The following is a 72,089-nucleotide window of genomic DNA, read 5'->3' on the forward strand; positions in this document are numbered from 1 at the left end:
TTTGTCCTAACCCCCCCCCCCCCCCCCCCCGAAAAAAACAAGCACAATGACTAATGATGCAGCATACCCCATATACATGTATTTTGATCTTGGGAACATTAAAATGCCTACAAATCTTATATTATCATATAAAAGAACACTTCAATCTAGAATTCTCAATATAATGAAATCCCTTTGCATACAGAAAAGACATTAAGCTTGGCTTACTGAGGATCCTTCTGCATGATCGATTTTTCCTTGTATTATATCTCTGCTTTTTCTCAAAATGATTTCTTTATCTCTCATATGCAAAGTTAGCCAAGATAAGTGATGAATAAACATACTTGATTTCTAAACTGATTTGATTTGTACCATGCAGAAATGAAAATTAAATGAAATTGAAAATGAAAAAAAAAAAAAAAAAACAAACCCAAACCCAAACCCAAACCCAAACCCAAACCCAAACCCAAACCAGTAAATGATATCCAGTAAAGGATATCTTTTCAAAATGAATTCAGGTCTCTTGTACAGTAGTTTTGTAATATGTACGTGAATATCACTTGCATACCAGTAGTATGATCTCGATATATAGTTACTGAATATCTTTGCTCATTTTTTTCAATTGTTTTTAATTATTGCATCCTACCTGACTTTGGAGCCTCCCTCACAAAACAAAACAAACAAACAAACAAAAACAAAATAATGAAACAAAATAATAGTCCTCAGGACAAAAGAAAAAAAACACACTGAAACACAACCTGCACATTACAGCTAGATGGTCCATGTTAACCTCCCAGAAGCAACAACAAAACAAAAAGCAAAACAAAAACAAAAACAAAGACAAAAACCAGCAACACCAATTAAATGCATAAATTCTTTAAGGAGAATTTCTTTTCACACTGCTATGCAACATTTACTTCCATAAGGTATGCTCAGGTGTACATGTTGAGAAGGCTCTTTCCATTCAAAGATTGCACTACAGGAAAGGGGATTCAGGAGGACACTTTTTTTCAAAAATCTTCTTTTTAATCAAGCAGTTTGCTGTGCTTGAGGGAAACCTTCACCTTTTTGAAAGATAAAATTTGTGTCACAGGCTCTATTCCTCAAAATACATCTGCATTCATATCACAATAAAAAGCAAAAAAAAAAAAAAATGTGTTGCACTGGGAGATTAATGTAGTTAAGATTGCCTGTGAACATTCTCCTAAATATTCTCTTAATAACTTCTCAACAAACTCATCTTTCATCAGTTCGTCTTGCCTCCATCTATTCTGATATACAATGTAATTCTATTTTTCAATCATGTTCTTGTATTTGTCTACAAATAAAGGGGTCACACAAATGAATGCACCTCTACTGGACAGATATAACCCCAGAAATACAAGTGGGGTCTTCATTTCTGTGTCAACAAATAATGCAGAAACACAACCCTTTAAAAAACATACATGTATTCTTGCCTGCTTATTTAGTGCCTAAACATGGACAGGGACGCCAGTTAGGATGAAAGAGAGGGCTTGAAATACAAACCTACAAGATGCTATTTTGTACAGAGCCTGAAGAGCCTGAACTTTGATACTACCAGGGCCTAAATTCAGGCTTTTGCCTGAAAACTGTCATCTCTGCATGGAACCAACCTTGCTCTACTCAAGCGGAATTTTAGACAATCACGATTCTCAAGGAGAGATAAAGACTATGTACAAGGCAATATGTCTAAGATTCCACTAGCACATTTCATGCAGACTTTTTTTCCCCTTTAAATTGTATGTTGATTAGGTCTCTACCTTACTAACATATACAATTCAGAAAAAAGGTTTTCACATTGTACATATCTAATTTAATTTATTGAAAAACCAAGTCAGCGTGATGTGACATGACAGGTCAATAAGGTTCTTTTTCTTTCTTTCTTTTCACTGATAGTTAAGTTACAGATATGATTACTCTCCTATAATACAGTTCGAAACCATAACTGTTATGTTATGACGTACACACAGTGCAATCTTTTTGAGATAGAGTACATGTGACACCTATTTGCCTTGTTCTTGCCAAGTTGAAATACATGTATGTGTGATCGCTGACATGGTGATGGCTAAGGAATTACAACCATACAGTACGTTCACTTGACGGGTTGAACATGCTTGGTGCCTGAGTTGGCCATGCTGTCAGGGTTACACCGTATCATCTCCACTGAAGGGGTGTAGTTCTATACCCGTTGACCGGTGGACTTTCACCTGTCCAGCTGTTGACCCTTGATGACCTTGCCGATCTCGACAGCATTGAGCGTCTCGTAGCGCAGCAGGGCTTCCGCCAGCAGGGTGTGCTCCTTGCTGTGCCCCTTCAGAATACTCCTTGCCCGCTCGTAGGAATCCTGCACAAACACCAAAAAAATGGATCGCATCTTGTGAAGTATCCACCTTAACCCTGATAGACTCTAAATATGTCATACATTCCCAAGCATGACATTTCCCAAATCACGATTTGTACAATTTCACAAGCGGGTGAAATCCACAATCAAAAACCATGGCAATGTAATGAGATGTAAATGACCTCCCATCAGGGCAGCAAATTTACCCACTTCAAACAGTGAAAACCATATATCACAAACAAGTACAGTACGCAGCATTTGTGTTACAGAAGGCAAGAGTTTGGCATGAGAATATTTGGCTTTTAACAGTTGACCTGAACTATTCACAAAAATAAAACTATCACAACAAATATAATTTCTTTTACTTCACACTTTCATCCTTCAAACATACAGAGACTCTTTTTCAGGTTGTGATATGACTATACATGGGAACTTTGTTATAACGAGCTGCCTGGGACCACTGAAATTTCCTCATTAGAGTTTCTCATCATATCAGGGGTAAAAACAGGAATATAAAGGAATGGGTCCTTCAAAACTAAGTACCTCACTAATATCAGGCATCTCGCTATATCCAATCTCATCATGATAAGGACCCAGTATAGTTTACTGTTACTGTTAAGAGTAATCTACTTTTATCATTATCACTATGCAAGGCGTACAGAGTTGCCCGGAAAGCATAGCATAGAATGTCATGGTTAGTCCAGAGGTCATAACTTCAACTTTATGACCACTTCTTCAAATAATAACATTTCCAGAACATTTACTGTAAGGGGTTACTGCATAAAATGTACTCGAAGGGGTGTGGTCAAAAAAAAAAATATGACTTTGAAAAGGGACAGTAAAATTTGTGTTCTCGATTTTGGGTTCCTCTATGTTCTCAATATTTTGTGAACGGAGAATCCTCTATGCTGTCTGAACTCTCCTTATTATTATTTCTTTGGTGCATTCCAGCGGATTTGGATACATCAATTTCAGATGCTATGACTTACACACCAGCAAAAAAACAAAACAAAAAAAAACCTCAAATAAATGAAGAGAAAGAACAATCACTTATTATTTACAACAAAAATTGCATTCAATGATGTCTGTCTTTGTTCATGTGCTTTTGTTTGGTTTGGTTTTGGTTCTCTTCTTCTTTTTTGTTTCAAATCAAAAACCCATGGATAGTAGTAATATACTACTATCAATAATGCTGCTACTTGTGTTTTATGACAGTTTCATAAAGCATCATGATGTAGCAGCCAAGGATGCTGGGTGCAGCTTGAGGATTTGTGATTTCCGGAATGCGATTTCTCTTGCTGCTTGTGGGTACACATAAATCTCCTCAATCACTGGCACAATGAAAGACGGAAGTTACACGACCTTCAGTGTTCTCATCAATAAAACAAATCAATTCCATTTCTCGTGCTGCTGCACAAACCACAGAATGTGAAATATTCATTGTTGTCGCTTCACCAGAGCAATCATCCCTCTACGATCAAGGAGCAAAGAGAATGTGAAATAATCAGTGAATAATTCATGTCTCTACAGGGGGAATATCTGCTGAATTTTGAAACAATTCATTTCAAAGCATATCATTATTGCTGGTTTTACGCTCCTGTTCCGACTCAATAATTTTTTTTTTTCTGTCCTTGGCTTGGTACTAAATTTATCATCTCTTACCTATGGTGTGTAGATATTTTTCATGAATTCTGATTTCCCACATCCATCCGCACACCTCCTTTGAATATCTTTACTTAAATAATTGTATGGGAGGAGAGGAATCGACAAGCCTATCTATGTCATAAAAAAGGAATATTGTGAAGTTGACAATATCACTAGATGAAGTAGAAACATGCATTGATTTATAAAGGCTTTTGTGCTATAATGATGTGTAGCTGGAAATGCAACCCAACTAGAACAATTCCACTGCAGGACACAGTTAACCGGAATGATTCCATCCTCTAAAGCAACCACTAAAATTGCAGATTTTAGGGCCTGCTACTCACACTCCCATGAAGTTCATTAATTTTGATCACTAAATTTCATGATTCAATTTTTTAACCCTCCAAACACCAGGAAAATTCTGCCAATTTGCTGGTATTTCATTGGACCAAACTGCTTAATCCCTGGCCTTGCCTAGATGAAGTCATAAATTATAATCTAAGGATGACATGACATTTTGGGGCTTACTTTCAATGACTGTTTACCATGACCTTCAACCTCTTACCCTATTTTTTCATGCTAATACTTCTCTACCAAGTTTCCACTTCTCTACCTAGTTTCGTGCTTCCTACCAAGTTTATTTTCAATGGACATTCCTAGCTGAAGATGGCAGCCGGAAAATCAACATTCTTGGTCAAGAACGTTAATTATAACCTTGACCATACATAACGGTTTGCCAGAAATTCTTACGTGCTACGTATCTACACTTCATGTAGCATACCTGGCTCAAGTATAATGAAAACCCACCACAGCATATTTCTTCCGTTGTATCAAGGAGATGGCGCCTAGTACAACAGATTGTAACCCCAAACATACTGCCTTTGGCATCCCTCAAGTTGAGAGAAATGATAGCGAAAACCAGTGCGAAGTCAATAGACACCATAGCAATGCTATTGGCCATCACCTTGTTTCAAGTTGACTTTTATTCTAAACTACAGACAACATGGCCTGAATCCACCTTGAACAAGTCAAATTGGCTGAGTCGAAGAAAAATCCTACCCCAGATGAATACTATAAATTTGTGTTAATTCTATCATGTAAGCTGAAATTCACACAAGTTGAAGGATTTCTCTGGTCCTCTTTGATTCCACTTACGCGAGGTTGACTGTCTACTACTATGGTATCATTTCAGGTTATTCCAATTGAAGTGGAGGCAAAATATTCATTATGAATTACACTCAAATATGGTAGAGTTGGAGAGAATTCTCATGATCACACAATCCGATTTGCCCAAATCCCTCTCATTTCATTACATGTACCTGGTATTAGAGGTGGGCTATAGAGGGTCAATTTTAGGTCACATTTTCAGAACATGCTCATCACACCTTAGTTTGATGACTTTGTGCCTACTGACACCATTTCTGAAAAAAAGAACGAAAAAAATGCGAAATCCAGGGTGCCCCGGCCGAAATCGTTAAAAATCCAAGATGGCCGCCGTTTTGGCTTAAAAAAGACATTTTTGGCTCTAACTCGGCTATTTTTTGCTCTATTGAGATGGTTTTGGTGTCTAACCCCATGTTTTAGGGGTCAAGGAAATGGATTATAGTGTTAATTTTAGTGTAAAACCTCATCTTCCACATGATACTAACCTGTTTCCCATATTTAGGGTTAAATTTTCTTTGTCCTTTACCCCTACCCCACCCGCCATTTTTTCACTTTTTTTCTGTATTTTTTTCAAGTCATCTTATCTACCATACTCTTAATAATAAGTTCTAGCTATCAATCAGGTTTTTCTCCCAACGATACAACAAGAAATACACAAAAATTCGTTATACATGTACGTGTCATGCAGATACCAGTATGTGGCTGGTGCATTCAGGATGCATGGTAACTGTGCAACCAGTGCTAATACTGTTTCTGCATTTAAGTGCCCATTGACATTTGGTCTTTAGACCTTTAACAATAGTCAAAGTGTACAATTCTACTGTAGGTAGTACAATTTTGTAAAATGACTTGAATAAGCCTTCTATGATATGCCAATATTGTCCAGCACAAAGGTAATGTTTCGGCTGGATGATGCATCCCATGAGCCCATATATTGTACATTATGGAAGAATCTGCATCAGCAGTACTGTCTGTACATCAGCTTGCTTTGGGCATCACTAGTGCTGATGCTGATCAGTCCCTTTCATTCTTTCCATATGCTTGATTCCATGCTCTTGGTCTCAACACATACCAAGGTCCCAGTTTCGTGCACCTTTGTACGTGTATGTAATCCAATATCGCAATGCAGAATCATTGATGCCCAGTTAACTATCAACAATTTCTTCAAGGTTGGAATGGGCAGTTGGTTGTATGATGCCATTGGTTGACTTTAGATTGAATGCATTCACCATGTCATCTTCGGTAAGCAGATCAGGGGCAGGGAGATTATCAGACTGTCCTCCAGTCGCTAGAAGAGTCAAGTTCATCTTTACTTCCATCTCAGAGATTTGGTATCAAGACCTTATACACTTGTTGATGCACAATAATCTCGATGGGATATGAGTATGCGGTATGACAGCTCTCCACGTAAAATAGCTTTGAGTTTGGTGAGATCTCTGGTATCTACAATGTAGGCATTCCTTGAGTTCGTCAACTTTGTTAATTAATGGGCCTCCCCATGTTTTAAGTTTCTGTAACAGACAGCCTATGCACATACCGGTACTCTAACTGCTTGTTGTGCTTGGGTCACATTTTGGAAATGGAAAAGAGAACCTAGGGACTGGAAATAACAGATAAAGTCAACAGATATTAATTACCTCAGCTTTAGGCACTTTCAGTCACTGAGAGTGAGATGATGACTTTACCATTATGATGCTATGTGAAGAACATACATTGTACATAACATTTGTTTGTCATAGAACTGGTTGGATAATCACCCAAATGGTATCAAATTTCCCATCAAACATGAGGACTCTTGCTTTTTAAAAGTACAGCAATATACCGTACAATGTACATGGTAGGGAAAAGCAGGCATGAGAAATAAGGGACCAAGTGGTGATGGTGAAACACCAAAACTAGGCTAAAAGATGAAAAAAATGACTGAGTTATGGTAAAAATGTGTTTTCTAGGCAAGACGCCAGATACAATGTACATCAACCAGTCAAGTATGGTGCTGGACAATTGACATATGTGAAGGCTTATTCAAGTCATTTTACAAAATTGTACTACCTACTGTAGAATTGTACACTTTGACTTTCGTTAAAGGTCTAATGACCAAATGTCAATGGGCACTATAAAGCAGAAACAGTATTAGCACTGGTTGCACAGTTACCATGCATCCTGAATGCACCAGCCACATACCGGTATCTGCATGACACATACATGTATAACGAAAGTTATTTGTGTATTTCTTGTTGTATCGTTGGTAGAAAAACCAGATTGATAGCTAGAACTTATTATTGAGAGTATGGTAGATAAGATGACTTGAAAAAAATACAGAAAAAAAGTGAAAAAATGGCGGGTGGGGTAGGGGTAAAGGACAAAGAAAATTTAACCTTGAATATGGGACAAAGGTTAGTAATATGTGGAAGATCTAGTTTTACGCTAAAATCATCATTATATTCCATTTCCTTGACCCCTAAAACATGGGGTTAGACACCAAAACCATCACAATTGACCAAAAAATAGCCGAGTTAGAGCCAAAAATGTCTTTTTTAAGCCGAAACGGCGGCCATCTTGGATTTTTAACGATTTCAGCCGGGGCACCCTGGATTTCGCATTTTTTTCGTTCTTTTTTTCAGAAATGGTGTCAGTAGGCACAAAGTCATCAAACTAGGGTGTGATGAGCATGTTCTGAAAATGTCACCCTCTATAGCCCACCTCTACTGGTATACACACTAACAATCGAGTTCAGATTAATCACTATGCAAAGCAAAGAACTTGAAACTGTCAAATCCGAAGGCATTCAGCAGCGCTTCATTACATAACGAGCCCACACACTCTCCAAACAGGACTCACTCACTCACACACACAAAGATAAATGAATAGTACAGCAACCCTGAAAACAGTAAAAAAGCAGAAGACTGCCATTGCATTGTCACCTATGACATTCATGAACTAGAAATGTCACTATGGCGACTGATGCCTCTGCCATAATGCATGATTCTCCCAATAGTTGTATAGTACAATGTCTTCACAATGTATGATGACAGTTTCACATAACTGGCAAAATATTAATATGACAGGTTTGTCAAAAATGTCTTGAATGTTCACTTTCCTCAAACTGGGTTTGCTATAACTGTCTAAGAGTACAGGTACACATATTTGGGGAATTGAGGGTTTTTACTTGACTTCTGACCGACCCTGTTATAAGTTTATGCATTGAGTAATTTTCAAGGTATGAAAAAAGAGTGTAATTACAGAACAAAATAGATTTCTTTTCATCTAAACCTGACCTTTGACCCTTAACCTTTGACCTCTTGGCTGGAAATTTCTCAGAGAATCTCCATTAGGTAATACATGTATATATTAAGTTTTAAAACTAACAATGCAAGTATTGCATATACTAGTATATGAGGGAAACAGTAAAATCTTGAGGAGTTGACCTTGACCATGGACCCCTGACTATTGACCCATGACCCCTAAATTCCCGAGATAATCCCTGCCAGTCAGTACATGCATATGTACCAAGTTCCATGACGATACATTGAACCATTTGTGAGAAAAGTGAAATTGCCACATTTTCACCTAACCTTTGACTTTTTGACCATTGACCTTATGACATGAAACTCTCTCTGGAGAATCTTTACGAAGTAGTACATGTCTACACTAAGTTTCAATAAAATACCTTCGGGCATTGCATAGATATGGGGGAAATAGCAACATTTTTAGAATTTGACCTTGACCTTTTGACCTTTGACCTCTTTCCAATGTCACTAAAATCTCCTCAACTGATTGCCCCATCATACATCATCCTTGGACCAAGTTTGGTGAAAGCTGCTTCATCCAGTTTTGAGTTATCACGTAAACAGATAATTTTAGGATTTGACCTTGATCTTTGACCTTTGACCTCAGTCTGATTTCACTTAAAGCCCCATCATACTTTATACTTGAACCAATTTTGGTAAAATTCCAGTCAATATTTCTCAAGTTATCGCATAAACGAATGCGGACGGACGTATAGACGTACGTACGGAAATACGGACGGACGGACACCCCGAAAACATAATGCCTCCGGCACCACTTCATGGCGGAGGATAAAAATACATCTAGCGTTTGGTATGCATGCAAGTGTAATGTACATTATAATTGATACTACATAGATTACTACAGGAAGTCAAAAATAATAAAAGTTCTGCTATGAGTAAGTTTGTCTTACGGGAGAGAGCATTGTTCCTGTCTATTTTAATATCTCCCTGTACAGGATATGAGCACAACATATGTGAGTAATACTTAGAGTAAGTTTGTCTTATAATCAAATACAAGTCTTTTGAGGTTTCACAACTCATGGATTCAATGAAGTTCGCATTCCCGAATAATTTCTTCATTTCTGCAATAAATTATTATACCTATTCTTTAATCTCATATTTGAATATTCTGTCATTTGTAAAATGGCAAGTTTATTGTCTTCGGATAATACAGCTATCTTTTTCATGCATTAGTTTCCACATTCTTTTTTTCTCTTTTTATTCCGTTATCCATGAGTATATTGGGCATTTGCTAATGAGAGGAATGAAAAAAAAAATGAATGGACAAGCGATACAGGTGGTAGTGACGGTGTAATAAACAAATTTGAGAGTAAAATGGATAACATATCAACATGAATCATACGAAGGTTTTAACAACAGGAAAGAAGAAAATTGCATCTGCTTTCGACAAGCTGAGCCATTAAGCACAGAAAGTAGCAAAATGACACATCTATATGGGATGCTCACCTTCAGCAGTGCGCGTATCTCATTTTCGATAAGGAGTTGTGTCTCCGGACTGAGCTTGTTACTGTCGCCGTACACCAGGGGATCTTTGTCCTGGAACGTCATCACACCCAGCTGAAATGAAATATGGAATGTGAGAGACAATTCCGAATTCACTTCTAATCACAACCAAAGGGCAACTTGCAGTTTTCATACAAAGCACGAGCGTAACATACTGATGAACATAACATCATCTTTCCCCACGAGTCAATTCTTGTTCCTCAGAAAACTGGATCATTGAAGTGTTGTTACAGCTCGACAACAGTGAGCTTTAGTTTTGCGACGCAATCGCTAAGATGACACAGCCTACCAGGTTGAACAAAGAAAACAGCTGTCTCATGCATATGCAGAACATCATTTTTTGCCTAATTAATGTTTTAGCATTCGCATCGCAGATCTATTGCTCACTAATGAGGACATCGTAGCGAGAAGGCAAAGATGCTAGCCTTGAAAACAGCATTGTAGTAATATGAGGGCTGAAAAACTAAATTTTTTTTAGTGGAATAACAGCATGCTTGTTTAGCTTCCTATAATAGACACGTGTAGATAAAGCAATTTTGAAAAAACAGTATTTTCCATAAAACCAGCAGCATTTTGAGCAAAAAACAACACCAAATACCACAAAAAAGTAACAGTTGGCATTTCTGAGAAGGGTTTGTAGTTGTGCCAAATTTTAGCCATCAAAAACATATATTTTTATGACAGACATGTGAAGAATCCCATGAGAGTATTGAAAGTTATCATCGCCTTCTCCAACTTGCATATGATATGGTTTAATGGTACCCCAGGGTACTACATACAATTCCTCCATTTTGTTTAATTACCCACGCCGATGAAAATCGGCAGGGGGTTATGTAAAGGGTTCCGTATGTTTGTTTGTTTGTTTGTGTACAAGATAACAAGAGAACGGGTAAACGGATTTGCACGAAATGTTCAGGGGATGTTTGGATAATGGCAGGAAAGAATCGATTAGATTTTGGTGATAATCGGTTGACCCTTGCAAATTCTGTGTGACCTTGAAGTTTTGACCCCATGGTATAGTGACCACTCCGAAAATTTCCCGTTTCTCACTTTGCGATTTTCCGCTACCATACGAACACATAAACTCCCAAACGATCCGACTTCGCTGCTCAAATGTTCGTAAGAATTCCGAAATTTACGTTTAGGCCTACTTGAGGGACTATGTCCTTCTAGATTTATGAAAGTTCGTTCTCCGTCGTCACAAACTGGCCCGTATTTTGATGACTTTTCAAATTAACATTGATTGTTTTTTTCGTTGGAGGAGCATTTGCTCGGTCAGTCACACTGCACGATATGCGCGCTCAATGTCAATGCGTGTGCAAGGCCGCTGAAAATGCATCGCGCTCTACACTGTTGGTGCAAAATTGCATCGGGGACGTTGCGGCGCTCGTTGGTGACCGAATACTGGTGCAGTAGACATTTGCATTCAACCCTTGCATTGAATAATTTCCGTAGACACTAATCATAGGGGTAATTGCCTAGGGAGTACGTAAATTTTGTTTTCCTTTTGCGCTTTTGTGGATACCATCAAAGATCGTACACTCATACGACCTTTGATATCATCACACTCTCGGCTTGCTATGAGCAAAATATCCCGCAAGAAAACGGCGTATTTCTCGATTTTTAGCGCTTTTTCGGCGACCCGTCGCGTAGACAATACTCTTAATGCTGGACATAATTCGCGCGCGCTTGGAAAAGTTCTGATTCTGCACTTTTGACGGTGGTATTTGGCATTTTCGATGGATTTTTGGAGGAGACTAAAGGACTTTCCTGTTGTGAATGAGTGTTACCGTATGTGAAATGATGTGATTTGCGTGTGATGTGACTGTAGACCCAAAGATCGTACACTTCAGTGTACGATCTTTGGTAGAACTCACTGGCTGGTGATAAAGCACACTGGCAATTAAGAGACCGAATTCTGGTAGATGACTGAATGCACATTATGTTTACCCCGACTTTGTACAAGGCGTGGGTCTGCCGCCTTTGACGGCCCCTCTCCAGTTATCTTTTTTTTTAAGTACTCTGGGTTACTACTGTAATAATTGGCAGAAATAATTTTTAGTGCCTTGTTGAAAATTTTGAAGCACTTATGTACAAAAACCCTGTGAGTTCCTTTTTTTAATTATGAATCTTTGGCCTCCTTATGTAAATTGGAAATAAATTCTGTTCATTACAAAAATAAAGAATTTTAAGTATCAGTTTCTTTCATCTTACACAGTAATGCTAAAGTTAAAGTGTGTGTACTCCCTTTGCACTCCCTCAAAACCCTGCATTAACTTTGGCATGCTTTTTTTTCTGTTTTTCTTTTTGCCATTATAATCAATGATAATCATGTAGGAAATGATCAGATATTACCTACCCATTCTTGCACAGATTAAATAAGCCAGCCTAACTTTTTCCCTATCATTCCCTCAATGATTACAAAAAAGTATTATTTTCATTATCATGATTATGTTAAACATATTATGACAGCGCTGAATTGGCACTGGGATAGTTGAGGCCGTTTGCTAAAATTTGACTGCCATGATAGCAAAGTGCAACTGTACGTCTTATGAACATGAGGTGGAGCTACACAAAACTAATCTGGGAGATGACGGTACATCGGGGTAAGGTGTGCCGCATCAAGTTGCCTGGAAAGATAGAATTTCCATCACTTTCTTTCTCTTGTCCACTTCATATGGAACTCTTTCCAATCACTTTCTTTGATTTAATTGTTTTTATATTTTTGTAGTATATTTCAATATTTACACAAAATGACACTGCACATACATTCTAAAAGAAATTAATACACTCTCCAATCTTTTCATTTTTAATTAATGACTTTTATGATGAATGGTTTCTGGGTTGATAGTTTTCTGGTCAGGTCATAGCACATGTCAGCATTATTGACACAAAAGAGCAAAATGATAAAATAGACAAGAGGTTTTTTTCCCCTTTCCCTTATTTAATGGGTTTATATGGCTCCCTGAACATTGAATAAGGCCAGTCACTATAAATCATGCAACCATAGAAATAAGGCCATGAGGACCTTTTTAGTACCTTTTCACTCATCCCAAACTTTGTGACCATAAGTTGGGCAATCTTGGTGGCCTGCTCAAAGTCACTGGATGCTCCTGTGGTGATGTTATCAGTACCAAAGACCAGTTCCTCGGCGACTCGGCCTCCCATGCACACATCCATCTGGGCCAGGAGCTGTGACTTGGTCTCACTCCACTGGTCATTGTCCGGCAGCAGTGAAACCTGATCACAATCAACAATGCAAATGTGGAAATCTATGATATATCAGGTATTCACTGATCTCATCAATGTTATTTTGAACATCTGATACTCTGATGCTAATCCATATCATATAACTCTCATTTGATGAATCTTCATTTATGATTGGATGAAATCGAGGGTATAAATTCAACAATAGCCTTCAGCCCAACAATACCCATAACTGTCCCATAATTCTAAACCATCCCATACTACTAAATTATGCTGTTTTAGAACATATGCAAAAAGTACATGCATGCACTGTAAATGCTTGGCTTCCATAGCACAAGAGGTGACCCTTGTCTAATGTGATTGCCATGCAAACATTTATGGCCGCGCTCCAAATGTGAACTGGCTAGTGCGAACATGATCCATCAAGTAAATTGTTGCTACTTTGTTGATATATTGTCCCTTGATATCTCAGCTCCATGCTACAACTCTCTAAGCAGGCTCCTAGCAAGTCGTAGCATGAAGTTGAGATCCCTCAGGGCAACGATATCATGAATGTCCCGAAAAGCAGTCCATTACTATTTTATATTTATTCACAAACATTCTGGGAAAGCATACATTTTTTGTAAAATACTTGAATGCCAGCAATTTTTGCACTGTCATCTGACAATGGCCTCTATTTGGTTGAATTAGCATTCTTATTTCTTTTAAAGTGAGTTTCATGATTATAGTGATATCTATCTGTAGGCCATGGATTGGTTTTCCCAGTCTGAAGCGCTACAAGAAATACCATTATCATCCATTAGCAGACTGAAATTCTGAAGAATGAAGGTGGGCCAAGGAGTACTACTCAAGAGGATCTTCAAGCCCATCCCACATCCCCCCCCCCCCCCCAGCCCCCAGGCCATGTGATGCAATCCTACTCAGAGGAGTGTACCGAGAAGAGGGTAGGCTGATACTCACATGACCAAGTGTTGGTCCTCGTGGCATGATGGTGGCTTTGTTGATGGGCTTGGCATCCTTGGTAAAGAAGGCTACCAAGGCGTGGCCTCCCTCATGGTACGCAGTGATCTTCTTGTTCCTCAGGTCGATTTTGGCACTCTTCCTCTCCGGGCCTATATCAAACATACATACAATATATGTATAAGAAAAAAGAAATGCCCGGTCCAGCTACAACATAGACATTTTCTCACTCCCCTACCATAAACAAATATGAAATCCTTCAAGTCTCCCCCACTCTTGGGGTGACCATGCATCTTTTCTACCCATGGCCTAAATACTATGTGACAATACAATGCAACTAATAGCAATCAATAACAATTAAACAGCATATACAGAAAGATATACAAAGTCAAATATGTTTTACAAACTTGCTCTTCTCATTTGCTGCTACCACACTATTTGTGTATAATTTTGTCATGTAATATTGCTACTACAGTGCTCACCGCTTAATCAGGAGGGGTCGGGAGACAAGTTTTGCTCCCACTTAAGCAGTGGCTGGTACTGGCCTGTGCAAACCACAAAACTTGAAGCCAAGTATGTGGGCACTACACTAACCATGCACAGTTATCAAACCTGCTGATAACCACAGCCACAAGTACACCCGTGCTACGACATGCAGACACAAAACTGTGATAAGAAAAGACACAACAGTCTCATAATTTTGGCAAATGCATCATCAGGACAAACCTTCATTCATTTGATCCACAAAGTAAACCTTTTTCAGAGTTCGAAGTACATATCAAGTCACAATGCCCATGACCCTATTAATGCAGAGAAAGTGGCAGCTATATGCTAACTTCAACACGCTGTTTAACATGTCAACAACATGCACATTACGACGACACTGATTGCAACGGTTGTACGAACACATTTTTCTAATATTCATGCCCCCTTGTTATGCTGTCACACACGAAACACACACACTGCATGCATAGTTTATGCAAAAACAGGGAGAGTATGGGCCGCACACGGAGAAGGTGAATCTATGTATTGCACTGTACGAAGTACAGTGTATTAAAGTGCATGAGTAAAAGCTGACGCCGTTTGATAAGATGATAGCCTCTGCGCTACGTCTTACGGCCCAACGGCAAATGTTTAGATTGCAGTCAGTATCTAACTCTAATACTGGGACCTGGTTAGAAAATAATCATTCTGGTAGGGAAATGAAATCCCTGCACTCATTTCTAAGGATTTACTTATTTTATTGAGACATTAATGATGGACAATGGGAGTGTTTCAGCCAGATTTGTCCCAATAAAGCAGTTCATGGTTCTGATTAAGCAGTGGAAATAAAGTGAAAATTTTGTTACACCATGTTTTGTTGCACTTAAGCGGGTTCCCACTAAAGCAGTTCCATATTAAACAGGTGAGCACTGTATCACTGACATCACTTCAATCTCTACGATTTCATTTTGACTCTGATAGAGATTACGATACTCTATATAGGAAATACTTTACTTTGTAAGATTGCCTGCTCAATTCCATTAAATTTTCATGGCATCTACTCACCCATGATTATTTTATCCTTGGCAAATTCAAGATCCTTCATGTCCACAGACTCCTTGCCTCGCCTGGCTGCTTCCAGCGCTGCCTGGTTGACTAAGTTCTGAAGGTCGGCTCCTTCAGCCAGGAAAAAGGAAAAGATGCAAGTGCACTGGGTCAAGATTACAAAAATCCCACTGAACCAGTCACAAGAGACCAAGGTCCTGTGACATCAAACAAACCTATCAACTGCTGTTGTATACACCATATATTTCACTGGGTTTGGGTCTTTATTTTCACAAATTTCGTGAGTTGGGTGCTATTCGCATATTGAACAACATACAAACATATCAACTCTGATTTTGACATGAATAAGATGTGCTAGCCTACGTTTCTCTGTTCATTACTCTACTCCACAATGTCAAATCTAAACACTTGTGAAATTATCTGGAAATGCTGTCTTGGGGAAAATTAGACTCGCTAAATACATGGCACACACAGCATTATCTGATAATTCAAAAGTCAGTCACAATCTCCCCATACTCAATTAGCATTACTTGATTTGAGATGGCAAATCAGCTGTTTATGTCGACTCATCCTAACACCAAGCTTTCAATTATAGGAACATGAAAGTTTGTCTTTCATGTATGGACCAAACTGATGAGCATTCATGACATGTTTAGTACCCTTGCTAATCCACTGAATCCACTAAATCCACACACAATCAATGAATCTAGTACACCTGGCATTTAAGATCACATGGTACTGGCATGGCACAGTTCAGATAGATACCCTCTGTGGCAAAGAACTATCATCTTTCTTTTTCCCCTTGCAGAAATAGAGTCAAAATAAGAACCCTAACAATAAAAATTCACCAATATTCATTTCTGTCCCAAGATTTTTTTTTCTTCAGTCAACACCAACAACAACAATATGTTTTTGCCTGTTCTCCTCAGCAGATAAGTTTTGTTTGTGCCCAAATATTTGAGTCAATGAAAAATTGTAAAATTTTGTGTATCAAGCAAATAGAGTGTTGCGAAACACCTAGATAACACAGAATTGCCAATTTGTCTCACTCTCAACAATTCATAACTTTTTTTGTGTCTGATTTTTCCCTACATTTTACTGATTAACTTCCCTAATATTTCTGTTTTCAAACACAGCAACATAATACCAGGATAGAATTTCACTTCAATACAAGCAAGAGTACTTAAAATGAACAATCACAAAATAAAAGTCAGTCAAGCGATTACTTGCTGAACACAGGCCCCAAGTTGAGCCAGACCCGTCAGTCCAAATCAATCGGTATATGAACACAGTACCTTCTTGCCAATATGTCTGACAGTACAGAGCTACAAGAGATAATTCAATGACATTGGGCAAATCCCTTCAGATTATTACCTGTGAAGCCAACAGTTCCTCTTGCTAGAGTCTCAACGTCCACCTCTGTGAAGCAAAACATAGCGGGGGAAAATAGAACACAGTGAAATACACAAACAGTGCTGATGATCTTATTGGTGGTCACAAATTGAAGCGCTATTTAACAAGAGGAGAAATGTTTTGGTACAGCAAAGAGGGTCTAGAAAATTGTTTCTTACAAGTTCATGCCCCATCTTTAATAATTTATCACGAGTCAAGTCCTGGGATCATCTTGTCAGCTTAAATTGCCACCTCTGAATTTCACTACAAATCTTTTGTTGAACAAAGACAATGTTGAATTATTGGAAGATATATTCATTAAATCTACTTAAGCTCAGAGAGAAAGTTAAAGACTTTGGCCAAATTCAGAGGACAAAAACTTCAGTCTTCTAAAATGTGCTGCCAGGTAATGAATTCAGGTTATGAATTTAGCAATAAGAGGGTTTGAAAATGCTGCAGCTGAAACAAACAATCATATAAACATTGACAACACAGGATGCATATATATCTAAAAAATCGACCTTATTATATACTAATAGTTAATAACACATATCATATCTTCGAATAAATATACAAAACTAAACCACAGAAATGTCATTTCTCCGACCTGATGGGTATTCATGAATACAATCACATATTTTACCACAGATACACAACATGATTCAGAGGTGTGTATATGTCCGCATTGCACATATTACAGTAACACAAAATCCTGATTCGCCATGAAATATCAGTTAAGTTCCTGTGTGTTCTCAAAGATCTCATTGTGGGATACTTCAAAAACTTTTCTTGCAACACCCAAAATTATAGAATTTAAAATGTACCAAAATAATGACTGGAATGATAGGACCATAAAAATTCAAAGACTGAAGCTCTATAAAAATTCAAAGACTGAAGCTCTATAAAAATTTAAAGACTGAAGCCATAAAAATTCAAAGATTGAAGCCATACCATCATAATAACTAAGTTTTACTTTCAACAAACCAAACAGACACATGCCATCTGGTACCATTAGCATACCTGTTGAAACTTTGACCTTTCCTAGGTAGAGGTCAAGAATATCTTGCCGACCTTTGATATCTGGCCGCGGAACCACAACTTTCATGTCGAATCTTCCGGGTCTGGTTAGAGCACTGCAAGGAAATAAATACACAAACACCGTCTCCGGGAATCATGAAAAGACTGCAAGATTCACAAGGTAATGGCATAAATATTGTTTGAAAACTTTTACCTTATTCTTTGCAACTTTCCAGAAAAAGAAGAACATTAGAAGCATTTAAGCATCAACCGATTAAAAAGTACATGTCAGATTAAAAAGTTGGATGCCTTTCAATGTCAGGTAGGTAGGCTATAAACATTGTGCTTGCATGCAGTTTACACATGAATTTGAAACAATCGTTCATAACATCATTATCCTTTTAACAAGCTGACAGGTACTTTCTTACTTTGTCAACAACAAAAATTGTCCAGTCTATTTTCCTTCTTTTTTTTTAAATTCAAAACTAATGACAGCTGTAAAAGACTAGTGTCAAGCAGATATTGATTGGTGCATATCAATTCTTGGGACAGAAATGGCACTTTAATTCAAGCAACCTCATTCAAACCTAAGCATTTGCAGCAAAAGTATAGTAGATATGACTGAAAAAGGAAAGATGTTGGATTACGGAGTAATGGTGGAAAGTTATTCAAATTGAAGATAACTTACGGATCGAGGGATTCTGGGAAGTTTGTGGCCGCCAAGACCACGATGCCCTCATTCTGCTTGAAGCCATCCATCTCAGACAGCAGCTGATTGATGGTCTGCCTGGCGTAGGGGTGGAGTGGGGAGTCCACGCGCTTACCACCGACAGAGTCCAGTTCATCAATGAATATCAGGCACGGGCTGCTAGCTTTTGCTTCGGCTGTGAAAATCCCAAGAAAAGCTTTGTCACATGAGTGTCTACTACCCCAGCATCACATAAGATTTGGACTCATTTTATATACGATGTTAAAGATAGCCCCTCTTAGGGAAATGGCAACTTCCCATAGCAACAGCCAATCAGGAAGCTGGATTCTTGTCATTACCTAACAACTGCCATTCCAGCAAGAATTGCAATCATATACACTTTTTATGAAATGGGGCCCACACAGCTTCATCTTTCTGAGTACTGTATCAACACTATCAGGATCATAATGTCGCTATGAAATTAACACTGCACACGACTAGTTGCCAGAGGTAATGATGGAGGTAAGATGAATTCAACATTAACTGACCAAATTCACTTCCTACACCCTAATCTCTCCAGGCCAGAACAAACTCATGTCCACATCAACCCTATCACAGTGTTTACTATTTTAAGCACCCATGCATGCAGTTTCAATATATGCCAAGCTACTTCCTCAGCAGGGATAAAAAAGTCATTGAAAATTGCACTGAAATAAATGGAAGAGTAGCAAGGTAGTTGGTTGAACTCACTAAATATATCTCTGACTCTCTTGGCTCCAGAGCCAACAAACATGTTGTCAAAGTCCGAGCCCGACGCATAGAAGAAAGGAACGTCTGCCTCTCCAGCCACTGCCCTGGCCAGGAGAGTCTTACCGGTCCCAGGGGACCCCTGCAGCAGCACTCCTGTAACCAACAAGAAAACACAATTGGAAGATGCCTTGCATACATCATATCAATAACACAGGGGGAAAAGGAACACATGAACTAGTCTGAAATGGTATAGAGGGAATCACACTTTCTCTGAAAATGCATTTCAGTCCTGTAAGTCTGAGAGCCTGAGAAATCAAGTTCAATTTGTCAGCCAACAGCTTGTGCCAATGCTTTATGAAGGAGTGGGTACATGTGTGTTTGGAAATGAAAAAACTGCCACACATTGTTGCATCCAAGTGTAAACCACAGATTTCATAACAGTTATGCATCAATGTCATTCACATGCAAGACTCCGATTAGCCATTATCACCTCCGCCAAGGGAGGAGGTTATGTTTTCGTTACCGTTGGTTTGTGTGTTCGTTTGTTAGTTAGTTAGTTTGTCTGTGTGCAAAATAACTCAAAAAGTAGTAAACGGATTGGGATGAAACTTGCAGGAAAGGTTGAGAATGACACAAGTAACAAACGATTAACTTTTGGTAGTGATCCGAGAATTTTTGGGGAATTTATGAAGGATTTTTGATATTTTGGCAGGTAGGGTCATTGAACTTGGGAGTTCAGGCTGCGCGTATTTGAGGTTTGCCTGCGCGCACTAAAGTGCGTGCTCTAGTTTCTGCTGGGGCGAGGCGCGCCGTGCAGCTGAGGGTTTATGACGTAACAAAGGCTTCTATATTGGGAAATCAGGCAACTTTCAGCACACAATGCTATAAGTACGTATGGGTGGAAATCACTGATATCTCTATGGAAGAACAAGATCAGTGGTGAAAATTATTTGCATGCTTGGCGGAGGTCTGCGCTCTCAGAGCGCTTCTCTGAGCGCTTCTCTAGTACTACAGTGTGATAACCACCATCACAGACACTAGTTCTCTTTTCTCCTTGTTGTTTTCGTTACACTTCTTCATCCAACAAGTATTGTGTTTAAGAAGCTTAATTTTTAGTCACTGAAGTTCCCTACATCTTGCCTATCAGTAACATGAAAGGGCCTCATGAGAATGCCATGTGCAAGAGAAAATGTGACTACATCATGGTACTACAGTCATACAACTGTAGGTGTGTCACAAGGAAGGCATACAAATGAAAATATGAGATTGCAATGGTGGATAATCAGTTACAATAAATACTACAAGTTCCGTGTCAAAATCAGAAAGAAAAATCAGAATCAGACAAATACCTAGGAATTGGTCCTATTCAATGCAGTGTCATTGCTGATACTGAATATCTTGCCCCTTAATTGTATTTTTTTAGGCAAGTATCAATTCTGTATAAAAAAAGAAAAAAAGTTTTCTTTTATTGTTACAAGTATCACTAGAAAAAAAAAATATCATCAGCACAAAAATTTCTGCAAAGTGCAACAGGTAAATCAAGTAATTGAATGGTAGTAAGCAGCAGGATGAAGAAGAAGCATTACCTTTCGGCAGCTTGCCGCCCAGTGCAGTGTACTTGCTAGGATCCTTCAGGTAATTGACGATATCTTGAAGCTCATTCTTTGCCTCCTCAGCCTAAAGAACAATGATATAAGTAGTCATGAATGGGGGGGGGGGGGAATAAATACAAGTCACATGAAATATATGGACATGCTTGTCAAACTTGGGCACATTGTAATCAAGTCAGGACCTACACATGCATAACAGTGTTTGAATTCTTGGATTTTGTTGCTGTTTTCTGCGCTTCTTGGACTGTCATAAAATCACGGGTAGAAATAATGGCTTTGTAATCTTTGAAATAGAATGTATAACAGTCAGTTTCATTCACATTGGAGAGACACCCAGAAATTCACCAAAATTTCAAGATTATGTAAATATGTGGCATATACACAACACAGTCTCAGAATGATGACATCATGTGGTGCATATAATGAACAAAGTTTCAAACTCTTCAATGATCTATGATCGACACCTTTAATATCACTCTGTCATTCATGCACACAAATACACATAAATACAAAAAATGCATCGCTGTAGCTTCAAAAAGTTTTATTTACCCCTCTGACGTCATCAAATGTGACATCTGCCACATTCATGCTGTCCACGCTGGAGGTACCAATGATGGACACGCGGGCTGTAGAAGAAGAGAGGGGTGGAAAACACATAATACCTTGTGAGCTGAACTTACATTTTAAAAAGATTAAAAATAACATTTGTCCACTCTACCGTAAAAGTGGATATGTTCACATGAGTAATTTTTCATGCTCGGTTGGGTAAAGTGAGCTTAACAAGTTAGTAATTCTGTGGAAACACGACATTAACTACAGGAACATATGGCAAGCAATAACATTTGTGTCCTTATTATTTTCATGTTACTTTCTGGTTGCACAAGTATTCCAAGTATTCCAACACAGCAAAAATTTCCACTTATACAATACACCTGCATAATACCAGGTTAAAAGCACAGCACATATTTCACTGTGAAAGTCTTGAGCTGATGTGCTACCACATGCAAAATTGAGGAGGCATAATTGGAAGGCACTAAAGAACGTGACACCAGGACCTGACTCAGATGCTGGTCACATTCATAGCCACAAGAATGAATACGAGTAATGGCTTCATCACACCCACACAGTTGGCATGACAAACCTAGAAGTGCACCACCACACGCATGGGTGATGACAGAAAAATTCCCAGTATAAACTTACATACCACACAGTCACACTGCATGGACAAGACACAGCTGTCTTTTTATTCCCTACAAAATATGACTTGCACACGATCAATTGTAATCAGCCACTGGTTGATATTGTACAGACATATGAAACAAATAAAATCCTTGACATGCTTGCGACCATTGGACATGTGACTTACCAAAGACAGACACCATCTTGACATACAGGTAAGCCAAGACCCCAAAGACGAGGACGGTGGCCCATCCCCGGAACCTGTCCGTCTTCTTGGGCTCCTCCTTGCCCATCATGTAGCCCTCCAGGTAGCCAGTCTTGAAGGAGTCCTTGTCGGCAACCTGGTCCTCGTGGCTCGTCAGGGCATCGTCGAGCTTGTCGCGAAACTTCCTCTCTTTGGTGTCCTTTGAGGACGTAAATTTCTGAGGGGAGGAATACAAATCAAATACATTGCACTCCCATTATAACGGACATGGCTTTAACAAAACTCCAGTTACAAGGAAGTACAAATTCAGGCCGCAACGTTATCCACTCTAAGTATTTTCATTGTTCATTTGTTTGGATATAACCAAATTTCAATATAATGAAAGAAAACTGCTGGTCACGAGGACTTCGTTGTAATAAGAGTCCACTGTATCAACTTTCACGGTTTTGTTGCATTGCTGTTGATATTGTTGCTCTTAACAGATCTGTCCTGCAATACAGATATCTGATGTCAAACATTCTCCATGTGAAAAGTTGAACAACCTAGTACAACTGCTTTTTGTTTTTAGAGATGGCACACAGCAAGGAGTTCTGTATGAGGACACTCTCGGAAGGAGATGGATACAAATCATATCAACATCATCTCAGGACACTTCAGTTTCTGCCTGAAGGATAGATATTTTCTATATGATACTTTTTTTTAAATCAAATAATGGCAGTACAGCCATTTACGTGAAAACACATGAAAACCTCTCGCTTTCTCACCTTCAGAAAGGATGATAGGCCTACGTCTTCCTGGCCAGCTTTCCTGGAGGATAGTGACTTTGCTGTGGCCGCTCTCTTGGTTTTGAAACCTCTCCTCTGCTCTGTTACTGCATTTAAAACCAAATAAGACATTGGAAATCTATATTGCACATATAACAATATGAAAGTGAAAATAACTTGTGATGTACTCCATCACTTTGATCAATATGTAGTTGCTGTTTGGAGGACAGAGTACTTCATAGTTGCAGGAATTTGTTTTTAACATGTGCCTACTTCATGTTATGACAGTTTTTTTATTGTATATAGCTTGTAGCTTCATCTACAGTATGATGGAAGGTTTAATTCATTTAGAATACTCACACACAGACACACACAGACACACAAACACATGAATGAACATTTCACATTTGAATACGAAAAACTATCTATACAACAAATTTCTTTGAATATGGTATGTTGTAACTAATGTTTGTGGTGTTGAAAGTTTCATACTGAAATACTTAAAATAAAAATATGAACAAAAATCTTGATCCTAGACAAGAGAGTGGCTTTGCTTACCCCATGCCTGTGATGAACACTGGTTTGTCTGGAGGAAACTTTGCAGCAACCGGAGACTTGGTTGTGTTGGCACAGGGTGAGAGAATCTTAGATGTGATGCAGGAAAACCTAGAACAAAAAAGAGATTACTGTCAGTAATCGAAAATTAACAGACTGCACCTTACACCAGCACACTGAAGCATAGGTTCACGTTCTAAAACTACACAGCAAGTGTCAGAATCTCTATATGACTTTGCAGTCAAACCGTTCTACTGCAGTAAGGCCTATATAATGTTACTCACAAGGATATACAATATTTTTTGTATAAGAATTTTAGAGGTGAGGCAAAAGGACTGAAATTCTACACAAGTGACCTCAAAATCACATGGCCAAAGCAGCATTCAACAGTAATCTATGTCACCATTTCAAATAATTTACTGACATTAAGCTCATGACTTTCTTATACAATGCTCAATTTGGTAACATTGGATCTGAACAATTAATCCTTTGTTTCACATTCGCACAACCACCTCAGCGTGCCCAGTTCGCATTTTTGCTCAAATAGCATCAACCTGTCGAAACCGATTGATAAATTGCCAAATGCCAAAGTACAAGGACAATGAAAGCTTCACACGCTACTCCATTCCTCTCACACGTAGCTTGCATTCATTGGGTGGTGATGGAATATCAAGTGGTGTTCCTAATTTGATTTTTGAGTACTTTCTAATTTCTGTCACAGTTATGTGTGAAAAGTCACGCCTCCCAGACCTTGACAAAATGTAGCTAATGGCCATTTCAGAGAAAATAATCACAGATGAGATTTGTCAGCAAATTAACATCACAACAAAAATTGTCATTTTTTGTACAACTCGGGTCATTGCATGTCCAGCATAAAAGATTCTACAATAAGTTACACAGATTTGAAAAATAGAATTATTTCCCTAACTATGCCAATATCAGTCTAAGAATAATGTGGCACACAGGGGGTTTGCACCATCGCGCATAAAAAGGTAAGTTGCACACTACGATCATGCCCTGATCAAATATATCATACATGTACAACATTGCACCAAGGTATGTAAGTGCCCCTTCATTGTTTTTAGCCTGTCCAAGTCTACTCGCAATGCTGGAGCTAAAAATTGTCTCATCAGATAGTGGCATGTTGATATGTGTTTATTAATGAGTAAAGTCGGCCTCAACATCATGTTCACCTCTGAATGCTAAGACAAACACAAAATAAACAAACAAACAAAAGGTAAGTGATGTGCTCAGAGCTATCTCAAAAGTCATTATTGTTAACTTGTATGTCTCCCCTCCCTATCCCCGCTTCCAGCCACACCAATACTATAGACTCAAGCTATCAACAATTTTTCAAGGCACTCTTGAGGTAATCACCGTGTCTGTTTTCAAAGAAGGACTCTGCAGAGGTGTAAGAAGGTGATTGTACTCTATCCAGTCTCTCTGCTGCTTCGGTGATGGTGGGTAGTAACGTCTTCATCCAGTCTTTTGGGAGCATTTGGGCTCCAAGATCTGTCAATTTGAGCGTCACCTGCTCGGGATAAGGGGGAAATAGACAGACAGACAGGGAAAAGAAGGATAAATCTTATATATATAAATGCAGACACATAAGTATAGAGAGTGATAGAGACATGCATGTGGCGAGACATAGGGAAAGAGATGGTAGGGAAAGAGCAAGAGAGACAAAAGACAGGGAAAGATGGCCATCTCAATAACTGCTGATCAATCTTCTGGGATTGTTTAGTTACAAGTAACTGTTCAAAGTGACATATTCTTCATATCAGCTTTCTACATACAGGTTATTTCTATCATAACTCACATAAGACTCTCCCCGATATTTCGAAAAATGCAGTTATGGCTTGAACAATGTAACACTCCAGACATTACAATAAGCATGACACATTTTGATCAAATATTTCTCCAGGTTGTTTTTGTTTTTTCTTTCTTGGACAAATGATAACAATCTTTTCACATTTCCCTAAACATATTAAATTGTATCCATCGCTCTCCTTCCTTTCACATCTTTTCAGGTGTGGTTAACCAGATTTTCCAATCTGACACTGTCAAACAGGTTTCTGCAAATCATACACTTGTTCATAACCAATACAGGTAAGATCACTAATGTCATTATATTGACAACCTGGAGTTTGCATCCCAATGTCTTTATCTCAAAAGTCTTTACAAGATCGTATTGGTTAGTTCATCTTCGGCATCAGTTTATCTTCAGTATCAGCAACTTACATTATACTATGGTATATGTTCTGCCCTGGTATTGTCATAGCAACTGAAAAAGTTCCAAGGGCACATAACAGAGCAACTTTCACTTATCATAGTCATTTTATTTCATAGAGTAATACTTTGTGCTTTCAACCTTACATTTGAGAGACTGTCTGTGAAATGTGCTTCTCCTTCAGCTTTGCCTGTCTTTGTTTTTGATGATGTTTTCACTGGTGAATGATGACATCTCCTGCCAGCACTGGTTTCTGCTACCCCCTTTAGTGAATGAAACGCTGTGACGAGGTGCGGCAACGGTAGCACCAGCTGCTGTAATATTGAGTGAGCACAAAAACAGTCATTGGTTCTGGTTTAAAATCAAACATAAAAATGAAATTGTACTGTACATACAACAGACATTACAAGTAAAAAAAAAAAAAAAAAATCTTGCAGATTCTTGTATCAAAGGCATCCTCATCAGTTCATGCTCTCTCACAATGCAAACTGCCAGTCCATCACTTTGTTTGAAGCAATCCTTTGTGTAGGCAGAGCTGTATTAGGTTGGGATCTGGTATTAAAATTTGTACAATGTAGACTCCATATTGTTCTGGTCCTAGTTGGATCTAGACGTTTCTACTACTGTATAGACTGGAGTGGTGGACCCAGGGGAAAATGCACCAGGCGCGCGCCACCCCACCCCCTTTATTTTTTGTTTAAAAAGAAAAAGAAAAATGGATGGAGGGGCGCATGCGCCCCTTTTGATTTTGTAAAGGCGCTGCCCTTCCCCCCTCCCCCCCCCCCCCCCCTTTACGGAATTCCTGGATTTTTACTATTAACCCGTTGTTGTCGAGGACGGGCTGATTTTGCTACAACATGCCTTTCCCAACAGTCGTAAACTTAAGACACTTTTGCCCTCAGTCAGGACTTGTCCTCAACAGGTTAAAACACATAGAGTCTATGTTCTACGCGACAACATAAAGAGTATATCAGTTCGGGAAACCCACTCACAAGGGGGGCCCCTCCTTATAAGTAACCCGTCCCCCTTATAAGTAACCCCGTCCCCCTTACAAGTAACCCCTGGGGCACCCCTTATAAGGAGTCTCCACGCTTTTTTGCAATGCAACGCGAAAATGAAAGGACTGCGGCAATTCGCTTGATTATGTCCATAAAGCTTCACAAGTTTCCTAGTTACGCACGAAATTTGAGCAAAATCGGTTTGAGGCATCATAAAATCATGGATTTAAATGCGATGTCAAACGACCCATGCGAATGCTGAAATGCGAGCGATTACTGGCGTGAGTGTCGCCAGGCGCGGGGGCGCGGCAATGCTTGAGTGCAGACGTGGCGACTGAGTACATGTACTGAGTCGCCACGTCTGCACTCAAGCATTGCCGCGCCGCCGCGCCTGGCGACACTCACGCCAGTAATCGCTCGCATTTCAGCATTCGCATGGGTCGTTTGACATTGCATTTAAATCCATGATTTTAGATATGATGCCTCAAACCGATTTTGCTCAAATTTCGTGAGTAACTAGGAAACTTGTGAAGCTTTATGGACATAATCAAGCGAATTGCCGCAGTCCTTTCATTTTCGCGTTGCATTGCGAAAAAGCGTGGAGACTCCTTATAAGGGGTGCCCCGGGGGTTACTTATAAGGGGGACGGGGTTACTTATAAGGGGGACGGGTTACTTATAAGGAGGGGCCCCCCTTGTGAGTGGGTTTCCCGAACTGATATAACTACCATTCGATTTTTAACATTCATGGTGAATGATGATTGATGTCTGTTTAGACGTGAATAATATTAATACTACAAATAGATTCTACTTGTTTAGTTGTACTACAACTATGACACTACAACTTGTAGTGTCATTGCTCGTTACAAAATTTGTGCAGTCCATCCAAACCATCCAATTTACAAGAGACCTACCCGGCACTTGCACTCATGCAGTCATGGATGGTACCCTTGGACTGCTTGGTATTGTATTGATTCTTCTTCCAGATTCTATAACAGAATCTACGATACAATGGCGATAACATTATTAACAAGGAATCAATAAATGCACTCATCAATCATGAATCTTACACATCACTTTGCTGTGGTTGTTAATTATTTTTGCATATTTCGAGAGGCATCTGACATCACCTACATTAGATCTATATATTAGCAATACTCAAATTTGTTGCCTCCTGTAACATCATGCAATGTATTCCGTGGTCTCTTGTCACTGATAGTGGGCCAATGTTGGGAGAGCTAACAATGCAATGTTTTCTCACGGGGTACCTTCTCTCACCAGCACATGAGGATGACTGCATAATATCTAGACTGTGTACTAACCTGCGGATTCAATCCACCGATGGAGAACATCGTGTTTCAATTTCTACGTTAGATTAGAGACTATCAATAAATCAGGAGAGATCTCCGAGCCAGTCCGAGGAGGAAGTTTGTCGCTTCGAAGAGCTTGACCTTGGTGTTGGCTGTAGTGCGGACTGCGACTGTATGTTATGACGTGCGGGTTCAAGCTCAGGCGCAGGCGTCAGCTAGGATTTTGTCTGTTGGTTAGTTTTATGTAATTCAACTTCCCTGTTGTCTGTTGTGGTGTCCCTCAGAACACAACGGCCATCATGATGGGCCAGTTGTTTGGCTTTCTTTGCCCCGGTCCGTCGGCGTGCCTGCTCGGTTAGCAAGATGACGAAACACTTGTCATAGACATGTTTCATAAGTCAATACCCATGGCCACCGTACCACGGCGCTGCACCACTGTGCATTGTGTGTATGTAGTGTGTGAAGTCAGTCAGCTCCACGTACATACTGTACATGTACACATGTACCGGTACTTCGTTATCGTGTAGGCAAAACACACGCGGAGTCCGTACAATACGCGCTCGCCGCTCGCTAGTGTCGTTCACGTGGTACGTGTTCGTGTAAGTGTCGGTGGCTTCGATTCTAATAACGTTAGCGCTGTGCTGGCTGCTGGTGATCTGCAGTGATGGCTGACAATTGTTTTGCCCAAAATCAAATGCAAAAATATGGATGGATGCAAGGTACGTATACGCTCGTGAATAACCGGGCTAATAAACGTTGTATTAATGTAAGCTTCAACGGCGCTTATACTCGCAGCTCTCCCATATAAGGATCGCTTTAGTCCCACACGCTGATAAATATGTGTGGTGAGCGTGACTGCTACTCCAGTGCTAGAGACTAGACTAGATCTAGACCTAGAGTGCTATGCTTACATTAGTGCGACAGTAAACTAGAACTAGTTAATTTAGAACATTTCCATTTTCCCAGGCCCAGTAGCAGTCAGCAGCCAGATACGGAAATTGAGAATGAAAGGTCTAACCATGCAAGGTAGCCAGCGTCAAACGGTGGAATTTTGTGATAGGGCCTAAATGTACTATGAATGATGATTAATTTAAAAACTTTACCCGTCTGAGTACTCTTGACTGAGGATGACAGACAAACTAACGTTAGAAGTACAGATCCACAGCACAGCCGGCCGGCCAGACACAGTCACAGGAATGTTCAGTTTGACTGAGTTTGCCCTAACTAGACTATACACAGTCTGGTCGGGCTAAGTTTGCCCTAGAAACTATTGTATAACGTTAAAACATTGATAGATATAGAGTCTATTCTCGGCATGAAATTTTGGCAAATTGGAGCTGACGGCCGCGGCCGGCCTTTAGTGGCGTGAAATTTTCGCTAATTGCCGCAGGCGTTTAATGCATATAGATCTAGTGTAATGTAGACAAAAAAAGAACTTTAACATGCATTTTAATTTCGCGAATCTTGGCGCTCACGAAATTTGCAAAATTACAATGCACACGAACATTCCTCATTTTACAGTAACCCCATGGCACTCCTTCACACAGTCATTATACTATGCGTCTATGGGCCAGTATGGGAGCGCCTAACTGCGAAACACAGCCCGAACGCCGAATGTGAAGCGTTATAACTGTGTGCAAGGAGCGCCCTGGGGTTAGGGAGCCCCTAACCGCACCAGCGACCCTAATCCTGCCCCGACGACTTGTATGCAATTTAGTGAAGTAATCAAGTGCACTGCGATGCTTGCAATACAGTAAACAACTCATTGTTCAAAATGACACTTGGATTCGCAACGAAAAACCACATGTTGTAATACCATATTGTTGAATATTATAGGCAACTGTGTATCCCTCACCATTACCTCCGAAAACAAGATTAATCATCATCATCTCTGAGACCATCTCCACGTAGTGCGAATCGCCATTTTGAACGTGTCACGTAAATAAAATGATCTGCGCATGCGCGAATGAATATTCATTTCAGTTCTCAGCTAGCCGTCCTGTTTTTTCTTCCCACACGCATACATTGTGTATTATATATGTGCTACGTTTTATCAATATCCATACCTGATCGACAGCAAGGCTGTTAGCGCATGCGCTGTGTAAGTTGTACTACGATATGAAGTGTGGAAGGACTAGAACCTCGGATAAAATCTTTCACTGGGCTCTTAAAACAGGGAACAGATCGTATTGTAAATTCGATTTCTGCACCTTTGATTGTAAGTACATCTTATCTAACAGTATGGCTACGAATTTCAGTGTAAAACTCTGTATTTTGGTCTCTGGTCACCAAAATACTAAGCCATATCAGGTGGTACATCAATAGCCATAGGGCTGCAATGTGACCCCGACTCAGTACGGGTTGGGGTCGCTGGTGCGGTTACAGTGACCCCCAACACGTACCGTGTCGCTAGTTACAGCGCCCCACGCCGGGGTTAGGGAGCGCCCTGCGCCGGGGTTAGGGAGCACCCAGCGCTGGGGTTATGGAGCGCCCTGAGGGGAGCAAACAGAGTGGTGTCTCTGTATGGTGAAAAAAGAAACACAAATTTAAGCACGTCTAAATCATTAGAGTGTCCTATTTTACCAGCAAATGGCTTAAATTTACTTTTAAACTATACTTGTACATAAGTTCCAATTAGACCACTGTGGTTGTGCACTTGTTCATTTCCACATTGATCTCATGGTCTTGAAAAGACATTTTTCTACAAGAAGTTCATCTCCATACCTCCCATTCATTCATTCATTTTTTGAATCAACCTTTGCATGGCACTTTGCGCATCGGCGATATGAATATGCATGAAAGTTGCTATGTATTTAGCCTTTTATTATACCAGGCCCTTTTGCTGCACGCTGGGTAGTGATGAGCGAAAGGGTTCGAGTGAACGGTGAACGTGCCCATAACAGCAGAGAGCGATCAGGCGCCACACGATGTCGCACAGCAAGAATGACTGGTCAAGAGGCTACACTGCTACCGGCTAGTACCTGTGCACAGGTTTCAAATGTGTCGTACAGAGCAGTTGTTGTTCTCCCAGGTTCTTCTTGACCGAATCATTTTGATTTGAAGTCGTCAATTTGGACAGAAATGTTCAACGTACCAAGTATTCTGTTGTTAATAATTGGACCACATCTGTATGTATTCAAATTGAAGCAATTTTCAGTATTTAAGTTGACATTTGGCTGCGATACTACCCTGTGCGAGACCCAAAATCCTATTATCTGCAGCCAGAACGCTTCATGTTGGGGCTGCAGAGTAGCTGTTCTGATGTAATACATGTTCTATCTAGAACCTATATTCTGATTTGATCTGTTATTATTTCATGTTGTGCAGTAACTATACACAGCCCTGTCGTTGTACACAAGTGTTGCACACTATTTGGTCGGGCTAGTTATTGTCATTTATATTTGCTGTTTGAAATTGTATGAATGACCATGAATCGATATATTCTTCATACTGCTACTTCTAGACAGTAAAATTGAAGACTGAAAGAGAATAGACAGAAAAATACTCCCAGTCACCATGACTACCATGTACCTACAGTGTATCTTTGCTGCATACTGTATCGTGTGTATGTACGGTACATATTATTGTATATAGGCTATTTAAGCCCTATATTCTATGTACATGTATATGTATAAATGTATAGGATATGAAGATTTTATGTTATTGTAACATGAAATAATGAGATGCTGTATTGTGTTCACTACTGAATGTCATTCTCACAGGGAAAGGCCTAGGAAGAACTGAATCAGGGATAACTGATGCCATCAAACCAAAACTTAAGTTTGACACTGCAGGGGTAAGTAAAATATAGGAGAGGTAATAACTTCAATGCATGTGTACTGTAGTCTGGATAATGTACACTCTGAACCTTGCTTCCTGCACCTTTTCTTCTTCTTCTTTTTCTTCTTCTTCTTCTTTTCTTGTGGGCAATGTGCATAACAGTCTCTTTTCTTTAAAAAAAAAAAACAAAGAAAAGAAAAAGTAAACCAGGGAAAGGATTAAACAAATCCCTTCTCATTTTTGCCAAATAGATTTGATTTGTTGGTAGTAGAAATACCAATCTATACACGTTAAAGATTCTGTTTACCTTTGGGAGCAGTGATTTAAAAAATGTTCAAGATATCACATTTGATGCATATGTGTAGGTCTGGTGTATCGCAAAACACCCTAACATATAAGATTTCTGCAATAAAGCCTAAAATATAGGGAGATATCACTATTTTTCTCAATAAACCATAACTGTAGACGGTTTAGTCTGAAAACATTTTTATTATATCTATTGTTCACATTTTGTTTATTTAACAGTACTTTACATCGATTATACATATTCAAATTTTTACAGTGGTTTTATCCCTAATTCACATTTTAGAACTATTTCAAATTTTGCCTTTAAAGGGACTGTACAGTATTGGTTGAGGTGGGGATTCGTGTTTTGAACATTCCTAAGTGAGGTAATGAGAAACCTCTTATGAAATATGAAAGAGCATGTAATTTTAAGAAGGATTCAAGATTTATTCGATGAAAATTGGTTTTCAAATGGCTGAGATATCCAAAAAAGTGATAATGATAAATAAAAGGCGACAGGCCACGCCTTTTATTAGGATCTCTTTGTTTCACCTTGTTTTTGGATATCTCAGCCATTTCAAAACCGATTTTCATCAAATAAACTTTTGATACCCCTTAGAATTGCGTGCTCTTTGACATCACATAAAGTGGTTTCTGAATATCTCGCGAAACGTTAAAAGCTAAATCCTCACCCCGACCGGAACTGTACACACCCTTTAATTGGTATTAAGGCATCATAAATTTACCTTACCCATGGTGGTATACTGTGTTTTCTTCATGCAGATGGGACACAATGCAGGGGAGCAATTCTCTTTCCACTGGTGGGATCATGTCTTCAATTCAGCAGCCAAGAACATCTCTGTCAAAAACAGTGAGGTAAAGTACTGCACTTCAGTACTAGTTTGATCTCTTTCAGGATGAGAAGCTGTTCAATCTTTGGTTCATTCCCAACGTCGAATGGCTTGCCACTTTGAAAATTAGCTGAAAGACCATGCAAACCAGAGGCATAATTTCTGATGACTTACGCTCATTTTCGGGTTAGGGAAAAAACTAAACTGAGACTGGCATCTGTACTGCCATTAAAAGGACTTATCTTGCTGGAGCGGTGACACGACATTTGCTCCTCCGACAACTGCTCTGGTCTTATTTTCTCCAAGGACTTAGGGTAAGGGTTAGGGTTGTGATAGAATTTTAGGTTTAGTTTGATGTGAGGATTAGGATTAAGGTTAGGGTTATGCTTTGGGTGGAATTTATATTTGACTTAGCGTGCAAATATTTCATGGGAGCAATTGTCACAGGAGCAAATGTCATAGAACCCACTGGAGGAGACGTCGCTGTGACTCGTGCGACTCAAAAGACCAAGAACTGGCTTGCACTTTCACCAAGAAGGCGACTACAGGGCGATGTCTAAGACATCTCCAAACAAACTTACAACCCAGAAGTCACAGGAATGTCACTGCAACATCTCCAGACTATGTCTTCTCTCCGCGACATCTCCACTGCGCCGCTGATAGGTCACCATGAGTTTTTGCAAGTTTCCAAGCCAGTGAGATGCCCACTTTAGTTTGGGTAGAATTAAACATCCAAGCTGGACTGACATCAGTCTCTACAGTCAGCATGATTCAATCTTCTCCATCAAGTTTTCCACATTTTAACCCGAACCAGGCCGGGCTTTTTTGGGTGTTCTGTGGCCGGGGAGGGGTTGATTCAACCAACCCCCCCCCCCCCCCCCCCCCCCGAGATTTCGGCCATCGATCGCGCAATCGCACAACAATTAATTATGCTAATATATGCATAAAATCATACGTTTTGCTCTAAATCAGAAATTAAAGCTCCTAGAATCCTAGTTTTTGGTGAAAACATTCTTTGTAGCATAATTTCTTATGTATTTTATTGTTTTGTGTATTTCTTTGTTTTTTCGACTTTTGTTTTATCATTTTTTTTCCAAAAAATTTATGAAAGAACCTATTTCAAGCATTATTATGCTAAAATTAATTAGTTTCAGTCTATAAAAGTGAAAATAATCATATCTTTATGAATAAGAAGACAAAACTCCATTTGCGTACACTTTATACACAAAATCACGTTTTTGAGCCATTTTCGGTCTGACAGGCATGTATAAAACGTCATGCAGCATTGTAACGGTATGCAAAAATGGTGTCAAAAGATGCGCGAGACTTGAAAGTAAAAAGTCAGCGAACGGCACGGTCAAAAAATTTCGCGCGGCGGAGTAGTCGCGAAAAATGTCGAGGGGGGGTTGATTCAACCCCCCCCCCCCCGGCCTTTTTAGGGTTAAGAATGAATAGCAGGTAGCAAAAGTGAACAACAAATGGTAACATAATGATTGTGTAAGATTAGTGAACAGCTATTGTACAGATTCTTGATTTTGGTTATGCATACTTTTAACCCCTCTGAACTAAGTAAGTAAACGATAATTCACACATGCTAAGTTGGTACTGTATGTACACTTTCCAGCAGTTCCTCTCTCTTTCCTCCCTCTTTGTCCTAATTACTGTATACGCGGTTATTTTCGCGAGGGTTTTATTTTCGCAAATTTCACGAGTTTCGGGCTGATCGCGAAATTAAAAGCACGCGAAAATTTTACCCCGTCATACCTTATGTACAAATCGATGACAAAATGCATCCAACGCTGGCCAGACCAACGCGGCTGTTACACCGGCCAGTACATACACACACTCCTACTAGTACAGGGGAAACTCGGTATAACGAACACTGCTATAACGAGATATCGGTTATTACGAGGAAATTTTCCCGGTCCCAAATTTCCTTCCACACAAGTCTATGTAAAATGCTACTCTTATAGCGAGATCGGCTATAACGAAATAACTGCTATAACGAGATAAATTTTGTGACTTCCAAACAAAGAAAAACATAGCCAATCAAACCTGATATAGCGAGGTAAAGCAAAATGTCTTCGGGTAAAGCTTTACTTCGCCTGTGCTATCATGTTCCGAGATTGTAAAGCTCGATGCGCCAAAAACTGTCCTGTACACACATATTTTCTTCAGTTCACTCTACAGCTAGCACCGCATGTTGTTCGTGTATACCATGTGTGTGTGCGCGCGCACTGATACATGCAGAAAATATGGTGGGACGGCCGTATACATGACATCATCATGACGTTTAGCAAATGTGAGGCGATCTGATGCTGTGATTGGCTTTCTATGTAGGGAATTCCCCATCTTCACACACACACAGTCATAATGTCCATACAGAATGTGTCACACACACACACACAGCATTGTGCAGACCATATTCAAGCTTTACACACACCCATACCATATCCACACACCAATTCACAGACGATCTTCACACAATCGCAAGCTATATAGATTTACAAATTCAAACATGAACAATTAATAAGAAAAACATTCTTGATATCGAATTTCATTGGCGAAAAAAACATCTTCTTACCCATAAAGGTGAGTAATTACCTCACATACATTACCAAGATATCAGTATTGATTGAAAGATGATGGGTAGTCCCACATGTGCAAATTAATGTCTTTATGTTATGCTTTCTTTTATGCCTACTGATATAACGAGATATCGGCTATAACGAGGAAAACGACTCGGTCCCGACCATCTCGTTATATCGAGTTTCCACTGTACGTACGCTATGGGGCTGCGGACTGTAGCATTTAGGATCACGACAGAGTAGAATCGCGGACAAATATCAACTTGATATCAAAAAATTTCTTCAATTTGAAGACTTACCAGTAAAGTTAAAGTATTGACAGCAGGGTTCGTGCAACGTTTGGTTCTGCCAATAGTCCCTTTCTGTTCAAATTGATGACCTAATGTGACTCGGTCAAGAGGAACCTGGGAGAGCTTGAGAGCCATGCTGAATTGACGGCCAGCGCATGTGCACACATCACATGCGCACACATCACATGCGCACAAATTTACAGATTTCTGTGTGAGTATGCGCTGGCCGTCAATTCAGTGTAGCTCTCCCAGGTTCCTCTGGACCGAGTCACATTAAGTCATCAATTCGAACAGAAAGGGACTATTGGCAGGACCAAACGTTGCACGAACCCTGTTTTCAATACTTCATCTTTACAAGTAAGTCTTCAAATTGAAAATTTTTTCGATTTCAAGTCGATATTTGTCTGCGATATTCCCCTGTCATGATCCTGAATGCTACAGTCCGCGGCCCCATTATACGCTATGCGTACGGGGCTGCTAGTCGCAGTTACGTGCTACGTTTGCCTACGCGAACGAACACCGGCTCGACGTGGTTGGGTGAGGCCAAGGGATGCATGTAAAACTTTAGCTAGCGCTAGCGCAGCTCTGAAAATTTGTCATCTACATTTTGTTGCAACATTTGGTAGGTACTTGTGATTGCCGTGTGTGACTGTCTCACTGCAAGTTCCCGTAATTGTTTCATTTTATAAATCTTGTACTGTGTCTTTTCTATTGTCATGTTTGGGAAGTCACAATGCAAATGGAAAAACATTACGAGTATACGTTGGCAAGTGTTTGAACGTGTTTCTCGGGCTTTGCAGTAGACCGTACTACTAACGTTACTAGTATCAATCGCGAATTTAACAACACGCGAAAATGCCACTGATACCGCGATTCGCGAAAATATTTGCGTATACAGTATTCATTACATGAGGGCATACTCATTCTTTCAAACCCTTATACAGGAAGGCGTGAAGGTCAGCTTAAAAGGAAGCAAGGACGACCTCATATCAAACAAGCGAAAGACATCAAAAGTCAAAGCAAAGTCTCTTCTTTATGGATCATTTGTGAAGGTATGTGACAATATGCACTCACTTTCTACACATTTGTGCCAATCAGCCTGATAAGATAAAGCCTGATGAAAAAATGCCAAGCATTGATTATATATGATTAAGTTCTTCAGACAAATCTAAGCTTCCCAGGAGGTATTTCAAATTATCCCACTTTATTTCTCAAAACCTACCACATACATGAACCAAACTGTCAAGCAAAGACAGAGAAGGTTCTATTCTACATTGTATTTGTTACTTTGCAGCATTTTTGAAAGCTTTTTGCTCTGTAGAACAAAACAAAAAAGTTAGGATAATAAAAAGAAATGCATTACAAATACAGTGGGAGTGTCTCTGTACATAGAGCAGGACAAGGTCTTAATGACTACATTTCTTGAATTCCAGAGCATTTGAATTAAACATCCTCTCTTCCCTCTTCTTCGATGTTATCGTGTTACTCAATTATTACCAGCTTTGACTAGATGAATTTTGCGGTATATTCGTACAGCATGTAGCCATAGCTATGTAATCAAGGTTTTCCTTTCTGATGTTCCATTATGTGGACTTGCTGTAATAGGAACCACCTTAAAAAGCCATCAATTGATATGTGTTTAGAATGTATAGTACAATTCTTCTGCTGTTTTTTTAACCTTAATTCTTATTTAGCATTCTTAGTATGTGCACCTTTCCCAGTTCTTAGCCAAGCTGTAATGTTTGCTTTCAAAAAGCTCTATGTACTTTGCATCAATGTTTTCTGTGGTATGCAGTGTTTTGTAGCCCTTCCCTTGGGTCTCCCAAGGGAAACAGGGAATGCAATTTACTCTCACAGTGGCGGATCCAGAGGGGGGCGCAACTGGCGCACCCCCCTTTAATTTTCGTTAAAAACAAAGAAAATAAAAATAAAAAATGAAATGAAACCCGGAAGTGGCACCAGAAATATTAGTCACGCCCCCCCCCCCCCCCCCCTTTACAGAATTCCCGGATCCGCCCCTGCTCTCACCAAATATGCTCACTGCAACTGATACTTCAATTCACATTTGATTGTCTTTGTCACAGCATGGCACCATGAAGGCAGATGGATTGATCTCCCAGGAGAAAACCTCACTGTCATCCTCATCAGATGACAGTGAGAGTGACGAAGATCCACCAGAGTCCTACGAGGGCAATGACGAAAGATTGTACAAAGCTTGTGGAGGGAGGACTGCCCACAAGTAATTCCTTACTTCACATTTCCGTTTAATATTTGTGAATCAAATACAGTGCACTCCCATTTTAATGAACATGGTTTATGATAACAGACGTATCATCACAACGAAATAAAGATTCATGTCCCAAAATATATCTATTCATCTGTACACAATATACTGTTTGGTTAATGAAATTTTGATAAATGAAAGAAAACCGCTGGTACCGAGGACTTGGCTATAACAGGGGTACACTGTATCTAATTGCCTACATAATTGTGTCCATAACAACCAAAATGGAATTTGGGGACAGAACACTGAAACCATAATCCTGTGAGTGCAGTAGTTTATCATGAAGAATGAGCAGGCAAAGCAAGTATCATTGGCCCGAATTCACGAAGGTGGTACAAATGAAACCATGGTCTAAACCGTAGACAAAAACATGGAGCGCCAAGTGTCGCATGGAATATTTCGTTACGAAATCAGTCATTTCGTCGATGAAATTATTATTTTGTAATGAAATGACAACATTTTGTAACTAAATGAACATTTCGTCCACGAAATAATAATTTCGTTAACCAAACGGTCACTTTGTCGACGAAATGACCAATTTCGTAACGAAGTATTCCGTGCGACATTTGGCGCTCCATGGTTTTTGTCCGTGGTTTAAACCATGATTTCATTTGTACCACCTTCGTGAATTCGGGCCATTGAGTTTAGATCCATGTGAGTTGCATGTATGATAGCAAAACAGCAAATAACTATTCCTCCAGTCAACTATGACAATTAAAATCAAGTTCACGTTCTTGTTGCTCTGTTCTAGAAATCTTCAAATCAAACGAAGGCATACACATTGTATGTATGTAAAAAGGCAGTCTTGTAGTCTAATTTGTGAATATGGGACAGGCATGTGAAGTGTAATACATCTGTACAATGTGTTGTCATTTCAGATCAGATTCCCTTATGGGAACTTGGGGTTATGAGGCTATCTTTTATGCAAACCAAGGTTTTAAGATTGGGGAGCACTTCATTTAAAACTTTGGTATCATCTTTTGTGGTTTCTTCTCAGGGGAGCCAGGCATGGGCTTCATCTGTCTGGTAAGTTGAAACGAATCCAGATGCAAGAGAATCGTCATGGCAACCGCATCCAGGGGGAAGACCAAGTAGCGAACGTGGAAACAGAGATGGAAGCTGATGATAGCAGAGGTTTGAAGAGAAAGGAGGATGGGGGAGACTCTGTCAGAAGAAGAGAAAAGAAAGAAAGGAGAAAGAAGAGGAAACATGATGAGACAGCAGCAGCACAAGACAGTCAAGAAGTTCAATGGAATTATGATAGAACTGGTGAAGAGATGGAGGATTGTGTTGATGGAGAAGTGGTGGCAGTGGATGGGATAGAAGAGGAAATGCCAAAGAAGAAATCAAAAAAGAAAAAAAAGAAACATAAAAGCAGTAGAGAAGAGGATATTAAGAATGATGGACTTCACACAGAGGAGACCTCAAAAAGACTTGATGACAGTTTTGGTGTTGAAAGGAGTGAGTTAGAAATGACCAAACAGCATGAGAAAGTGGTAGGTGATTACAATTGTCAGACATCTAGTGCCATGGAAGTTACGTCATACAAGAAGACAAGTGAGATACAAGTCAGTGATGTAATGGTGTCAAACGAAGATGAAATGCCCATCAAAAGGAAGAAAAAGTTCAAGAAAAATAAGAGGAAATCCAAAGAGCATAACGATCGTAGTAAATCTCCCGGAGACGATGAAGTGGGAGAAGTAGTTGATATAATGGAGATAGCCAAGAGGAAGAAATATGTGGGTAGTGATGATGCAAGGAAAGATGAGAGTATTACCCGAACAAAGAAAAAGAAGAGTAAGAAGAATGCAAGATGACAGTTCTGCATAATGGGTGAGCACTTACAGCAAAGTGTAGATGGGCTACAGTAGTGCATTTCATACCTGTAGACTGCCTGGATGTAAAATTACAGTTTTCCTCCCGAGGTGTGTTAAATGCAGTGAAGATTAAACCTCACTCTTTAAAGGTACTGTTTACCATTGGGAGCAGTGATTTAAAGAATGTTTGAGTTATCACATTTGATGCATATGTGTAGGTCAGTTGTATCACAAAACATCCTACCATATAAACATTTTGTAATAAAGCCTAAAATATAAGGAGATATCACTATTTTTCTCACTAAACCATAACTGTAGACGGCTAAGTCTAGAAACAATTACTGTTGTTCACATTTTGTGTATTTAACAATTAAGATTGATTGGTGATTAACTTTTTTACACTGGTTGTTTCTATCCCCAACTCACATTTCAGAACCACTTTCAAGCACTAAAGCTGGGTTTTAGATTCATCTGCAAATGGTAAACAATGCCTTTATCATATCTGTTCTTTCAAGTACATGAGGCAAAGTCAGCACCTCTTGCATTTTAACTTAATTAGGCATTGGAGAGAGATTGTGTTTTGCCGTCATAATGATTAAATCTAATCAGTGACAACACTTTGTAAAAGCTTCTGACATGAAACTAGGAACATTCTGATAGCATTAATAATTTTCATTTAAATATGAAAAAATTCCACCAATTTATGCAAAAATACTTGTTTCTCTGGGGCAACTCCCAAAGCAATACCAGCGACAAAATTGGTGCCATTTGCCATGTTCTATATTTGTGTCTTAATGACAATATCGCCTTGGAAAACATCATTCAAAACAGTTGTGGTATATGACAACATTGGTGAAGTTGGTACACATGAGTCCCATCTGTAATTGAACCCTTGTGATGTTTAAAATCAAACACAAGTGTATCGCACATACCAAGCAAAGTCATTTTGTGATGCATTTGGCTGTTGTCCAAATCATCTGGGTGGTATCAGAAAATGTAGTTCACTTAGATTTCTATGGAATGCGGATGGCGCTGTACATGGGAAATTTGAACTTAGAAACTGAAATGGGAATTGACCATTGTGCTCAGGAACATGGTACACTGTAAAGTCAGTGGTGATTTCAAATTCTGGCTGGGAACAGGTTAACTGCAAAGATATGATGCAGGCAATGCCTATTATAACAAAAAGCCTTGGGACTGGCAGTTGTTTTTTTCAATTGAAATTTATTTATAGCCAAACAAATAGATTACCAGTATACAAAGATATATGGAATATAATTTTTGGACCAGAATTTTTACTTTGAAATGTTGTAATGAAATTTCATTATATCCGTGTTTGTTAAAACGAGAGTGCTCTATATTGTTCTTCAAAATGTCATTCCTGCATTTACTCACATTTTCAGTGACAGACTTTCCAGAAGTGTCAGTTGCTCAGTGCTGAGAAATTTGGCACGAGTAGCTGTGAATATGTACATGTAGTGTTCTTTCATTGTATTGAAATGTCATTAAAGCCAAACAAATAAATTAAAATACATGGAAAAAATTTTCAGGCCAGAATTTTTACTTTGTAATGAACTTTCATTGTAACCGTGTAAATTTGGCATAGGTAACCTTGATTATACAATGTACACGTATAATGCAGCACAACAGGATGGCCAGATCTGTCTACCTCATTGTACTACGTGTATCATGTTTATTAGGGAATGCACTATTTCTTGGTATCTTTGCATTCATTCTTTGTAACATCACAGTACAAATTTTAATTGTATTTGAAAAGGGATACAAAGTAGTATAGGTTCAAGTTAATGAATAATTGAAGAAAATACAGAGAACAAGAGGAAAATTTACTGCAGTTTCCATAATGAGAACAATGTCAATCACATGTATAATTGTAGTTGTCTACAGTGTGAAACCGGAGAGGTGTGACTTTGTCTGTTAGTCATATGCAGTTACATTGTACACCCTCTTACAAAATGTTTATGGATGTATTGCCACATGCAGTCCAGAAAAGAATTAATATAAATGTATCCAGTATCCAATCATTTACAATATACAATATGTCAATAGTGTGTGTTTGATTTTTGGTGGTGTCTGAAAGTGTTTGAAGGTGTGTACAGCTGTATCAGTGTATGAGTCAGTCATGGAGACCTTTTCGGCTGGAGAGAGAGAGAGAGAGAGAGAGAGAGAGAGGGAGAGAGAGAAAGCAGCAACACCCTGAAGTATGGATAGTTGTAGAGCAACTTGGCATTGGTTAACGGTTAATTCAGAAATGTATGTTCTTCTTCATCTTCAGTAATCATGAAGATAAATTTAACTTGTGTGTCTGTTTTGAGTTGGAATGTGGCCCTACTCAGAGGCTTTTGTGAGATGGACTGTGAGAAGATTAAGGGGGAGGGAATGGGGCAGGTCCGTGTGCATTGAAAATCTGAGCAAAAGTTTTAAACACTGTTACCCCAAAGATCTTCCACAGTTTGATCCATATCGACTGAAACATACGGGAGTGGAATTTGGTTGTAATGTAGACCTATAAGTTGCGTGTTATTCACATACAACAGCGCCCCACCGCTCTGCTTCATCCAGATTTGGCAATGTTGGGAACCTGGCCATGAGCCAGTGTTGAGATTGCGACACACTTGTAGGGAAAGCGATCGTGAACTTGTACTGTTGGAACCATCTTGGTGCGCTATTTTGGAGATAAAAGCTGCTTAAAGATCCATTTCAAAATTGTCTTTCATTGCTCAGTGTGCTCGGAGCTGGAGAAGGCGATAAAAAGCACAACAACACCAATCACACACATACTTGTGATCTGAACAAGCTGACATCCAACACCGAAAATTCACTTCCTCGCAACTGGGAAAACAACTATAGGGCCTACATGTATAGAGATATCTCACTATATGCATGTTTTCCAACATATAGGCCTTACCTATATCGGCATTCGTTTACAGTTTTAAAGCTCATGCTCTTCAGCAAACATTTGTAGCCTTGTTTCATCCATAGCTTGAATTGTCCATCAAATTTCATTGCATCTATAGATTTTATTACCGTTATAATCATCAAGAAGAATGAGGGTGTTTTTTCCTTAAATGATTTTCAATGACGCAAACCACTTTAAATGGGAAGGCTAGTAACTGATCAGTGGGAAATCAGTGCGATTGCTGGGGGATGATTGTTCCAATTCTTGTGGGATTCATTTAAGAGTACATTGTATATTTATTGTTGTGTGGAAATGATTTGCTTCAGAACAGTCTCATATTCAAGTAAGGTGCAGCTTAATGCCCCGTCACTGACCAGGCATTCTAACCTGGAAACATTAAGCTGCACGTTACTTGTAATATGAGACCATTCTGAAGCAAATAATTTTCATAGATCTATAATGTACTCTTGAATGAATCCCATAAGGATTGGAACAATCATCTCCCAGCATTTTCACTGATTCTCACTGATCAGTTACTAGCCTTCCCCTTTAATATTGATATACAATGTACTTATTTTTGCTCACTTCGTCCCTCACCACATCCCACTCGCTCACAGCAGCCAACAGCAGCTCTCCTTCGACTATTTAACATCCCCTTCCACCACCCCACCCCTCCCACTCCCCACCCCACCCCATCTTTCCAGGCCTTACTCTCCATCTCAATCGCTGTACCTCTTCCCTCGACGCACAAACAGCGACCCATGTCTTGCGTTCCTCGGCACGGACAGGGTTAAAGAGCGAGGAGGAAGGGGTACAGTCATTACTGTCGGGCCAAAGTTTCTGTTGTTGTCATGTATAAAAACAAGTGGGAACAAGTTGTTCGCATACTTGCCATCGAAGGACGCTCTCTCGTTTGACGTGCTGGGTATGTTCAGAGTGAGTATAATTGATATAGGCAACAAGTTCATTTTAGAATTACGGTATTCCTTCAACATGGGACACCTATTATTTTTATGGTTATGGAGAGAGTATCATTATGCGGATCGATGTACTTTCTTTCGTGTTGTGTCGATTTTCCTTTGTATTCCATTTCATTTGGTATTTGTCTTTTATTGCATTCATTTGTTGGTTGCAAATCTTAGAAATAGTGTTCCAAGCGCAGATGTGTTTCCGCAGCCATAACATGGCATCTATATTGTTCATAACAACATGAGTCATGCATATCAAAATTTTGGTGTTGTGTTAAAATGACAGCTATATTATCATAGATCAATAGCTATCAAATCTCATCGATAAAGCGAATAATTGTTTCCTCGTCACGGGGAACTCGTTAAAACGAAAAATCATGATTTTTTTTTTTAATCCAGCCACATCTTAGAGTTTGTTATTGTTGCACTTTGCCTCTTCGTGGATGTTCCTTCCAAACAATGGTAGCGTTTTGATGGCAGTGTTGTTTTGCATAAGATACCACAGTCAAGAATCATCTGAGCACACGATGTATATGCTGACAGACGTGAGAACATCGCTTCGTCTCATTTGAAGTAACTTCATCTAAAGAGTTTGATGAGCTATAGTCTCTATCTTCTGTAACTGTGTGGTAATTTATAGCAGTCAATTAAACGCAACATCCCAAGTCTGTGTTTTGTGTATAGCTAATGAATATATCGTCACCAGCGTAATGAAGTTCTGACACGTAATGGCTGACTCTTTCCTTCATAGAAATTGCTCGCTGTGTCTTCTGCCTTTGTGAGCTAGCTCCAGAGTTACCCTTCCGAAGGTTTCTCCCCTATAAACCGTCGTATACAGCACACCCCAGGGATGTCTCTCCAAACTGTCTCCAATGCCCCAGTCTATCCCCGACAAAGGTGAGAGATAACCACGGACTAAAAAAAAACAAACACAAAAAACAAAAACAAAACAAACAAATCAGAACAAAAACCCGTATATAATACAAGTGTATGTCTGTGTGGAAATAATAACAGCATGGGATAATTTACTTTGCGCAGCCCTTCCTAGCTGCATCGGTGATAAAAGGATTCCTTTTATTTTCCTCCCTTTTCGAAATCTAATAATTCATAGAGTGACCCTGCAATGGCAAAGGTGAAAGTTCCAATTCCACATGTTCAAGTTGACATTATTGTGAGTGATATCAAATGGGCAGAATAATACGAGTTTCATCAGAATCCCGCCTGAAACCATAAAGATATGACATATTGTTTCACATGATTTCACTAAAGTGAAGAACAACTCTTTGAACGGAACTGCATGATATACAAATTGCAGGAGGTGATGCGTCATCCTACAAAGTCTCCAACTGAATTAAGTCCCCTCCCCAAAAGGAAAAAAAAATAATTCTAGACAAGAAATACCAGCAAGACCGACACACTATTAAAGCCCCATGATGTAATGTCGAACTCGTGAGTCGTTTTTGCCTAGCGTCGAACTCCCGGGCCTTTTTGCGTATAAAAAGTGACGAACTCATGGGCCTTTTTTTTCAATGTCGAACTCGTTGGCTGTATGACTCGTGGGTGTCGGTCTTGTGGGATGACCCTTGAGGAACAAGGCTATAGATTATACCGTGTATACTATTGCGTTGTATTGCCATCATCAAAATGGAACGAAACGTTGTGTATGGAGCGTTTTCAAGAGATCTGAAGACAAAGACATTAGCTTGACAACATTTTGATTTCTCAGTGTCAAATGCACAGACGAATGTAAAATTAGTTTGAGTACATTACGTTTTGCATGATCATTCTCCGTCAATTCCGGAGGCATCCATAAACTTGGTCATGATGACAATAATGATCAACTTCACAAAAGGAAAGAAAGGAAAAGGAAAGAAGAAGAAAGAAAGAAAAAGGAAAGAAAGGAAGCCATAAAGAAACTAGAGAAAGGAGGAGGAGGAGGAGAAGGAGAAAGTCTTATCTTGGACTACATATTTTTTTTCGAAGAGTTGTTACGAGATTTTCTTATTGTTATCGACAGCTTAGCATACCCTGTTCTGACTTAGGAAGTGACTCAAATCGTAACCATGTCTACCTACAGTCCCCTTTGTCTTGCGACATGTTGAAAGGGACGGTGAACAATCTATTGTTGCTGGCATGAGTTGATTTGTTTTTATTGGGCCCCCAGGAACAAGCACCCTGGAGCGAAGCCGGGAAATGCCCAAACCATCGAGGAAAACAGAGCTTGCAGCGGTGCCAAGATAGGTAAATAATTGTCTGGTCGAGGCTCACCGTAGAAGTAGGTCACAGTACTTGAAATCACTATGGTAACAGCTGAAAATTATCAGTTATTGTTTTAATCTAAGCTCATCAACTCATCATTTGCGTATCATATTAATTGACTGTCCGACCTATAGACGTGTTTTGCAGAAAGTATCACAATTTCATAACTTCCCTAACGTTTTAACGAATTTCGTCAAATTTTCACTATTGTCCTTATACAATTTACTCTTTTTTTTATCAGACTAACTTTGAGCAGGTACGAAATTCCCCTTTTATTTTGTGATGCCGAGTAGATCACCCGTAAACAGACTTTCATCTTTAAGCACTTCATTCCGAATGACTGCCTATAATCATAGCAGAGATCTTGCGGTTAGATCAACGTGTTTGACAATTACTTGTACCAGACAAACGTTTACAGTAACAATTAAAATTGTCCTTAAGATTTTAGCGTTATATATATAACATTATCATTTTTTATTCTCATAGCATAATGAAAGTCCATATTGTTATCAATATAAATGTTTTATCAATAGGCCCTATAATCATCATTATCACGGATATAATTCTTATCATTGTTATAATATCACCAATGTTATTGCGCAACATCATAATCATCTTCATGATATCATCTTCATGATCATTATAATTACATTCATGCAATGCATTCAGTATATCGGTGAACGTATTATGAGTCGTATAAAAACTCTACCATTTTTGAAAAGCACACAAGACGTGTCCTATTCATTTCAGTGAAGGCCATACGAGGGGGTTGCAACTCGCAAGCTTCGGCCCAAGACGCCGTGGCGAACTGGTGGGCGACGCACTCAGCCTTCAAAGCCCGGCCGCGAGGGAACGCCCCTCAAAAGGCGCAGCACCGCAACCTCACGAGAACCACGTCTAACCCGGTGTCTGCTCAGAGTCGAGATCCTAACAACAACAAGAGAAATAAGAGCACCACTCTCAGAAAATCGTGAGCAACACTACCACTTCAACTATTTAATATGATATATCTTTTATGTTGTTTTCATTACATTGTATCATATCACATAACATACACGTGTATATATCCCATAACTATATATAATGAATATTTGTGATTGTTAGATCTGTAGTATACGGGATCGATAGCAGTCGCAAAATAGAATACAATTAACAAGAGCGAATGCGCGAATTTTCGACCTTCACTGCATTTAAGGACACTTTCTAATTTCTTTTTCATTGTGATGTGCACAAAAATTACACCGAGGGTGTCAACGTCAAAACAAAATAAAGTGTGAAATGCCATTACAATAAACTGTAGTAACGTCGGCATAGTTTCAATTACTATTGGGTGGTAATGGTTCTAGTCAGTAATACGAAAAGAGCAGCACATTCAAAATCAACTTTGCTTAATTCATATTGCACAAAAAGGAAATCAAAAAGCTCTCTCATTCAAACTGCCGGACTTTTAATTCAAAAGTATAGAACACTTCTTAAGAGAAATATTTGATTCTTCCTTAATACCATCTCTCATCATCGTTTCTCCTCCTGTAACCGCTAGAATGGATTGCTCTCTCTTGTCCTGGGTCGAGATGGAACCAAGGCACGTGATGTGCAAGCAGAAGGCCAAAGATGATAACGGCGTTTGAATTAACACGGGATGAGTTGGCGCTAAAGGGAGCCAACAACACAGAGCGTGGATGCCGTCGGCTGAGCAACCGTCTGCTGTGTAATCTTAGACTGATCGAGTATGTCAGCAATGTGCAATTACGTGACATGCTGACGGCCAAAATGTGGCTGGCGTTATCTCATTACCAATACCTTTACCTGATTCTTCCTCTTGAGTGACAACCTTCCAGAATTGCATGGTCGCAACGCAACGCTGGGAGGTTCATAATTATCTCTTCTTATACCTCTCCCTCTTCATCTCTCTCTCTCGCCTTCTCCCCGCCCCCTCCCCCTTCTCTCTCTCTTTACTAAATCAGTTGACTTTCGTTATTCCAGAATGTTTGACCATAAAAGGATCCTAGTATAAAATTTCAGTGTAGTACGATTTGAAGTATGTACCCCTGTTTAGTATACAGATAAACATTGCCATTAGTGTTTTTGTTAATTACTATGGGTAGAGGTGACTCGCGAATACAGGTGTAGTACTATTGGCGGCACCAAGACCCATGGTTTTAACCAGAAACTCGAAATTAGGCGAAGTATGAATGTTTTGTATTTCGGATAAAAAATCTAATCAAAAGAAGGGGAAATGGGGCGAGAAGTCTTGTGGTGCATGGATGCGATATTGAGGAGGGATCTTATACACTGACCATACAAAGCATGCAGCAGACGATGCCAGAATTACATTATGGTATGTCGGGTGGCGTTCCACTGTCCCACAACTGATACAAGATGGCCATACGAATATGAAATTTTCAGTTTATCATGAAATTGGTCCCGAACTTGGTTAAAATCCAATCAAGAGCCAAGGCAGATACAATGCCTCAGAGCTCATGGGATGGCACGATGAACCACACTAAAGGGCTACACGAAGATGTTTTAAAAAAATAAACAAATAAACTTTCGCAAGATCTGTGGACTATTTTTTTGGCTTGCAAAAGATTTTGCCGCCTCTCACAAAGTTGCTGAGAAACTCCATCAGCGGTCATCATCATTATGATGTCTTAAGATGCCCTTACAAATGATCCGAAGTTTATACGGTCACTGAGCCAAATTTGAACATTTCCTTTATCGTTTGTCCATCTTTACTCAATTTCGGAACAGCGGTGACGCCTGCATTCACAAAGTGACCGTACGAAGCAGCGCGCAATGTCACAGTTGCTTTGGTGACATCAAAATCACTATGTGACATCATTTCACAAAATATTTGCAAAATGTCACAAACAGTGACGTCATTTTCAAGATAGTACAGTGTATATCAAAGAGTGGCAAACATGTCAACATTCTGATATAGCTCTTTCAACCAGACACCAGAGGATAATTTTTGATCCCAAATAATAACTGATAAACTGAGTAAGTTCGATAACGTTTAGCCACAATGTCGACTGACATACAAGTCATTTGCAATATTATACCTGTTGCACACATTATTGATTGGCTATGTGAATAGATCTCCTGTTCTAGATAAGTAGCAAAAATGTTATGTGTTTTGAGAGGTCACAGGCCACAGGTCAGAATCTTGATAGTATGACTGTCATTACGTCTTTAAGCTTTGTAATTCTGCGAAGGCCCTATTATTAGGAATAGTTCGGAACAAGCGGAAAGGGTCAAAATGATATTGTCACCATCTCTCTTTCACACTGAAATTGCCAACGAATATACCGCAGGATTATGAATGAAATGTACAAATAATCTTGTTCTTTTAAATGCAAAGCAGGTACATGTTAACTAATGCAAGAAAATCGAAAGAGCTGGCCGTCTATACAAAGTATCCGTATGCGTTTTGGATCCGTTGCATGCAGTTAACGTCATTCCGTGCGCAAGAATAATTTTATAGCAATGATGTAACCATTCTACTGCGTGACGCACACGATATAGACTGAAGTTTTCATTTTGTCTATCGAATATTATGAATGTAACGGATCAGTCATTGATGTATAAGTGAGAATGTTTTATAGAAACTGTCGCTTAATGCAGTCCAGAAATCAACATACATATACAACAATGTATAAGAATCACGCCACATCTGACGGAAGCAGTCTGGTTGCACGGAAGACATGTCAAAGAGATGATTTCTGCATGAATTACATGTTGTTGTTGTTTTTCAGTTTATTACATGTACGTAGCCCGTTGTTCACAGAACAGGTCAGCAGCTCATGGCAACGTACGGCGGCCTAGGAAATGGCTGTAGCAGGGAGGTAGGTGAGAGACTCTGACACCTACCTCTTTGGTTTTGATTGTCATGTTGTAAGATACTGCAAATAGGTTCATCTGTCGCTGTGTGCAGGTTGTCACCTTGACACATACTGTAATCATCCCGTACTGGCAAGGCGTCATAGTGTCCCCAAACTGACATAAGTTGGCTATACGAATATGGAATTTTCCTGCATGCTAAGTTGGTCCCGAACTTGGTCTACAGCCAATCAATAGCCCAAGCAAGTACAATGTACGATGCTTACAGATGGTCACACGATGACACCCGAACCACACACGAAGGCTACACGAAGGCTACACGAAGATGCTATGTACCCGAAGGACACACGGAGGAAAACCTGTACGAAGATTTTGCCACCTCTCACGACGTTGCTACTAGAGTCTGAGAAACTCATATGTATTTCTGATGGCTTAATGCCCTGATACTACGGATGATGCGATGTTTATACGATCAGAGTCGCATTTGAAAATTTCCTTCGTGTGTCCATCTTTGCTCAATGATTATTTTGGGACAGTATGACGCCTGCATTATCATTTACGTTACATGTCGCGCGATAATACTGTACAATGTTGTGCATGATGATTGGAGACTTCCACTTTTGGACTCCTTTCGACCGCTGTTATAACAGCAAAGACTTCAGATACTTTTTTAAAGTCTGATAATCACTTCCTTCGCGTAGAGTGGAGATATTTTTCAAGTGTTTGCCCAATCTGTTGTGTTACCTACTTCTGTTTTCAAGGGTAGCCATGATTGTAAAAAACACCAACCTAACAAAAGGAGGAAGAGGAGGAGGAGGAGATGGAGAAGACTAACAAACGAGGTCCTTCTTGTGTCTCGGGGCCTGGGGGTTTGGGTTTTCAGTATGTGTACATTCGAGATCGACTGTCCGAGAAATATTATGTATACTGGCTATAAAATTGAACGATCTGCCTACATCAAGTGCCTATAGCTTTAATAAAGTGTTTGCTGAAGACTCGATTATTTTCAATTTTCTTTCACAGCTTCACATTCTGCTAAGAAAATGTATTGATATATTTTATCACATCACTTTAGCGATTAATTACGTAACACTTTACAATAAGATCTGTCTATATTAATATATTCAATACTATTTATTTCCGGATTACGTGGGTACATTCTGGGTATTTCACGTCCTGCATGGGATAAGGAAACGATTTTGGTAGGTAATTGTACCCACACATAATAATACATACATACATACATACATACATACATACATATACGGCTGTACATATTATTATTCTGCTATCTCGCGTTCAAATAGACAGAACGTGTATTTGAACGAGAGAAAATAGCAAAGAGAGAACGCTATAGAGCATTCACAAATTTTTCGTGAATACGACCAACGATACATTTATCATCGATAATTTGTATATACAGTGCAATACTATACGCAGATGTAAGCGCGATAGGTAGCTTGCATGTGTCCTTGTAGTGTTTGAATAAAACGATACGTTGCTGTGTATGTTTAACATTATGCGTCTCAACGTCTCAGTATGGTGTTTTCAAATAAACACACCCATACACGCGCTAGTACACAACACACACACACACACACACACACACATATATATATATATATATATATATATATATATATATATATATATATATATATATAAGATGAATAGGACTAAAAAAAAAGTACACAGAGATAGAGAGTATTGACTGGACATAATCATATCAGAGTGAGGAAAAGCATGGACACATGTTGCCTACAGAGTATTTTGATCGCATATTTCAAATTTTAATATTAAAAATAAGATTAGTGGACAAGAACGTATCTTACATTATTCATAACATTACCACATGACTTAACACGATGATTCCTCACAAAAAGCCGAACGTCGAACTTTGAGTGAACTTTGACATAATAAGAGGACAATTACCTTGGTATAATGCCAATGAAAATCCCATACATACACAACCGGCTTGATATAGCAATACAGTGCAATGTGCAATCACGAAACGTTAGAGTAGATCTGTATCATTACAGATAATTACCTTTGAATTGCCTGAAATAAGGCAGATATACCAATCGCTCAAAGAGCGCTGATACCCCATTAATTTTTATACATAAAGTCTAGCCCTGGAGTGCTCTAAATGCCCTGTATAAATGGGGTACGAGAGTGTTTAGGCAGCTCTTCAATTGCTGAACTTTTTAGTGCAAAACAATGCAAAACTTGCGAGGGAGACAATTTACAACACGATTAGTAAGTCTAAATTACGATTTACACGCCCCTATTCATTGCTTCACGATAACTGTCTACATGTTCATGGGCATTACTGTATTCCAAAAATCATTTCAATCATCCAGCTGCAAAAAGAGAAAAGAATTGCAATGGGGATCGATGCCAAAAAGGGCAAATTCCTACTGACGATGCGAGACATCATCACGATATAACCTTTAATACCAGTACGCACGAGCTCCATGACAAAATACCATAACATACACAACCACGTATTGTATCATGTGCAATGGGCGTTTGTGTATGTGTGTGACAGCAAGAGCACGTGTCTATATGTGTATATTGATGTTGTTGCTTTGTTTGCTAAAAATATGGGTTTTCTATTAAAAAAAAAATCCATGTGAAAGATAATCATAGGTTGTGCGACTCAATATTCGGGTATACTAGCTAAATCAGACAGATTTGAGAAAATATGCCCACTTTAATAGCAGATATATTTCAAGCACCTAAAAAGAAGCTGCGGAAAAGCTGAGAAGAACTCGTCACTAATGTCGTTCCAGATATATCTCTCTTTTTTAAAAACAAAATAGATGATGTATTTATCTAAAACTCTGGTTAGATTTAAGGCCAATAATGACAGACAAAGTCAACACCATCATGCACATCATATCATTAGAACCTACTGTGTGTGTGTGGGGGGGAGACCGAATACTGTCACGTGACCAACACAGTTATATTTTCATTGTATGCTGACACTGAACGAGTCACAACTTCCTAATGAATTAGCAAACTTCGCCCATATTTTCACCGTTTATTTAGCTGTTGTTGTCTTGCAGCCTGCATCATTTTTTTAAACAAAATTTCTCTTGAATGGAGTAGATTGTCTAAAATAATCTGCATGTCACAACGTGCTTTAAAGCATAAAACAAAACATAACATATCTAGAAACTGTCTTAATACACTGAGTCACCAGCAGCGAGTAGTATAACCGATGTTGCTCAACGTTGCCGTGCTGTATGTAGGTCAGTAGACCTCAGTGCAAACGCAGATACATATCACTTTGAAGACACTTTGAACATTATGCATTCTAACTCGACATCTTCGATACGGTCGACATACAAACGACGTTGAGTTGTTACGACCGAACCACGTACAAATAAACCTCGTAACCATGTAAGAATAAATACATTACACCATGTATAGTCAAAGAGTCGTACAGGCATGATTACGCCGACACAAAATTTCAGCACCAGTTCACCAGACACAGTGCTAATTACATAAATACTACCAGGAAAAAAAAGACACACAGAAGATGCATGCATCAAGTCGTTGTGAACCTGAAGGCTGGATAGTTCAAAATATAACAAATCCACCTTTCGACTACGAACATACAGTGAAAAATACCGGTAGTTTCAAACTTCATTACAGTTTGATATGTCAGAAGAATTCACTGATGACGTCAGTCTCCATCATCCACCCATCGTGCAAAAAGAATGACTCTAATGAGAAATTACTTTCGAATCACCATCGTGCTACATTAATAGAACGAAGGATCATACCTGATTATCGACAACCTCGACAGAGAGTTAACATAATCGCAAGAGCGAATTCAAATACAAAGTACAGGTAATACACAATTTGTCAAAAGATAAAAAAGACATGTCACAGCCTTCACTCAGACGACCTCGCAAAGACCAAGGTGACACACAAAAATACGTTTAGGGTGAACAGATATACTTTCTGTACGTAAGTAATTACAAATAAAATGGTTGAAACACGCCAAGCTGAACACAAGGTCCGAGACGTAAACCAGGTTAGAGTTGAACCCAACATCCCTTTTCTTTTCAGACATATACATTAAAAAAGAAGAAAAGAAATGAAATAGATACAACATTGCTAGCCTTCATTGGGCACCTAATTAAGGCCATATAGAACAATAGATTCACGAGTACTGTAATATTGTAATAAATGTTAAGTCTTTGAGATGTAGTGAAGTGCTGATATAATTATATCTCCTAGTCTTCTCTATCACACCGATGAAATCCTAACTCCGCTTCAGCTATCATTACGTACATCAATCAAGAGGATAACAAAGGGATCGAAAATTGATACTCGTTCAGCATAACTTGTCTAACAATAATTCTGTCACAGGAAGCCGAGGTACTTTTGACGGCTCTTATAACACAAATAGAAACTGATCACGAGTGCGGGGATTGGGGATCTCGCACAAGGTGAAAGATGAAATGCTCTTTTCAGCGAAGCGATGCCGAGTTGAATGGAGCGTCTCCTTTTTTTTTTTCATCAAATGCGAAATCTGATTCCATGCACGTATAAAGGTCATACACTATTTGTTTCATGCAATATATCGCATGTTTCAAGCCACAGCCGCATGCAAGTGCCAGTAACAACTACTGCTCAGGGCAAGGCATATTGTAAACAGTGAGATTACGAAGAAATGTGCATGGTTGGTGACATCATTTGGCGCATGCCCAAAACTGCTCGACGGTATCTTGCACGCTCTTGTAATGATACATTTAAAGCATTTTTTTTTTTTTTTAAGATGAGAAGCTGACCAATCGTATCGCTAGAATTTTTTTAAAGGAATTGTATCATTCTGGGGGCATTTCACGAAGCGTTTTGTCCCACAGATTCGTCAGACAAATTTGCTCTCAGCCAATCAGATGCAAGGATTTCAGCAGCTTATAACAGGCTGTCCGAAAAAAATGTCCGACAAAATGCTTCATGAAATGCCCCCCTAATTAATATCAGACCAGTTTACTTATGCAATGCTTTTAAGGAATAAATTTCCCAGTAGACCTAGTTATGAGTCAGTCCACATGTTTAAATAATATCAAAGTATTTCAGTAATGCGGAATCCAGTTTGAACACACGAGTTGATATGTCTGGAAAGCATGAAATAGAAATCCTCTGGTGCCGGCATCATCTTCATCTTTGTACAATGGGATGCGGCACTCGCTTATCAAGTACGCAGCGCAGCTTGAGTAAAAACTTAAACAGTGCGATGTTATATCAATACCCGAGCCTGTTGTACGGTAATGAGCTAGACCCTCTCACTGATTATGATTCACATACGCACCACATCAACGGCTTAAGCTGCGTTTACACCAAATCAGACACGGGTCACGGAATGGGGTTTTTGCTATGGTGTGCCAAAAGGAACCATGTCTGATTCTCTTACACCATCACTTCCCCACTAATAATTTTGTTACAAAATTAATCTTCTGCTGTTGATTTTGTTGCTCGTGATTTTGACACAAGAATAACATTTTAGATGATTTTGTACCGAATTACTGATTCTTTTTGTAACAGAACCAGACATGGTTCCTTTGGGCGTACCATAGCAAAAACCCCGGCCCATTGCCTGTACCGTGCTCGGTGTAAACGCACCATTAGTCTTCCAACTGTCCTGTCAAAATCACAATACTAAACTAATCTCTGTAACCACGCTCTACTATCAATAGTACATAGTACTGCTCCTCCGTGATACGATGAGGTAGAATGCCCATCGTGCGAGTTAGCTATCGATTATAATAACCATCATCAAAATCGAGAGGTATAAGGACGAGTGTTTCATCTCTTCAAAAAAGACATTGACAGAGTAAAATGATGGTGAAAATTTCCAGCCTAGACCTATACCTACAGTATGCCCAAATACGAGATATTACAAAAATACCTGGGACCTGTTTTAGTGTCATAATCGGCTGGCTACATGATGTATGACTGAACTGACGCTAAATAATAAACAGCTGCAATAAGGGAAGCAGCTGTGTGAGAGAAAAAGTTAATTCAAGACAGGATTTTGTCTTCAGTGAGTTCAACGATGTCAATTGCATAAACCCCGAAATTACCACCAAAATTTGAGTTTATACTTTTCCGAGTTTACTTTGTAAAAGATTATTCGTCTCTTTCTCTTCAAAGAAGAAAATAAAATAAATATAAAAACAAGCACACAAGTCATACAGGCAGTCATATTGGCTACCATTATCGAACATCTAGGACGCCATCTACGGTGGCGTGATAGTCGAACATTAGGAAATCAATTAGGTAGCGCTTGTAGAGCTGTGTGATGTCTTCGCTGGGCAAGTTCCCGAAGTACTTCTGAATTAGATCGGGGTCGGAGCTGTTGGTGGGCGAGCTTCCCTGGGCCGAGGGGAAGCTTACAGCTGCTTTGGCACCTGTTAAGGTGAGTATGTAGCGGGCGTCCTCGGATATCGTCTCCATCTTTCCGATGACGTCATAATTGATTAAGCAAGGCAGACAGCTGACGTGCAGGTCCCGCCAGTGCTTGTTGCCGCCTTTGAACCCTTTCCGTCCGTTGACGACGAATTTCACGAATTCGTCGAAGGATAGATCGTACTTTTGCTGCGATTTGTTCTGGCTCTCCGCGCGGTCAGCGGCCGGCCTGTACCTCTTGATAATCTTCTGGCCAACTCGCTTCTGCCACTTCTGGGCCCTGGCGAACGTGCTGTCCGGCGCGAGCTTGTTCCGGTACGCGGAGAGAACGCGGGAGAACGGATGGCGGGCAAACATGAATTTGGTATAATCCCGGAGTATCGTCCTGCGCTGTGACTCCGTGTAATCCGACAGCGACTTGAGCATCTTGCCGCCCTGTCGGTTGGTGAAGAATTGTGGTATGGTGTCCGTGTTGTTGTACTGCCCACTCAGCACCAGAAACACCTTCTTCCAGTTCGTGCAGGCCACTTTTTGCACGTAGCAATACATAATCTTGTACTTTTCGTCCACCAGAATGTTCCAGGGTGGATGTTTTGCCACATCAGATTCCGGGTTGGGGTGGTACTTTTTGCACACGCTGTCCACAACGGCGCGCCGGTGTTTATGAACGGCACTCAGTTTCCGCATGAAGTCCATCTCCTCGTCGAACGACTGGTTCAGTCTGAACAGTTGCGTGTCGCGCTGAGGTAGCTCCGACGGTGAGGCCGCTATACTCACCTACAATGACAATCATAATTAAAACATACACGCGATTAGGACTTGGAAAGCGTCACGTCATTATAAATTCTATCCAACTCAATCCAGCTTACAGTCGGTCAGAACGTTAATTTCCTGCTTTCTAAATTATGAGAGTGATTCAAAGGGCACCGTATTGTTTGGTTTATGTGAGATGTAATGGCATAGTTTCAGTACAAGCTATGTAACTATACTTTATATACCAAAATATAATATCCTGGGTGGCGTCTTCACGGTTACTACTTTTCTTCCGGAGTGAGCATTTAAAATCATCATTCTAGAGCATGTATAGATCTACCAGGTAGCCACTTCTACACCCACGTCAAGAGGGACACCCGAGGTACAACATCTGGTCCAATGAGGTACATGCTAAGCAGGATTCGAACCCGCATCCGTATTGTTTGGTTTATGTGAGATGTAATGGCATAGTTTCAGTACAAGCTATGTAACTATACTTTATATACCAAAATATAATACCCTGGGTGGCGTCTTCATGGTTAATACTGTTCTTCCGGAGTGAGCATTTAAAATCATCATTCTAGAGCATGTACAGATCTACCAGGTAGCCACTTCTACACCCACGTCAAGAGGGACACCCGAGGTCCAATGAGGTACATGCTAAGCAGGATTCGAACCCGCATCCTCTACAATAGTTTATGTGTTTACAACCTTATCCACTACGCTACGGTGCTCAAAGCAACCGGCCAATCGGAAACCAAATTAACTTACGTGTCTCTGTACTGTATCGTCGGGAGTTGCTCGATCTCTGTGGTGGATCTCGAAATTCTGAGCCTCCCCGAACTCTGTTATTTCATTTTCTGTCGAGAAAAATATGACATTCATATAAGTAAGCCATCATCATCATTATCATCTGACATCATCGCACTTTGCGTAACGGAATCACTGCCACAATCGCCGAACTGGTTGTTTTTTACGATCATAATCATGAAAAGAAGAAAATTGCATGGATATAACGGTGGGTTTTTTTTTTCAAAAGAAAAATGATTAGATGCCGAAAAATTGTCAGAGGATTTAGACATAGGCCTAAAAATTCTTCTTCAGAACGAATGAAAAAAGACAATCAAATCAATATCGCATATCGTCATCCGTGTAGTCGGCACTTTTTTTTTTTGAAGTAGTGACCGCAATGAGTTTCTGTAATTTGCATTTCCATTTCGCCCGCTCATATACTGTACATGAAAGCATAACCTTACAAGAGTACCTTTATTCGCTCGTTTAAGACCGAGTGGCCATATTGTCCCAATATGATTTCATTTCCCATATGTAACCCCCACCCACCCATCCGCCCACAGACACACAGAAATATGCAGGATCTTCGTACATACATGAAGTAATGATATCTGGCCCATTGTTTGCGACTTGCTCTTTTAATCACCGCTTTGCTCACAATACATGGTTGATTTACGTAGTGATGAAATTCAGCTATACGTGATATGAATCTTGGAAGATATTGGGCACAAAATACCGTCTATCTACCCTTAAACTAGCCAAGAAGCATGCCATAGTGTTACAGGAATGCAATTAAGATAATTCACATTTACAGAAGTGTTTTTTTTTGTTTGTTTTTTATAGAACGTATATACAGGAATATAGCGGATATCATCCTATATACAACACTGAAGGTTGCCTTTCCGCACTAAAAAAACAGCAAATACAGCACCACAAAGTCATTGTAACACTGTATCTAAATCTAAACTATCAGATCAGGTGTCGCGGAACGGCGGGGGGGGGGGGGGGGGGCTGCAGGTGTTTTTGGCTCGTAAAAAAAAAAAACAACGAACAAACTGGAAAAACCCATGAATTTCTAACAGTTTCGTCCTAATAAGGTACTGTTAATCTTGACTCCCTACCCATCATCCACCCTCAAAAACGTTCATCTGCCCCAGCAGAAGTAACACATAAATTAGAACGGGCACTAAACGTGACTGGTCAGTATTTGACATGAAGTCTTATTAAAGGTGTGATTTCACGGACCACGCGAACGATTTGCGAAGGACGCGAATGGAAAAATCCAATATTCGGAAAAGTTTTTCTCCGAATGTGTTCCGACAGTAAAGCTGAAAACCATTCTCGCGCAATTTGTGCGAAGTTCTCACGACGTACTAGTATGTGCGAATGTCGTGTGTTATAGCTAAAATACATCATGTTACATACACGAAGAACACGCGACGGAAATGCGAACAACGCATTTTTTTCAATAATCATGGGAAAAAAAAATTTACCCAAGGAGAGGGGGGAGCTGTTTTAATTTGAAGCTTTTTTTTTTCTTTCCTGTAATTCTCCTTTATTTTCTCTCAATTCTCTATTGTGTGCGTGCCTACAGCTTTTTCTTAGGACCTATCTCCACTAGTGTAGTAATTTTTTTTCTTTTAGCAGTTTCTCCAACACATAATCTCTAGTTTCAAATGTAATTTTGGCATACTTTAGATTCTGCAATTTTCTTACATCAAACATTTCTTTCCCTTTGCTAGTGTTTAATTTCTTTTTTACTATAGTTGTTAATAATTGTTTGATGTTTAGATGTATGCCACGAGTTTGATTTGGAAAAAACGTAGGTCATACATCCCACAAACATGCGCTAAACGTTCGTGAAAATGTCTCAAAAGGTACGCGAACAGTTTGCGGTTACGTCGTAAAATGATTGGAAAAACTTCGCAGATTTCGCGAAACATACGCGAGACATTCTCCAGAGTTTCGGGGTCTGTATTGGGTTTCAAGAACATTTTGCGAACATCGCGCGTGTCTTGCGAAGGTCTTGCGCATATGACTTTATATGACTTGGCTTCAAAGACACTTTCGAGAGCAAATCACGACCAAGTGTGCGGAAAAGGTTCGCAAAAATTTTTAAAATTTTTGAAATTGTCGTCGAAGTAAAAACGACATTCGCGAACAATTGACGATGCTTCCGAACCCTCACGTTCGTTTGGCGATCTTTTGCAAACTAAAATACGAATGCTGGATTTTGCCATTCGCGTCCTTCGCAAATCGTTCGCGTGCTCCGTGAAATCACACCTTAATCATTTGTTTGCTTAAAGGGTTAATAGGGCCTACAGTTTCAGATGAGATGGGGCTTCAGTTTGCCAGCGTTTTTAGATGATTTTTTTAGACAATGAGAAACCTCTTATGAAATATGGAAGAGCATACAATTCAATTCAAAGTTTATTTGATGAAAATTGGTTTTGAAATGGCTGAGATATCCAAAACAAAGCGATCCTAATAAAAGGTGGGACCCACCTTTTATCAGGATCACTTTGTTTTTCTTTTGGATATCTCAGTCATTTCAAGACCGACTTTCATCAAACAAACTTGGAATTCCTCTTAAAATTGTATAATGCTCTTCAACATTTCATAAAGTGGTTTCTAAGTATCTTGCAAAAAGTTACAAGCTGAATCCTATAACCTCAAGCAAAGCTATACCATCCCTTTAAGTGAACATAACAAAATGCTGAAATATGAATTGGCTGTACACTATAAGGCAAAGTAATCGTTAAATGATGGTTTAATTTGATGATTATCTTGGCTTCCAAAATTCCACAGAAATTCACTTTTCTAGCACAATGAAAGAGCACTTGACTAACCGCTATCAGAAAGCAGGGGGAATAATTGCTACACTTAACATAATAAATGTCAGTATCAAGCTGATGGAATGTGTAATTTTCATGAAATTACTTTTTGTGGAATCCCTTTATATTTCTTTATATTGCTGTCCACACATGACGCCATAACCCCTAGTAGTATCCTCATCCAGCGGTTCCAACACCAAAACTTTAAAAATTCATAACTTTTGCATCGATTGTCCGATTTTCCTCAAACTTTCACTGATGTGTTCTACTAATGTTGCTGCTTTCACCCAATCCACATTTCTCTTATTGGGTTTGGGTTTCCTTTAAGACTTGCCCAACATAGCAACAATGAATTCATGCAAACTGCATTCTCATAAGTGTTGAAATGTATGTAGCAGAAACAAGCGAAATGTATAGCTCGTTCCTATACGTCAGCAGGAGGACGACAAACAAACAAACAAACAAACATGATATTCCTGACCTCTTTAATCACTGTCAGTACCATCGGCAATACACACCTTACGCACAAAGCCACTAGCATTTTAAATGGTGGTCCGAAGACGTTTCGGTTACCTTTGTTAATGCTGAGTACTGTTTGTGTAGACTGCTTGGAGGGGGATATATAGACGAGTACGGTGAAGGTGAACATGAGGCCCAGGACACACCAGAGCGCAAACTTACTCAACGACGCCATGTCCACTCTGATGGCTATCTAAAACACAGAGAGGAGAGACAGAATGAGAGAGAACAGTAATATAAACAATTGCTGTGTAAAACCAAAGAGAATGCAAATATCGTCACACATTCATAATCATAATAAACAGTTGTAATTGAAGTGCATTGTAAGTCTGCTTAGCTGAAAAAATTAACCATAATAATAACGTAGCATTCCGTTTCGGGTGGCAGCAAAATCGTGGCAAAACGCAAACCGCATTTATTGGGATTTATTCATTATATAATTAATGTAACTTTGGTTCGATTTGTGTTGACATGAATGAAGAAGAGACGAAGGAAGATTAGAAGCCCATGGTAAAAAGGAATCATGATCATAACATCAGAGGCACTGAGACTATTCTCAAACACAATGTTGTGAAGCTCATTGTATATATAAGAGGCCACAGTCGCGTATTCTTGTTCAGTATAACACAACCAGAGATGAAAGAAACACATCAGCCACACGGCCCAAGGCTGAAAGTGCGAATTTATACTGTGGTATACGTTTTCTTCTAATTCGCGTAATTTGAGTTCTGGTTGTGATTAGAATTGCTTGCTGTCCGCAAGTACCCTGTATGCGAAACCGAAGATCTTCATCTTACGCTTGATACGGTAACACAGAGAGATGCAAAATAAAGACACAGAAAAATATATATTTGACCGTAACTTAGGGATGTTGTCTTTTACAGCGTCACAGTGATATACCTATAGAAACAGACTGACTGATCATAAAAAGGGCCGGGCGACGTGCTGGCATTTAAAGGGAGTACCAAGTGCTATTTCCACGGATATTATACATCCCCTCCACACTTGTAAGGCAAATGACTGTGAAATACCAGTTAATGGCACGTCGCAAATTAGGCATGAATGTATTCTACGGACTTTAATCGACAGGAAAATAAATTAAGATGAAGGCGTTTTTTATGAACTCATTCAGGCAATATTTACCCTGAACATTGATCACAGATATAACGTAGACATGTCAATATGTAGATACAAACAGAGAGACAGCAAGCCAAACATAACGTGTTATATAATACACGTCAATACACAAAATCCATTAAAACCCTTCACTTCTGGGAGCGTATACTGATATTCAGATTCAAGTATCAATCTAAAGTGCATGCACATCGATCACCCCCAAAAGAGACGGGGCGTATACCAGCTGCCTGACATTTGCGACGCAGTGGTCGTCAAAATACTAATGCTAATAATGCTACAAATTCTATGCTATCAGAAAACACTGACGACTCGCTTTAGTCGGCCCATACCAGTCATGTAGGAAGAGGTCTGAAATCATTTCTTTTTCAAAATTTCAACCTGAAATACGAATTCAATGGGAAAAAAAAAAAACTTAGCTCTATTATAATGAACTACACTGTATAGTTTACTCTCGGTAACAACAAAAAAAAAGAAAAAGAAGAGAGAGATATCGATATATACCGACGCAGTGTAGACAAGGTAAAACCAAATGGAAGCGCAAGAGGCAAATTTATTACATTCTTTAAATGATTACTTATAAGATCTCGTTACCACGATAAACGTCGCGAATTATGAGTTGGTGCTTGAGTAAAGTCACCGCGGGAACCTATACCATAATACTTCAACATCTACTGCTGATATGACGTGATTAAGCCGAGTATCAAGCTGGGCCAGGCTGGCCCATATCACGGATTATTGCCATTTGGTCTACTGTCAGATGGTCTACTTCCCACTTCGTCCGACACCACTACGGCTAAACTCACTTGGTCTATCATCAATTTCGTCTAATGCCCGTTTGGTCTACTTCTCACTCGGTCCAATGCCCAGTTTGGCTACTTATCGTTTCGTCTAATGACCAGATGGTCTAACTGCAGTTTTGTCTCCTTGGACTTTTTCCCATTTTGTCTTATAAACTGTGGGTATTAGACGAAGTGGACATAGCCTATCTGGAAGTAGACCAACTGTGGTAATGAGGCTAAGTGGCAATTGGACTAAATGGTCAATAGACGAACTGGTTGTAAACGGAATGGGATTAGACCAACTGATAGATCACCCATAATCACTACGGACCCGGGTTATCATCGCGGCTGGTCATTAAGTGGCGTGGAGGAGATGGGGACTAAAAAAAAAAGAAAAAAAAAGAAATGAAGCGTTCTGTGACATTAGAAGGTGCGGTGTTCGCATCTGCACAGTTTGACCCGTTTCTTTGCAGAAGACTGTCCCGGTGCTTTAAAATCACCCGCTGGATGCCTTGCAGGTGCATGTAGTGCGTGGATTATTAGTACGCAGAGCTTGTGTCATAAGAAATCGTCGTTCTGCGGTTCACAGTGGAGGCAAATCAATTCTGGGTTTTGCTGTTGTTGTTCTGTTCTGATTTTTTTTTTTTTGTTAAACATCATGATTGATTGCAACTCCAAATTATCACGATTATCACAACCTAAACGATGTCTTTAATGAGCTATTTTGCTGATTGTTAGTTTAAAATGGTGCGAGTCATCTGTTTTCTATATATAATGTGTTTGGTTGTCTCTGTTTTGTTCATTCTGCTCGTTGTGTTTTGTATTTTAGTTCGAAATTTATATTGAACATGGAGAACCTCGCCTACATCATTACAATAATCGGCAATTATAGGTACGTGTTTTGAATGGGCTTTCGTTCTTTCACAATATTGACTGAAAAATAAGTAAACAACCTGTGACTTGATTTGTGACTGTTAAAAAAACCAAACCCGGAGATAAGACTGCACATTAGGACCCATGATTACCTACTGCATTGAAAAAGTTCAAATCTTCAAAGGACTGGAGGTGCTCAAAAATATCAACCCAAACGAAACAACGTGATCGAATACAATTAGGATTCAAACGAATCGTGCAGTGCTGGACTTAAAAACATATTAAGAAATGTAAAGCACTGCTTCAGGTGGCAACGCAAATCATATAAATATATACATATATATATATATATATATATATATATATATATATATATACACACAAACAAATTCTTATTTATTGAGGGTGGAGCGGCGGTGTGAGCTAGTTTGTGAAAGCTTGTACCTCTCACGCAAGTAATCCCACCTACCTAACATACAAATCCACGTCGTCTGTATGGACTATACTGCAGGGGGGAAAAAAGTTTATTATTATAGCAAACAACGCGTATCTTTAATTATTTCCATCCCAGATGCAATGACCGAAAGTGCGTAATCAAATCAGGACTTACAGGGATCACGACACAAAGGGTGAGTGAAGAGTATGTGCGTGTGTGTGTGTGTGTGTGTGTGTGTGTGTTTGAGATCGATGTGAAGCCCTAATCAATAATCCTCAGTAAAATCTGCTGACAGCTATGTTTATTCCGACTCAATGAGGGAAAAAAGAAATCAAATAAACCACGATTTTATGAAAACAATTCTCAGAAACCACACATCAAATCAAGACTGGTTTGTACTCAAACTTTTGACAAAATGTGAAGGGAAGAAAAAAAACCTAGACGTGCAATGAAATGCTGTAAGCAGCGCTAATTTGCACAACTCTTTGATTTGACAAAAATATAGCAGTGTAATAGGCCTATTTCTTCATATTTACAAAACTTTATTATAGAATGCATCACGGTTTTCACGTGGTCTTTCGATAAAAAGAGTCTCATTAAAAAAGTGCATGTGTTAAATCGCGATCATTAACTTACTGGGACTAATCACAGCCAAAGACATATCGCAGCATACATACGTACATAGTCACTAAGTCAGTACTGTATGGGACAGGTCGGTAGCATGCTTATGGGATTATTCATCATCACTGTCGAAGCATGTCACATGCATTATGACGATGACATTGAGCAGATAGCGGGCTTACGGCACGTGACGTAACTCTTGACCGCTCGAGCCCTTCAAGACTCATCGAACCGTGGAGGTGTACGCGCTCTTCAACGAGACTCTCACCATATCGCTTCCTTAAATCTCTCTCAAAGCCTCTTACTGAGCAAAGTAAGAGCAGCGGTCGTGAGAGCCCGGGCGGGTCGCGTCACCTTTAAAGCGGTCCCCATCGAGTTATAGGTCAAACACGAATCAACCGAACCCGGAATAGCACGGACAAACAGAGAGAACAAACCAGTCGCATGGCTAATGAGAAGGGATTAGACGGGAGGAGGAGGGGGAGGAGGTGGTGGCAGTGGAGGAGGAGGAGGAGGAGGAAGCCGACAAGGAGGGGAAGGGAGAGGAGGAGGAGGAGGAGGAGGAGGAGGAGGAGGAGGAAGCCGATGAGGAGGGGAAGGGAGAGGAGGAGGAGAAGGAGGAGGAGGAGGAAGGAGGGGAAGGGAATGTGGGTACGGGGGATGAGAGCCGTGGTGAAGTACTGAGCCTGATATACATCCCATAATGCGAAGTATATACATCTCATGCAAAGTATGAAAAGAACTCACACAAGTCAGCGCGGAAGAAAACGTTGTGTGTCACGGCGAAACCTGTATCTCGCGTCACACAGAAACTGATTATTCTGACTAGGGGTGAAGGACTCTAACGTACTGCATAACACAATAATATGATGAAGTGATTGTCTTCCAGTCTTACCTTCTCAGCCTAACTTCTTTCATAGTCTAAACTCTGTTTTTCCACAAAAGGTCATGTTGTCATCAAAACACCAGCATCGTCTTGTACCCATTTATACACCTGCATGGGTCAAACAACAAAGTCTTGTCCGAGGATAAAAGTGTTGAGCTGGATTCAAACCGGGTGCATGCTCTAATCCACTGCACCACAATACATGTATTGCACATTATTTCAACTACTTTTTGACAGTAGATATCAGAAGTATAGATATCGCAGCATCACCCTATACATTAACACCACGGCCAAACAGAGGGGATATTAAAACGTAATTTTCATTTTCGCTCGTCGAATGTCGGTATCACGCCACTTTGAAAAGACAGAGCATTGAGAGCAACTTTAATTAGTACATAATATACATCATGAGCTTGTTTCACTTCCTTATGTATGAACGGCCAAGAATTTGCGAATTCATAATGATCATCAGAAAGTATGAAATGCATTCAAATTAGAGTAGAATTCTCAGGTTGACTTTTTTTTTTTAAATTCATTCTGGTTTCTCGTTGAACCCGTAGCGGTCCAAATGCCTCCTTTCAGGCGACTGTGGTGAGATATCAAAATCCCTTTTTCTGGAGTTTACATATGCTTCAGATAGAAAGGTAATGTTCATAGCAAGTCGGGCTTGTTCGTTGTTGTTGTTTTACCTCTTGCTTTTCCGAGACTATCCCCGGATTTTAAAGTACTAATACTGGTCAGGCATAAGAGGAAATATATGAACACAACCCAGATTTCCCATGTTGTTCTAATTTCACGGGGTTTCTCTTTTGTGCCTTGTGGTTTCCGAAACCGATTCCACGGTTTTGGACTGCTAGACCTGCACACGTTGGTGGAATATGCGCATGTTGTAAAACTTTGCGACACTGTGCCTATTTCTTCTTCTTCTTCTTTTTTTTTTGTGTGTGTGTGTCCTGTGTTGCTTCGTTTTACGGAAGAATTTAAAAATCGAACTAGAAGTTTAAACTGCTAATTCTACATCAGGACAGAGCAGAAGTAAAATACATGTTTCCACGGAAGATTTGACTATTGGTTTTATTTCATTATTTATCTGTGTTGTTTTTTTTTCTCTCTCTCTCTTTTGCAGGAACTCTCAAAAGCCTACACAATGGAGCTTTTAGTTGCTGTAGAGCTCTCTTCAGATAGAACGACAACAATTACGTAAACAGTGAAGATTTGCGGAATCGTGGTTATTCCTTTCTATAAGGTGGTTTTAAAAACGCCTGCAACAGGCCTACGACAATTCATTCCGTCTCGAATCAGGGGTTCGTGATTGCCCATTACTATAATGGAGATCTTGCCTTCGTCTTTATATCATTTTCCAGATAATTTCCCACATGGATGCGGCTTTAAGCTCCTGGACGTGTTTCAATTCGACTATGCACACAACGCGTATACGATTAATGCTTAGGTGTTGTTAATGATTATCTCAACAGGCCATCAGGCAGTGCCGCGAATAATGGCATTCGGCTCGTTCGAACGCTGGTCGAGAGAGTATACCGAAGTGAAACATAAGAGGAACCGAGAGAACGACCGGAGAGAGAGAAATAATTAGATAAAACGATAAAAAAAAAAGAGTTTAAAAAGACTGAGATGAGACATCGTATTGTGGGGCTTTATCTGGGAGTGTGTCTGACGACTCCTGGTATACTGGGTGGGGTGTTTACGAACATTCTGTCCAAAGGGCAAATAAGTCATCTTTAACTATATCACTAACATGACGTCACTCTTAAAGGGCTGGTATAGTATCGGTGGAGATGAGGATTGGGCTTTTAATTTTTTGCGAGATATCAAGAAATCGCTTGTGAAATAATACAGAGCATAATATACCAGAGACATTTGAAGTTTATTAGATGAAAATCAGTTTTGGATTGGCTGAGATGTCCAAAAACAAAGTAAAACAAAGCAATCCTAACTAGAAGTATCACTAAAGGCGATTAATACCCCCGCTCCCGCAGCCCAGATTCCTATGAAAAAGAACTGAACCTGTGTTTAATAAGAGGTTATATGACCATTGTGTGTGTGTATGTCTGTCTGTCTGTCCTTCTGTGTGCATACATGTGTGTAGTTGGCCTACCTTGTGAGTACCTGATGATGAGTTTGACTGCTTCAAAATTGTGGAAGTAGTGCACTCCACAAGATTTGAAGAAAATGTGCAATTACAATGGCAACACGTTGTCAGGTACAAACACAAAGAATGTCTTGCATAACTACAGCTATAAATCATAATAGGCCCTCCATACCAAATTTGAAATGAATTGCTTAAACACTATGGAAGTAGTTAGTTCCACAAGATATTGTGGTTACCATGGCAACGCTTTCTCCGACAAACACAAAAAAACATGTCTTGCACATCTACACCTCAATGTCATTATGTGCACCAAAGTTCAATTGCTTCAAAATTGTGGAAGTAGTTCACATCACAAGATTTTAAAGAAAATAAACTGTTACCATGGCAACGCCTTGTCAGATACAAACACAAAGTGTGTCTTGGATAATTACACCTATAGATCATTACACATAGTTATACCAAATTTTAAATAAATTGCTTAAATACTGTGGAAGTAGGTCACTCCACAAGGTTTTGGGAAAATTGTGGTTACCATGGCAACGCCTTGTCAGATACAAACACAAAGTGTGTCTTGGAAAATTACACCTATAGATCATTACACATACCAAATTTTAAATAAATTGCTTAAATACTGTGGAAGTAGGTCACTCCACAAGGTTTTGGGAAAATTGTGGTTACCATGGCAATGCTTTCTCCGACAAACATAAAAAACATGTCCTGCACATCTACACCTCAATATCATCATGTACACCAAATTTGAGTTCAATTGCTTCAAAATTGTGGAAGCAGTTCACTCCACAAGATTTTCAAGAAAATATGCTGTTACCATGGCAACGCCTTGTCGGTTACAAACACTAACTATGTCTTGCATAACTAAACCGATGATCATTATACATACCAAATTTGAAATAAATTGCTCAAATACTGTGGAAGTAGTTCACTCCAAAATGTTTTCGGAAATTTGTGGTTACCATGGCAACGCTTTCTCTGACAAACACACAAAAAACATGTCTTGCACATCTACACCTCAATGTCATTATGCACGCCAAATTTGAGTTCAATTGCTTCAAAATTGTGGAAGCAGTTCACTCCAGAAGATTTTCATGAAAATATGCTGTTACCATGGCAACGCCTCGTCGGTTACAAACACAAAGCGTGTCTTGCATACCTACACCGATAGATCATTATACATACCCAATTTGAAATAAATTGCTCAAATACTGTGGAAGTATAGTTCACTCCACAAGGTTTGGGGAAATTTGTGGTTACCATGGCAACGCATTCTCCGACAAAAACACACACACACACACACACACACAAAAAAAAAAAACATGTCTTGCACATCTACACCTCAATGTCATCATGTAAGCCAAGTTTCATCGAAATTGCTTCAAAACTGTAGAAAGAGTTGGCAACGCAAGATTTGCAACGGACCGCCCGACCGACCGACCACACGCTGATTCCTATATACCCCCTTATACACTTTGTGTATGCGGGGGTATGATAAAAGGTTGGTCCCACCTTTTATTAAGATTGCTCTGTTTTGGACATCTTAGCCATTTCAAAACAAATTTTCAGCAAATAAACGTTGAATCCCTCTTTGAACAACACGCTCTTTCATAGGTAATAAGAGGTTTCTCATTATCTCACCAAAAATGTTAGAAACCTAAAATTGTCTCAACCAAAACTATACAATTCCTTTAAGACCACGGACGGGAGGAGACGAGCATCGTAGGCATTGATTCCTTTCCAGTTGAAAAACAACCCTAAAAAAGAAAATACTTCACATTATACGACCGAGATCAAACAATGACATTGGGAAAATGATCAAAACTTCGAGGAAGTACAATGTTATTATGGCTGTGTTTGTGGCCCAGGTTTTACCGCCGTGAAATCATTCTGTGAAGATAACAACATCTCATTTATTATGAATTAACAGAGGAACAAAACAGATGCGATAAAAATCAATTTCCATCTACGATGATGGATCGGCAATCGTTCAATACGAGAAGTAATCATCCCAAAGGATATGTCTGAAGAAAATGTATTGCGCGGAAGACAACCGAATAGTGTCATAGCCGTGAAGCTATGCTCATTATCATCATTTTTTTTTTTTCATCAAGTTTACAACATGCACCATTTCTTGTTCGTGGACGTCATGGCAAGCTGGCGACATATAACACCAAGAGGGGAAAAAATTGCCACCAAACTAGATTCATGCCCATCCATTTCCCAAAGTGCCATCCGAGTAATAGCTCCTGGCAAATTCAATTTGTAACCAAAGTGACGACATTCAGAGAAGAGCAGAGCATAGGCGTTTTTTTTTTTTTGTTTTTTTTTTTTTGTTCTCCTGCAAGGGAAGAGTCCACGATTCAAGAGCTACTATATACGATCGGTGACATCTTTCTGAAGGGCGTCAAGACTGAACATCTTTGTTCAGATCATATTCCGTCACCAGACAAAATTTGGCTGTCGACAGTGGCTACCAAAGAAGGAAATGTATTAAACAAACCGACAGCAATAATAATCATTCATGCAGCCCCCAAGTGACTGTCTGCAACGGAACAGTTTTTCAAGCGATACGATGAGGGCATTTATTTACATGATAAACTCCATTGGTTCCTTCCTATAAATGGCACAGAGTGCTTCTGTGCCTTGATTACTTGCAAGCGTCGCGTGTTGGGTACCCGCAGGGAGGTGGGAACACCCATCTCTCTGCATGGCACGTGCAGACGTTTGGGAACTTACAGTGTACGGGCGATGGCTCTTTCTGCTTTTCAGCTCCACAGTATATTGGAATGTGTGAAGAAAAGAGAGAACGAGTAATTGAAAGTTTGCGAGAGAGGAGAGAGAAGTGGCACCGACTTCATAATAAGTCTCTCCCTCCCTCTTTGAGTTTGTCACGCGAACTGCCTCGCAGAAATTCAACCAGCCTTCCCGAGCTGCCAGCGGAAATTCGACCACCTGTCCGCATGCGAAGGGAACGAGAGACAGAAAAATAACGCTTCCTTCCGCCAATTATAGAGTCACTGTTCTGAAACCAAATCAAAGTCCGGTACCATCGACACAGACGGGGACGCACCAGAGGCGATGGAAATCAATTAACAGCCGCGAACATCTTTGCGAGTGTCCATGTAACGTAATCTGACGTTGGGGGCGTTGTGATTCTCATGTAGTATTCTCTCCCGTCTTACTCTCCTCTCATCTGTTTGGGACTCGGATCAGTAGGCAGAAAAGCTATGTTCCAGTCGGAATGAAATAATCATGGCCACAAATATCTGGGGCTTTAAACAGTCTCAAAACAGCCTCTGCATCAGTGCTTCAAAGAGAGAGACAGAGAGAGAGAGACAGAGAGACAGACAAATAAACGGACAGACAGACAGAGAGGGGGTGAGAGGAGGGAGGTGGAGGGAGAAAATAACATTTACAAAGAGGCGACAACGCAAAACCTCAAAGAAAGAAAAAAAAAAACTTCTCAGAGAACATCTCGAAGAGTTGCATTAAACGTGAAAATCTCCATAATAAAGAGAGAACTACACTGATTCCTCCTTGCCCATCCATCCCCACACCGTAAGTACAATATGAAGACAGCGGATAGGAGCATTTCGAAAGCGTCAGTGGTCCTTTCGTGTAAGGATGACCACTGGTACAAAGCATCAGATATATGATCGC

At 39.6% G+C, this 72,089-nt stretch overlaps 3 protein-coding genes across 8 annotated transcripts in view; 1 reads left to right on the top strand and 2 right to left on the bottom strand.

The window, feature by feature from the left end:
• Nucleotides 1-450: 450 nt before the first annotated feature.
• Nucleotides 451-29,452, bottom strand: LOC139726718 (ATP-dependent zinc metalloprotease YME1L1-like). Of its 3 annotated transcripts, none has more exons than XM_071637706.1 (17): nt 28,385-29,452; nt 26,212-26,376; nt 25,213-25,366; nt 23,839-23,946; nt 23,281-23,387; nt 22,499-22,733; nt 21,682-21,758; nt 21,109-21,199; nt 19,523-19,675; nt 18,773-18,968; nt 18,088-18,200; nt 17,050-17,094; nt 15,676-15,786; nt 14,128-14,279; nt 13,000-13,200; nt 9,904-10,014; nt 451-2,344 (listed from the first exon to the last, which is right to left on the bottom strand). In XM_071637706.1, exons 1-17 carry the CDS (start codon nt 28,412-28,414, stop codon nt 2,204-2,206), a joined length of 2,190 nt encoding a protein of 729 aa, XP_071493807.1. In that variant the 5' UTR covers nt 28,415-29,452; the 3' UTR covers nt 451-2,203. The 3 variants fall into 3 exon arrangements, with proteins under 3 accessions (XP_071493807.1, XP_071493805.1, XP_071493808.1); XM_071637704.1 differs by having other exon boundaries at nt 26,212-26,379; XM_071637707.1 differs by lacking the exon at nt 28,385-29,452 and adding an exon at nt 27,977-28,062 and having other exon boundaries at nt 26,212-26,379.
• On the top strand, nt 28,996-41,394 carry LOC139726719 (uncharacterized). 2 transcript variants are annotated; one of them, XM_071637709.1, is made up of 6 exons: nt 28,996-29,091; nt 32,095-32,168; nt 33,221-33,313; nt 37,111-37,218; nt 38,251-38,405; nt 39,448-41,394. In XM_071637709.1, the coding sequence occupies exons 1-6, from the start codon at nt 29,037-29,039 to the stop codon at nt 40,265-40,267; spliced, it is 1,305 nt and encodes a 434-aa protein (XP_071493810.1). In that variant the 5' UTR covers nt 28,996-29,036; the 3' UTR covers nt 40,268-41,394. The 2 variants fall into 2 exon arrangements, with proteins under 2 accessions (XP_071493810.1, XP_071493809.1); XM_071637708.1 differs by lacking the exon at nt 28,996-29,091 and adding an exon at nt 30,490-30,590.
• Nucleotides 41,395-55,956: 14,562 nt separating this feature from the next.
• LOC139726694 (carbohydrate sulfotransferase 11-like) overlaps nt 55,957-72,089 on the bottom strand; it is a 74,017-nt gene continuing 57,884 nt past the window's right edge. For all 3 annotated transcript variants that reach the window (XM_071637679.1, XM_071637678.1, XM_071637680.1), the window contains 3 exons: nt 61,630-61,768; nt 58,202-58,290; nt 55,957-57,454 (listed from right to left, as the gene is read on the bottom strand). In XM_071637679.1, the coding sequence (XP_071493780.1) occupies nt 56,486-57,454; nt 58,202-58,290; nt 61,630-61,750 (1,179 nt within the window). In that variant the 5' untranslated portion in view covers nt 61,751-61,768 and the 3' untranslated portion in view covers nt 55,957-56,485. The remainder of the gene's footprint in view (nt 57,455-58,201; nt 58,291-61,629; nt 61,769-72,089) is intronic.

The sequence above is a fragment of the Diadema antillarum genome, unplaced genomic scaffold, assembly GCF_040938485.1.
Source record: "Diadema antillarum isolate AM-2024a unplaced genomic scaffold, OU_Dant_1.0 seq00000097_RagTag, whole genome shotgun sequence".
NCBI classification, from domain to species: domain Eukaryota; kingdom Metazoa; phylum Echinodermata; class Echinoidea; order Diadematoida; family Diadematidae; genus Diadema; species Diadema antillarum.

What these genes read in the sequence shown, in the direction of transcription:
- LOC139726718 (XM_071637704.1), bottom strand. Translation starts at nt 28,414, where the DNA reads ATGTTCTCCATCGGTGGATTGAATCCGCAG. An exon ending in TCGGTGGATTGAATCCGCAG is followed by an intron (nt 26,380 to 28,384) that starts GTTAGTACACAG and finishes TCAATATTACAG; the next exon opens with CAGCTGGTGCTACCGTTGCC. An exon ending in GAGAGTCAGAGATATATTTA is followed by an intron (nt 18,969 to 19,522) that starts GTGAGTTCAACC and finishes GGATTTTCACAG; the next exon opens with CCGAAGCAAAAGCTAGCAGC.
- LOC139726719 (XM_071637708.1), top strand. Translation starts at nt 30,491, where the DNA reads ATGAAGTGTGGAAGGACTAGAACCTCGGATAAAATCTTTCACTGGGCT. An exon ending in TCTCTGTCAAAAACAGTGAG is followed by an intron (nt 33,314 to 37,110) that starts GTAAAGTACTGC and finishes ACCCTTATACAG; the next exon opens with GAAGGCGTGAAGGTCAGCTT. An exon ending in TTTATGGATCATTTGTGAAG is followed by an intron (nt 37,219 to 38,250) that starts GTATGTGACAAT and finishes TCTTTGTCACAG; the next exon opens with CATGGCACCATGAAGGCAGA.